The sequence below is a fragment of the Phodopus roborovskii genome, unplaced genomic scaffold (genome assembly GCF_943737965.1).
Source record: "Phodopus roborovskii unplaced genomic scaffold, PHOROB, whole genome shotgun sequence".
Lineage (NCBI taxonomy): Eukaryota > Metazoa > Chordata > Mammalia > Rodentia > Cricetidae > Phodopus > Phodopus roborovskii.
Window position 1 is genome coordinate 21,122,706 of NW_026126460.1, and position 60,948 is coordinate 21,183,653.

Genomic DNA, 60,948 nt, shown 5'->3' on the forward strand with positions numbered 1-60,948 from the left:
ACCATGATAACTTCATATGACAGTCCCTTCCTAAGGCTGCGACCCTCTACTACAGTCCCTCATGGTGTGGTGACTCCCAACCATAACATTATTTTGTTGTTACTTCATAACTGCAAGTTAGCTACTTCTATGAGTTGTAACAAAAACATCTGATATACAGGATATCTGATATGTAACCCCCAAAGGGGTCACAACCCACAGGTGGAGGACCACCGACTTAGACTGTTTTGTTAATGAAAAAGAACCGAGCAAGACAAGCTTCACATATGTATGGAACGCTGGTGCTGGTGTATGCTTACGGGGGCATTTCAATCTGTGGTGGAAGACTTATCAATAGCTTAGAGACTACTGAGCAGCCCAAAGATCTGGGTGCAGGCATGAAGTTTGTCTTTCTTTCCACTTCTTCAAACACGTTTCAGGTCAATGAAAGATTTAAGGAACATGATAAGCCCTTGGGCCTGAGGCCCCATGCTGCTCCTCCCATGTCTAAGTGACTATCCTTTAAAGGAGATGGAAGACGACAGAAATCAAAGAGATGATGAATACATACAGGTGTAGTGGGAAGTCGTTCTGCCAACAGTTTTGGGGTACTGGCCTTAGGGAGTGGCTTTGGTGTGCCGACATGATCGCTTATAAGGAAGAGGAGGCTCTCTCTCTCTCTCTCTCTCTCTCTCTCTCTCTCTCTCTCTCTCTCTCGGGTGGTGATTGGAGACCTGATGGCAGGCAGCACCCTGCACCTTCAGGGCAAAAGACCTAGGCGGCCCTTCACCTTCATTGAAGCAGGTCCATTTTGAGAATCCACCCCAAGTCCCCGCCTCAGCCGCGTGTGTCTCCTGGTCATCTCAGTCTCCCACGTGCTCTAATAGAGTCAGCCTCTCATAGAACATGGACCAGAATGACATTCAGTGTCTTTACATGAGATTAGAGCAGGAAGCATGAGCAAGGAGTTGTCTGTCTTTGAAATTCGAACATATGCTGACTTCTCTGGAGAATGTCTGGGCCAAGGCCCTGGCCTTGGTGGATAAGGCTGCAATGGCAGCCTGGAAGAAGTTTCTAGAGCCTCATTGTTCTCCATCACCTGAGTGAATTATGTGCACTCATCTTCTACACAGGGCAAAAGGGCACAGAGCCTCACGGTCCTACAAAAAACAGCTCAAGTGTCTTAGTGTGGTGGGCACTGGGGCTCCAAGACTCAGTGAGACCTCTGACATCTTCATATAGGAATGCCCTGTCGAGTCTCATCCCATGGCATCCTGGGTGACAGTTCTCTGGAGGCCTCTCCAGGGGATCCTCTGAAGGGAAGCCTTTCCTTCAGACACCTGTCTCCTGTGACTGCACTTGTCTGTCCTCAGACAGGAGGCCAATGCTGTCCTCTACCCCCAAAGGATACATTCTGAGTAGAGCTTTTCTGAGCCTGCTTGCTCTCGTGAACTCACAGTGACCCAGGAAATGGACAAAACAAACCACAGAAGGTTCGTGTCTCCCGTGGTTATGAACCTAGAATCAGCTGTCCAGTCACCTTAGCCCAGTTGCTTCCATGGCAACCTCTCCCCCTGTTCCTTGAGATGCTATGGGGCTTTCTACAAGAAGCAGAGGCTTCCCATAGCCCGAAGGCCAGGCTGGCGCTATCTCCAATTCTCTCTGAGGAAGACAGCAGGAAGAACTGTAGAGGCAGCTAGATCCCTATGGGCACTCTCCTATCCCATCTGTCCACTCTGGCTGAACTCCAGCCCTGCCCTCTGAGGTCACTCCATCCCCTCCCTCTCCTTTGTCTCCACACAGCTCACCAGGGCACATATGCAAATGAACCAGTGACCTTTGATTCAATACCTAAAAATGTCAGCTGCCCAAGGACAGTTTTTATCTATTTTATTCACTATTATATCCCTTGCACCCCAAAGAGTACTTGGTACACAGTAGATACTCATTAAATATTTAAATACTTCTTGAATGAATACCCACTGGGCACGTTTATTTACTTTTCTCTATATTAAATATTCACTGGGAAGAGCTGGTGATACCCATTCCTTCCCCGATTCAATGGATGTTTACCGAGATGTCCCCTCACCCCACGTGCACATAGTATGTCATTAAGACTTGGAGGATGGGGCTGGAGAGATGGCTCAGCAGCTGAGAACACTGGCTGCTTTTCAAGAAGTCCCAGGTTCGATTCCCAGCACCTACATGGAAGCTCACAATCACCTATAACTGTAGACTCAGGGGAACCGATGCCTTCTTCCAGGCTCTGTGGGTATTATATGCATGTGGTGCACAGACATACATTCACAAACACTCGTACACATAAACAAAAATGAAATAAAAATAAACAAAATCTCAAAAAAAAAAAAAAATGCCTTCTAGACCACTCAGAGGAACCAGGCACAATGATGAGCACTGGGGAGGTTGAGGAACACCGTGAATTTCAGACCTGAGTGTTCTACATAACAAGTTTCAGGTTGACCTCTCAAAACAAACAAACAAGCAACAAGCAAAAGCAACTTAGATGAAATGCTCCTTGGCCCAGAGAGGTGACATGATCTGCCAAGGTCACACAGCCACCTACAGCAAAGGAAGACAGGGCCTGTGAGCCCAAATATCTTTCCATGACACCATAGTTGTGATCAGAAGGCAGGACAACCTGGCAGTACACACACCCAGCCTGGTGCCAGGGTACTGTGGGGCCCATACTGAGGGACAGACAAACACCTTACAGCCAGCTGTCTTGAGCAACTGACCTGACCGCAGCCTGACCTTTTCCAGTTGTCTCAGCTGGGCCAGCCTGGTCCAGGAGAGGGCGCCAGTGACCAGCAGGGGCCTGGCCCTTCTCTACCCAGGCCCATAGAGCCTTGGGATTAGTCAAGGTATACCCTCTAAATGGACACAGCAGGCAGGATACAAGCCATGTTCCAGGCCCCGTGCCAGGGCCTTTTAAATAGTTAATATTCAATTTAATATTTAATATAATTTAATACCATCACAACATAGGTCAGATCGTGTAGTTCTTCTCAAAACCTGGAGATGCCTTACCATTTTGCTGAGAATAAAAGCACGGTGACCCACAAGATGCTAGGTCATCTGGCTTTTTCAAGCTATGTGAGTCATTTTGTCCTGACTCTGTGTTCATTCCCTTCGACTTTGCTGGCCTTCTGGCTCTTTCTAGAATCCTGCAGGTACATCCCACATGGGCTGAAATGATCTGCACAGCATCCTTCCCTTCCTCATCCTTTCAAGACTGGCTTGAGACAGTATAGTCAAGACTAGTCTTGAATTCCCATCTTCCCGAAATGCTGGGGTTCAGGCACTCTGACCACCCTATTTTAAATCACACCCCCACCATGTTTGTATCCCATTCCCTGCTGAGTCATCTACACACTATTTCTGCCCTCAGTCTTTACATCTTCTCTGTTGCTCTGTTTGTCAAATGTCTGCCTTCTCCAATATAATCAACCCCAGGGACTGGCAGCTTTGTCTGGTTTTTCCATGGCTATGCTCCTGGCCGATGGAATGGTGCTAGCCTCATAGGAAGAACTCAAGAAACGTTTGCTGAAAGAACAAATACACCCCAAGTTTGGCTACAGATGCAGAGATGAGGAAACTGAGGTTTAGAGATATTAAGTGACTTGTTCAAGGTCACATGGTTCAATAATTTAACCAAGGTACTAGCCAATCAGCCAACACTTACGGACCATCTGCTGCATTCCCTGTATGGTGAGGCATGGTGTTAGTGGAATGGCTTTGGGTGGTAAGTTTTATGCATGTGTGTGGAGGGGATGGCGTGCAGGTGTGTACCACCCATGCATGCAGGTATAGAGGACAGAAATAGGTGTTTGAGTATCCTCTCTATTGCTCTTCACCTTACATTTTAAGATAGGATCTCTCACCAAATCCGGAACATCCTAATTCAGGTAGGCTGGCTGGCCAAGGAATCCCTAGGATCCTTAACATTGAGGTTAGAGGTATGGAATTTACATGACTGCTGGGGACCTGAACACCCACCCTCATGCTTGCACAATAAGCACTTTCTGACTGCGCAATCCTTCTCTGCTGATTATGAGCTTAAAAACAAAAACGAAGCAGTATCTGTTCCTTTGTTCTTGGTGTTTTGTGCATTATGCCTTCTCCCACATTTTAAAGGCCTTTTTAGAATTCAACTTACATTGTAGAGTTCAATTCATCATTGGAGGTTGGCAGGGACTGGTAGACAAGGTGTGGCTGACTACAAAGAGGATGCACACGTGAATATTTAGGGTGATGGGACTGCTTTGTATGTTCCTGGGCTAGCAAATACACAATTTCATGCATTTGTCAAAACCCAGGAAATGGCACATCACAAAGAGTCAGCTTTAATGTATGCAAACTACATGAAAAGTCATTCCCCAAGGCTCTTAATCTTTATGGACATAATTCAGTGTTTAAATTGTTTCTTCTGTACTGCGAGTCTGGGAATGCAGGCTCACGCTCACAAGCACCATTGCACACATGCCTGCCCCTTCTACACACACACACACACACACACACACACACACACACACACACACTTTTTCAGTTTCCCAGAATGAAGATGGCTCGTTTAACCGCCCAGCAAGTCAAGAATGCTTTCCCTCATCTCCAAATGATCCTGGCTTTCAGCTTTTCCCAGGGTCCATGTCTTTAGATCTCTTGGTCAGGTCTGGATTTCTAAAGGTGTGTGTGTGTGTGTGTGTGTGTGTGTGTGTGTGTGTGTGTGTGTAACCCCCACAAGTATGGACAAAAGGATCATCTGCTACAGCTGTAATCAGGCATAGCACTTCCTGCCTTCGGAATGGAGTCCCACATTTCAAGCCCTCCAAACCCCTCTTCCCCCGTGTTCTCCTGGTGGTGGCCCTCTGTCTCCACTGGCCTGGCTGCTGTTTGCTGCTGGTTATAATCCTAGCCAACTAATGCGTCTACAGGTGAGGGCAGATGTGAGAGGTCTGGTCATGACCTGGCTGGTAAAGGTGGGGTGTTGGTAGTAGTGGGTGCAGGACCAGCTAGAGGCCAAACCTCCACTGGAACTCCAGGGTATGGGTCTTGTGCTTACCAGCTGTCATGGAGATGCTGGGAGAGCCCACTGGTCCCTCTGTTCACCTCCACTGGGGCCTGTCTCTCCATGCACCTCTCAGACATCTCCTCTGGACCTTCCTTCTTCCTCTCCAGCAGCCTAGTGAGGCTGGGGAGCTGGGCTGAAGAAAGGAAGTGGGCCTGAGCCCAGGGGTAACTCGACTCCCCAGCTACAGCAGGCTGGGGGCAGGGGGGGGCGAGGGGGAAGAGATTCTTTTAGGCCAGCTCTGGCATTGGGGACACTGGGAAGAGAGAGAGAAGGAGCCTCATGGAGTCCAAGTCCCCTCCTCTGCTGCCCCCTCCCTTCACTGCTCATTCGCAACCCGAGCCGGGGGGCCTAAAAATAGTCCCCGAGGCGCAACCGCGGGCGGCCCTGGTGACCTTCTGGGTAGCACAGGCTGAAGGCGGGCGGGCAGCAGGAAGGCCGACCGCCGGCCCCACAGGACCCATCTCCTAAGGCACCATACCCCCCGGGGCGTCCCCCTGGCCAGCCAGTTCTAGCGTCCCACCCCCCCATCCCTCTAGCCCAGCTCACAAAGGCCATGCAGAAAGGCCGGGGCACGCGAGGCGAGGACGCCGGCACGAGGGCACCTCCCAGCCCCGGGGTGCCCCCGAAGAGAGCCAAGGTGGGGGCCGGCAGAGGGGTCCTCCCCACCGGGGCAGGGGTCGGGGCGCCGGTCTTCCTGCGGCCCCTGAAGAACGCGGCGGTGTGTGCGGGCAGTGATGTGCGGCTGCGGGTGGTAGTGAGTGGGACACCTCAGCCTAGCCTCAGCTGGTTCCGGGATGGGCAGCTCCTGCCCACACCGGCCCCAGAGCCCAGCTGCCTGTGGCTGCGGAGCTGCGGGGCACAGGACGCCGGCGTGTACAGCTGCAGCGCCCAGAATGAGCGGGGCCAGGCCTCCTGCGAGGCTGCGCTCACAGTGCTGGAGGTCAGAGGTAATGCAGAGGTGGGGCCTGCCTGGTGGGGCTGGGGACACAGGGGTAGAGACAGCGAACCAGGCCATGCGATGCAGGTTGCAGTCCCTCACCACCTTCCCAGGTGTCCAGTTTTCTCAGCTGTACCCACTGAAGGGCAGGTCAACAGGGAAAGTCTGTCCAGGTAGAGAGGCTTCCTACATGGAGGTCAGAGGTCAAGGGTCACCAGTTAATGGGCCTAGCCTGAGACCCACAAAGACCTCTTGGATGATAGTATCAAAGCTCTTCTAATCTAAGAGAGAAACCGTCTGGGGGCGGGGGGAATTGCTCTCTTCTGCTCCAAAGACAGACTTGAGACCAGCCCCTCAGACGTGTGTGTGCTTCTGAAGGGGCAAATTTCCCTCTCGGGGCGCACGGGAGGAGGATGGCCAGACCTTCCCTCTTGAAGATCAACACTTGGGATAAGGATGGTGTGGTCAGGGCCAGGCAAGGTGGAAGGGATCAGATGTGTATGAACAGGGTCCAGGGTTTCAGCAGCTGGAACTGAGGATAGACATGAGAAGTGGCTGCTTGAGAACCCGTGTGTGTTGTGTGTCTGTGTGTGAGCCTCAGGCATTTGTGAGTTGTGGGAGGCTCCGGACTCTGGTGGTGTTAATACAAATATGTAAGATGAGGGTGGATGGAGATGGTATTGAAAGCCTGTGGAACATATGACTACTAAGGTTCCCAGGTGAATGTCCAGAGGACATGCTCTGGGCTGGCTATTGTGAGGGTACACTGAGGCAGGAGATGGGCAGGAGCCTCACTCAGTCTTGTAGTATAGTCCTGGTGTAGCTGGCTGGTGGGGTTTCGGGCCAGGTTGATAGTCCTTGCGTCAGTTTGAGGGTTTCCTTTTCTCATTCTCTAAGCCCAAAACGTGTTGGGCATACCAAACTTTGAAAAATGGAATTCTGAGGAGTAGGTTTCATTTGGGAGCGATGCAAGACCGGGGCAGAGGGCAAGTATCACTGCTTTGGCCATTTGCTGAGAGACATCTCATTCCACTTGATGGTAGGATATGAGGGTCAATCTTTGGGACGTGGGGAGGACGTTCAGAGAGGAAAGACCCCAGGGTAGGGAAAAAGAAGGCTCAAAGTCGGAAGTACAGTCAGACGATGGTAGCAAGCTGCTCTCTCTGTCTCGGTTTCTCTCCCTAGCTTCACACTGCCCATTTCCTAGAGTCTTCTAGTGGTCACAGCGGCCAGGCCTGGCCTGTAGATGGCCAAGGGTGGCTTCCAATTGGCCTAGAAGCTGCCAATATAGACTTCCTTAACCTGAGGCTAGGGGCTGGAGCATGTTCTGGAAGAATTCTGAGCTGAAGGAGTAGATTCTTGCAGTTTTTATTTACCTGTTGTCTGGAGTAAAAGAAGCTGAAAACAGACTCAACTCAAAGATTAAGGTAGGTAAATTAGTAAGAATACAACTGGGAGGAGAGAGAGATGAGACCAGGAAAAGGAAAGAGAGGCAGAGAGTGGGGGTCACAATGCTTGTTAGACGTTGGACAGGTCCACAGAGAACTGCTGCTCCAAATGCTTCCTTGTACAATTAAGGGCAGTGTGGGCCCAAGAGGGGGGGGGGTCTACCCGAGGTAAGGGCTGCTCATGGTGTGTCAGGACTGCACATCCTGTTCGATCCTGGTGATCTTGGGGCCCTTCTACTACTCAAGACATTCTGAGGGCAGGAAGGAGGGAGAAAGAGAGAGAGCTTGTTCGGTGTCTTAGAATTAACTACTAATCAGTTGGCCTGGCCTGGCCTGTCACCTGTGAAGATGCAGGCTACCTCCAACCCCCAGGGATGTTTCCTTGCTGCTTTTGAACCAGGGTGGTGTAGTAGGCAGAGATAAGCCTGGACTGGACATACCTAGACATAGGGGTACAGTCTCCTGGCCGTCTTGGTGAACAGCAAGGGTTGGAGTGAAGAAAGGCCTTGAGTGCTGTGGATCTGGATTTAAGGCCTCTGAAGTTCACATTAGATGGGAAGAGGGGACTGAGCTGAAGCATGTCACCTTTGACAACACAGCCCAGATGTACAGATACAAGGTGACAAAACAGTTCGGGGGGGGGGGTGGAGTGGCTCTGGTGACGTTGGAGGGTTAACTAGATGAGTCTGGCTTCTGCTCTTCTACTGCCTATCCCTCAGATCCCTGCTCAGTGACAGTGCCTGGTCCAGGGAAGCTGAGCCAACAGCTCAGCATCACTCAGACTTCAAAGAAAACGCTCTTATTTGGAATCAACAGCACAAACATTCAAGGAACTTGAGGAAGCCAAGCAAGAACCTGGCTACAGAAGGAAGGAACAGTTTCCTGGCTATGATTGCTTTCTGGCTGGATGAGACAGGGTGATCTGAAGGCTCCTGGCACTCTAGAAGCCTGGGATGTTAGTTCAGGATGGAAGGGTCTTGGCAAGACCCTGAAAAACAATCTGCCACAGGGTGAGAGTTTTGTAAGATGGAAGAACTCAGGTGGTAAAGGCAAAAAGTTTAGGGTGTTGCAATAGGAAATAAAGGAGGGAAAGTGGCAGCAATTCAGGATGCTAGTAAAATCTTTAACATGTATTAAGGCATGCTATCTCATTCAATTATTTAATCTTCCAAACTCTCTGATAATTATTTGGACTTTATTACTATATAAGACAGCTGGGATTCCAACTGACCTAAGATTGAATGGCCAGTGAGTGAGGTAGCAGGGTTAGGTCTGGAAAGCTGGGTCTCTGAGTCTGGTCCTCATTGCCCATTCACAGAAAGAAGGTGAGGACTAAGTGAAGAGCTTTTCACCAGGTCCACCTGTCAATAGCCCACTCCTGCAGCCCACCGCTAACACATGTGGGCATTCTCTTTAGAAACATCTGGCTTCCATCCTTACATGGCTCTTTAGCAAGTGACCAGAACAAGTCATGCAGGCAGAACAAGCCCCCTCAGATCATGGGGCATGTGGCTTAGGAGGGCAAGGCGGTACAGAGCAGCTGAGAGAAGGGGCAAGCAGGGGGAGCTGGTAGGTGTTAGTTGAAGCTTTATAGAGATTGGTGTTAATCAGAAAGGCCAGTGGTTAACAGATGGCAAAGAACCATCAGGGTACTTGAAGGCATGGAAGAGAAAGGTTAGAGTTTAGATAGAAAGAGGGACAGTTAGGCCAGGAAAGGAGAGGAATACAGCAGAACCCCCCCCCCAGGAAGTACTGTTCTATAGTTACCGTCTTCCCCATCTAGACTTGGACAGCTTGTATAAAAAGCCATGAGAAACTACTGTGGAATTGGAAATGGGAAGAGTATCACCATCCACGTGTACATAGCACAGCAAATGCCAATCAGAGAGAGGAGGAGGGGCCAAAGCAGAATCATAGAGGAACTCTGGGAGGGGAAAGAAGACCAGAGAAGTGTCCCTCACTTTGCTGATCAGAGCAAGTCCTCGTTGAAGATCTGGGCAGAAGGGTGGATAGTCACTTCTCCCACAGTTTCTTGAGAATGAGCTGGGGCGGGCAGGACAGAGAGGAAGGAAAGGTTGGATGAAGGGGGCTGTTCTAGAAGATTCACCACCGTGCCTTACCTATTGCTCACCTGTAACCCATTTCTGTGTTTATAGGGTGTCTCCTATGTACCAGTTTTCTACCATTTTGAGTGCTTAGGGTACATAACAGGGCGTGTGTGTGTGTGTGTGTGTGTGTGTGTGTGTGTGTGTGTGTGTGTGTAGAACCAAAAGCTATGGACAAAAGCAAGGAAAGACAGACAAAATGAAGCACCATCCCCTGTTCAGTAGGAGAGCAACAGAGCAGGGTTAGAGGAGGGGCAGGCAGGATCTTTTAGTTTTTGCTGCTAAGGGGAATGCTGGCGGGGCTGAAATGAGAAAGTAGCAGAGTAGCAGAGATGCTCTGCCATGAAGGAAAAAACGGTGGTGGTGGTGGGGCTCTTGCTTCTGGTGATACTTCCCAGGCCATTCCTTCAGGTTGCTGCAGACTCAAGGCAGGAACACAAAATCCTGCCAGTCACTCTTCAAGCCCAGCTGTCCCATCACTCACGCCTTCTGCCCATTGGTTATTTTTGCTATGGAATGTGCCAGCCCCTCGGATTCTCCTGGGGAACAGGGGTTCATGTTACCCCCTCTGTCCACTCAGCTCCTCTATCTGTGAGATCGTGTGTTTAGGGGGTGTTCAGGGTCCTCTGATTGGAACTAGTATGGTTAGACAAGTGTGCCTTCTCAATGCACATTTCTACACATGTGTTTCCATGTGTACCATTAGCCACTGGTCTGAGAAACAAGGACACCTGTATGTAGCCAGAAGATAGCAGGCAGGATCTTAAGCCCCCCATATATGATGGTACATGCCTTTAATCCCAGCACATGAGAGGGTGAGTTTGAGGCCAGCCTGGTCTACATAGTGAGCTCTAGGCCTGCCAGGGCTATAAAGTGAGACCTTGCCTCAAAACAAAACAAAGCAAGATCATCATCATCATCATCATAATGGTGTATCTCAAATGTAAACAACTACAGGAGTCAGGTAGAAACAAAAAAACAAAAACAAAAAAAGAAAAAAAAAAAAAAAAAAAAAGAGGGAGGTGCTATTATCAGCAGTTGAATGTGTGTTGTCTCACCCTAACCCAAACCAAACTCATTGGGTCTGTCTCTGTATTCATTTCAGTGCCAACGTTTTAAAGCAATAAGGTCAAGAGACACACAGACAAACCAGCATGTGGTTCTTTATGGTATAATGGTCAATAACGTAGTCAGGGAACTCAGGCTCCCTCAATTTATTAGCCATGCAACCTGGGACAAGAAATTGCTTTGTGCCTCCGTCTTCTTCCTTACAGGGACTAAATGAGTTACTCACACAAAGTCCTCAGCACCGTGCCTACTGCAGACCAAGCAGGCAGTAAATGTTAATAACTAGTACTGTAGTCATAGCTGGTACTGGCACCACACCCATGCATTCTGGGATGAGGAGACCTGTAGTGATACCAGTTCTCTTAGCCTCGGCCACTTGTCAGCGGATAGGAATACTCCTGAGCATTTCAGACTCCTGGGGTTGTTTTGAATGAACTGTCATTTGTGAAGTGTCAGGCACTTGGCAAACGCTAATGAAACCTAGCTACATTATTATTAAGAAGGGAAGGTAGAACTTTGTTTAGACGCAGTGTGTGTGCGCCTGGTGCTGAATAAGGTGGGGAGGGCAGTGGGGGAACACACCAAAACTCTTGTGAGTAGCTCATTTGTGGGAATATGAGTTGACTTTGATTATTGAGGGTACTTAGGAGCACCACAGCCCGCGAAGTTTTGTGTGTGTGTATGTGTATGTGTGTGTGTGTGTGTGTGATATGGTGTGGATGGTGGATGGATGGGAGGGAAGCATCCAGAAATCCGAGCCCAGGAGAGGAAATCCCTTTTTTTTTTTACTGTCCTGAGAAACCCGAGTCCAAGTCAGCACGCAGCCCCAACCCAAGGATCTTTGTGCTGAGCATGACCTAGGCGCCCCCACCCGGCGCTGTGCTCGGAGGTGAGTTGGGTGCTGTCTGACAGTATGCCTGTGTGCGCATGTTTGCGGAGTACACTAGCGAAGATGCTGCTGACCTTCCATAGCCAGACTGCTGGAGGAAAGGGGATGCGGCCAGGAGGCCTTCTCTCGCTACCAACGAAAGTGACCTGACCTAGAGGCTACTGCATGCCTTTCTGTGCCTCAGTTTCCCCATGTGCCCAGGGTCCAAAAGGCAGATGTGGGATGGGGGTGCTGGCTGCCAGCGTCGGGAGTTGTTCCGTGGGAGATCTGGAAAGCAGACGAGTATTGCCCCAGGGTGGGTAGAAAGGCTGCAAAGGGAAGGGTCGCCAGGTAGGGCTCAGGCTGGCGGAGGAGGGGCGGGCTCTGGGCGCAGCCGCCCTAGTCTTACCCCCACCCCGGCTTCCAAGGCCCGGCGGCTCCTTCCGCCACCCGCGCCGGCTCCGGCCCGCTCCCCAGCTCGCCCCCGGCCCCGCCTCCGACTCCGCCCCGCCCCCGCCTGTCCCCTCCTCGCCCGGCCGCCGGCCCGGCCCCCTCCCCCGCCATGAAGAAGCTGTGGGTGAAGAAGCGTTTCCAGGTGAGGGCTCCGGGGGCGGGCGGCGCCGGGAGGGGGCAGGAAGGGCTGGGCGCCCCGAGGGAGGGCGGGTCACCGCGGCTGGGCCCAGGGGAGGGGGCGCTGGAGTGGCGCTGGCCCCACCCCAGCCCGGCGGAGGGCGACGGGCCGGGCACATGGTGGGGGGGCTCAGTGGCCAGCGACTGGAGAGCTCAGGCCCCTCCCCGTGCTGAAGGGCAGAAGCCCCCATCATCCCCAAGCCCCTTGACCCCTGGAGGCCCAGGCCACAACAGTCTCGGCATGCAGCGCCCACTGGCTTCTTTGCTATCTCACCCACATCCAGCCCTGGCCTCAGTCCCCGCCCGGCTTTTCCTGGGCCCCCTACTCCGCAGCCTTTCGGTATTCCGGAGATCTGAAAGCAAAGCGCATGGATGCACGCTGAGCTCAGTAAATTTCCCTGTCCTCTACGTACTGGGGCCTCCTTCCTGCATTAGCGAGGTGCTGGCCTTTAAGGGACCTTATCCTCTGCCAGCCCCTACCCTGCCTGCTTGACACCTATTTCAGGTATCTGCCCATTCCCGCAACAGCAATCTGTGTCCTCCGCCCTCCATCTCTATTCATTCCAGCGCCTCCACTCCATCTTCCCACAGTCATGCTGATTTCCATATCTCCTTCCTTCTGTCTCTGGGCGAGCTGCTCTGACCCCAGGCTCTGAGCCTCTAGCCCTTAGGAAGTACTAGGGTTTGCTTTACCGCCCTGCTGTTTCCTAGCTTTTCTTCCCTGGCTCCTCCCCAAAGCCCGGCTGGATAGCCTAGAGGAAGGAGAGCTGAGCCATTATGACTAGGGCAACCTAATGACTCTGGTCCCTGTGCCCTGGCCCCTAGTTTGAGTTCCTCTTTGATAATAGCAGATTGAAATGAGGTATATGGACTCAGGAACAAGCCTCCTCAACAACTCGTTCTGGCTTTTCTCTTTCAGAAAACCGGCCATTCCCGCCGGGCCTTTGGTCGACTTACCCATGGTGCGTGGACTTCGGGTTGCTGTAGCCCATGCCCATTTCTCTTGTTCCATGCCCCTTCATGAGGCACCACAGCCCTGAAGACAGCCTATGAGATGTGGAACCCCCTCCCCATATATCCATCCCCGAGAAAGACCGCTATTCTCTGCAGCTGAGAAAGGCCATAGTGTTCGGGAAGGGGCTCCCTAGCATACCCACCATGGGCCTCCTCTCTCTGTTGTCCATCTGTGGGACCAAGTGAGAAGCACTACATTGCCATGTTCTGGCAATGACTACATGGCCCCTGTTTGTTATGGTACTAGAAGGGAAACTGAGGCACAGAACATGAAAGGCTCTGGGATGTTGAAAAATGCCCAGGGATCCTAACCTAACCACAGCATTTTTTGAGAACCATTCAGTAGTAGAGAAGTTGTTGAGGAAGGTAGCTGCCACAGCACAGTGCAGACAGACGGCAGTACATTTGTAAGGAAGGGCCAACGTTCAGTGCGAAACCTGTAATAGAAGATGGGCCTGATGCCTAGCTCTAAGGAGATAGATCTGAGTCTGTGACTGGGCGTGTGTGTGTGTGTGTGTGTGTGTGTGTGTGTGTGTGTGTGTGTATGGTGAGAGTACCAGTAAGTGCTGAGGGTACCAGAATCACTACACATTTGAGATAACAACTTAAGCATATGGCTCCCCAGTGTTGGTACATTCTGGGCGTCTCCCTCCCCTCCACATCCAACAGAACATCTCTGGTATCCTTGGGCACCAGGGACCCCTATGCTCCCTATGTTCTGCCTGCCTTCCATGCCCCATCCCACAAACACTCTGATAACTGTCTGTCCACATCTCTCTCCTGCTGCTCCTATGGAAGCGAAGTTTTCCGCTCCTGCAGAAAGCAAAGTTACGGTAGGAAGCTGGCTCCTGCCCTAGCCCCTCATTCCCTTCCCCTACCCAGTCTGGGCTTTGCATCCTGCCTCAGTTACACCCTGATGCCTTCCGGCTGGTTTGGGTCCTGCTGTTGGTTGCGTGCCATGACAGTACAACTCGGAGGTGACTCCTCTTTGTTCCTGGGGTACCAGAACCTAAACTTTTGAACCCTGGAACTTAGGGCCTTGTTATGTGGGATGCTGCTATTCGAGACCTTAAGGTGTTATGAACATGGAGAGGGTGGAAGAGGCCCTGGTAAGCCATTAAGTGGGTGGGGGTGGCTTATTTGACAGGGTCCATGGAGGTAAGGGTTATCGTTCAAGGATGAGTGGTTCAGAGTTGGAACCAAGCCGTCATCATGGGAGGGACTACCTCAAGCATCCCAGGCTGGACAGGGGGGGAGGCAGGAGCAAAAGAGAGTAGACTGGGTCCTGGAAGCTCTCCCTGTGATTAAGATGGAACTTGCTGTGGGGGAGGCAGGAGGCGACTAGGGAAGAGTTGGAGGCATAGGGAGGAGGTCCTTGCCCACACAGACCCCTTCTTCTCCAGACTCGGAGACTGCTGAGGATGACATCAGCGATGTGCAAGGGACCCAGCGCCTGGAGCTTCGGGATGACAGGGCCTTCAGCACCCCCACGGGTGAGCTTTCTGGGTGCTTCAAGAGCAAGCAGACTGGCTTCCCACAAAGGGTGCCTCTGTCTCACGGTGCTCCTTTCTTTAGGGGGCTCTGACACCCTTGTGGGCACCTCTCTGGACACACCCCCGACCTCCGTGACAGGCACCTCAGAGGAGCAAGTGAGCTGGTGGGGCAGCGGGCAGACGGTCCTGGAGCAGGAAGCGGGCAGCGGGGGTGGCACCCGCCCCCTCCCAGGCAGCCCAAGGCAAGCACAGACAACCGGGGCCGGGCCACGGCACCTGGGGGTGGAGCCGCTGGTGCGGGCATCGAGAGCTAATCTGGTGGGCGCAAGCTGGGGGTCAGAGGATAGCCTTTCGGTGGCCAGTGACCTGTATGGCAGCGCGTTCAGTCTGTACAGAGGACGGGCGCTCTCGATCCACGTGTAAGTAATGGCCTCACCTGGGCCCACACTGTCTCATCTCACTATGCTGCCCCTTGTGCTGCCCCATCACTGCCCCGTTAGCCCCCATCCAGTCTCCTCTGCCTCATCCGTCTCTGTGCACTCCATTCCCCACTGCTCCCACTCCTAGCACTGGCTACTCTCTCTTTCCATGCCACTTCCTCCTTTGCCATCACCACCCACGGGCCTCCTGCTCCCACCTGTGCAGGCTCACCGTGCCATCTTCATGGTCTCGTGGACCCCTCGTGGACCCCCTCGGTCCCTTCCTCTTCTCCCCTAAGCGTTTCAGCTCGTCAGGGCCCCTCTCGCGCCTCGCCCATGTAGGGCTCCAGTTGTCCCAGGATCCCCCCCCCTCAGGGGCCCCCTCCGCGCCTGCTGCCTCAGCAGCTGCTGCCTTTTCATCTCTCTGCACATTCCTGTTCCCATGTGGGCCTTTTTCTGGGAGGAACAGAACCTTTCTGCACGGCAGCTCCCGGGAGAGCAGGAGACAGCAAGGGAGCAAGACAGCACCCAGGAGAGAGAAGAGAGAGAGGTGGTCAGGGGCAGCTGGGCCAGGCGGCCTGTGGAGGACACCGGGAGGTTGTGGGTTGTGGGGAGGCATCAGCGGGGCTCAGAGATGAGGAGGGGGTGGGCATATAGAGCTGGGGTGGAGGTGGAGGGTTGGAGTAACAGTGGCAGGGGCCGTGGGGTGATCTCATGGACAACACCTGAGGACGGGTCCATGACTGGCCTGATGGGGGTGATGACACGTGGAGGTGCTGGGGTGAGGTAGTGAGGCCATTTTTGGAGATTTAGGGGATGGCAGAAACAGGAGGGGGTGCTGTAGCAGAAGAGGGGAGTGGCTGACAATAGAATGGTGTGTATTTGGGGAACCTAAAAGGGGCTTGATCTGTGATGGGTGTGGGTGTTGGGTAGACATGGACGATAACAAGGGGCTCTAGTGTGTTTTTAAGAGTGTGGTTAGAGTGGCTAGTGATGGGCAGGGGAGAGGCCTAGCTTGGTCCATGGCAAGGGCCTAGGGAGCTCCTTTGGCTTATCTTATTGGCGGTATCAGGCACTCCTTCCCTGCCTTTCTTTCCCAGGCTCCAGCCTGAGCCTGGAGTTGCTATGGCAACTTCAGAGGAACCCATTTCCTTAGTGATATCTATGGAACAGAGTGTGGCCTGGAGCTGTGAGCTGCCAGCAAGAGGTCTGCTCTGCTGTCCCCAATTTCTCTCCAGGCCTCACCTAGTTCCCTGAGACCATTCCTTAAGGACTCTGCTGCCCCTCCCTCACAGTAGACTGCCTTGTGGCTGGCATCAGAGGCTTTCCTCCTTTAGCCCCTCCCCCTCTGCCAGGCAGGGGCGGTCTACAGTGTGGGTGGTGACTCAGGTAGTCTAAAATATCCTTACATTGAAGCGTGCATAGAACTTGAGCTCCTGGATGGTACTGTACCATTTCTTCTCCTTTCGTGTCCCCAGAAACCCAGGCAGTTGGAAGGCAGAATAGGCTTAGGGGTCAGGCTGTGTTTCATCCCTAACACCACTTCCTAGCTGTCACCTTGGGAGGCCACAGGCCCTCCTTGAATCAATCTCAGTTATCTGTCTGTAAATAGGGACAATATCAGTCCCTTTGTTGAGGGACTTTTGTAAGGCTTTGAATAACTCAGTGAAGGTGACGCCTTTCTTCATGCCTGGTACACACTATTCGGTGAGCTTGCTCATGAGTTTTTGGCTCTAATACGTCAGGGATGATCAGAGCTCTCAGATGCCTTTTCTTGCCAGTCTTCATGTGTCATGTGCCCTTTCCCTACACAGATGGGGAAACTGGGATCTAGCTCCTGGGTATCAAAACTCTGTTTGATGAGGAGGTACTGGGTTGCTGGACTTCTTCACTCCTCACTCCCCACCCCCCCAACACACACACACACACACACACACACACACACACACACACACACACACTTTGTGCAGTTCCATTTGGTAGTTATTTCTGAGCAGGGACTAAGTATGAGTGCGCCCCTGAAGGAGAATTCCTGTCCTTTTCAGAAAGGTTTCCAAGAACTCAGATTTTTTTCCCCCATGGGGGTAGAGAGGCCTCCACTAGGGGTATATTGATCAAAAGGTGTGCCACAGGGATAGGACATTGCTCTCTAAAGAATATGCCTAGTGAGGCGGCAGTTGCTTTTCTAGGGGCCACTGTGAAGGACAAGTATCCTGTCCAGACTGGGCAGGGCTGCTGTGGGGACCAGCTTGGGGCAGGGATGAGTAGGAGGCACATTCCTGAGAGGAGCCCCTCCCTATCTACCCCTTCGTGTTTTCCCTCACCATCTCATCTTAGAGTCCTCATCTTTCTTTTTCTCTCCCTCATGCTCCGTTCTCGCTGTGTCCCAGCTTCCAGGGCTGGGGGGAGGGTGCTGGCCGCTGAGGCTGAGTCTGTATCTGGACCCAGCTTTTAGCCCAGTCTTCTGGTGCATGAGCTGCTGGCCTCTCCCCAGCACCTGCTCTGGCTGTGCCCTCGTGGGGGTGGGGGTGGGACAGGAAAATCTGGCCTGTGTCACCCCAAGCCTGCCTAGCATGCCCCACTGCCCAATCCCTCTTACAAGCTAGGGATCTAGGAGGAAAGGCCCCCTGAGTCCTCCACCCCTCTCGGCCTTGGTTCTACAGCAGCATTCCTCAGAGTGGATTTCGCAGAGAGGAGCCTGACCTTCAGCCTCAGCCAGCCAGTGATGCCCTTCGTCCACGCCCTGCCCTTCCACCTCCCTCCAAGTCCGCTCTGCTTCCCCCACCATCTCCTCGGGTGGGTAAGAGGGCTCTGCCAGGACCTAGTGCCCAGCCCCCGGCTACTCCCACTTCGCCCCATCGGCGTACTCAGGAGCTCTCGCTGTCTGAGGACACCATCACCGAAGAGAAGCGAGGGAAAAAGCCTAAGTCGTCAGGGCCATCGCTGGCGGGCACTGTGGACTCCCGGCCCCAGACGCCACTGAGCGAGGCCTCGGGTCGCCTGTCAGCGCTGGGCCGCTCGCCCCGGCTGGTGCGCGCGGGCTCCCGCATCCTGGATAAGCTGCAGTTCTTCGAGGAACGGCGACGCAGCCTGGAGCGCAGCGACTCGCCACCAGCGCCCCTGCGGCCCTGGGTGCCCCTGCGCAAGGCCCGCTCGCTGGAGCAGCCCAAGTCGGAGGGCGGCGGTGCGTGGGGCACACCAGGGACCTCGCAGGAGGAGCTGCGGTCACCTCGGGGCAGCGTGGCAGAGAGGCGTCGCCTGTTCCAGCAGAAGGCGGCCTCGCTGGACGAGCGCACGCGACAGCGCAACGCTGCCTCGGACCTCGAGCTTCGCTTCGCCCAGGAGCTGGGCCGCATCCGCAGATCTACGTCGCGGGAGGAACTGGTGCGTTCGCATGAGTCCCTGCGTGCCACGCTGCAGCGCGCCCCATCTCCTCGAGAGCCCGGTGAACCCCCACTCTTCTCCAGGCCCTCCACGCCCAAGACTTCACGGGCGGTGAGCCCGGCCGCCACCCAGCCGCCTCCTCCCAGCGGTGTGGGCAAATCTGGGGACGAGCCTGGGAGGCCCAGGAGCCGAGGACCGGTGGGCAGGACTGAACTGGGGGAAGGCCCTCAGCAGGAGATTAAGCGTCGGGACCAGTTCCCGCTAACCAGGAGCAGAGCCATCCAGGAGTGCAGGAGCCCTGTGCCGCCCGCCACTGCTGATCCCCCGGAAAGCAGGACAAAAACCCCTTCTGGTCGGAAGCGGGAACCCCCTGCACAAGCAGTGCGCTTTCTGCCTTGGGCCACTCCGGGCGTGGAGGGCTCAGCTCTGCCCCAAACCTTGGAGAAGAACAGAGCGGGGCCAGAGGCTGAGAAGAGGCTTCGCAGAGGACCCGAGGAGGATGGTCCCTGGGGCGCCTGGGACCGCAGAGGGACCCGCAGCCAAGGCAAAGGTCGCCGTGCTAGGCCTACATCCCCAGAGCTCGGTAAGAGCACAGAGAGGGCTGAGAACAGCCAGGGTGAGCGGGCTACGGGAACAGCAAGACTGTTTGGTGGAAACAGTTTTTGTTTTCTGCTTCTAGCATTGACATGGGGGTTGGAGTCAAGGTCCCGTGTTAGAACCTGCTATTGGTGAGGGGGAATGTTAGTGTGCTCAGTGGAGCAGAGATGTGAGTGAAGCCCAGGTATCTGCTATATATCATTTAAGGTCCAGCGAACTGCTAGGCAGAGGGGCGGAGGACCAGCAGCTGGAGGAGGCGCTGGCTGGTACCTAAGGAGTTCTCATGGCCCCCATCCCTTTGTGAGAAGAGATAGTCTAAAATTACTGGGAAAAAAGCAAAAACTAACCCTTTGGTCTGCACTGCCACCTCCCCACGCCCTTTCCAACACCTTATCCTTTGTGGCCACAGAGGTCTGAGACATACCTTCTGGCCTCCTTCGTCTCAACTTGCATCTGCCTCACGGATTCCTATAGATGATGAGCAACACCACCAACAGAATGCTACTGTCCCTAGCCCTGAAAGTGTCTAAGAGCAACTCAGGGCGTGTACCTGGAGAAGCAGAGGGCAACACCCTTTGCTTTCCCCAACTCCCTGATGCGTCCCCCCCCCAGAGTGACCCAGGGCCTGCCAGTACCTGTAGTATTTATTGCACTTACCACCTTGTAATTTTCTCTATCAAAATTATTTTTCATTTCCAGATCAGCCCCTCAAAATATTTAGACTTTGTGTAGGCTCTCATTCATCCTACTTAGCGCCGTGATTGTGTCCCCAGCACAGTGTCCCAGATGCTGTGTCAAGTAGGCCCATAGATATGTTACTTCATGTCAGCCTCCATGTCAGCTGCACAAAGCACTGGATGGCATACTCTCATCTTCCCCATGACATAGCGGAGGCTCCGAGAGATGGTCTCATTTGCTGAAGGTGATAACAGTTAAAAAGAAAGGCAACCTGCGATCCTCACTGCCCTTTCAGCCGCCTACATTGTCCTTTGTCTAGCTGACAAAGTGTTAGAAGTAGAAGCATCAGGGGAGGGGTTGGCGGTATGGCTCAGTGGGAAAGCGTTTGCCCAGTGTGCAAGAGGCCCTGAGTTCAACCTCCAGCATACATTTAGATGATAGCTAGAAAGAACCACAACAGAGGGACTTTTTATCTCTCTCTGTGTATAGTATCCTGTAAGCAGGCTCCATATCTTATTTCCTGTTGTATTCCTGGTACTCGATGCTCAGTGGGCAGTTAAGTATAGTGTTACTGTTTGCTGAAGGGACATGACCAAAGCTGATCTTCATAGACCCTCTGAGCCCTCTGCCACTGCCTCTTTGGAATATGGTGGCCTTATACATTTGACTATCCCTCTCTCTCACACACACACACCTCCCTGTATTTCCCTGTGAACCTACTTAGGTCTTAGGTGGCTCGTTCTCTGTCCACTGGTGCTTAGACTGTGGTCCTCAGAGTGCTTTCGTAAGATCTGCTAGGACAGACATAATGGCCAATCCATGTGAAGACACCCACTGCCCATCATCCCACTGCCCTCCAGAGGCCAGCACCCGTTGTGAGTGGAGTACTCTCTGTACCAACTGAGAACCTTGGCTCTGACTTCCCCCTTCCTTTGTCTCAGAATATTCAAGAGTGAGGCCTTTGCTTGGCTTCCAGAAACTCCTCGTGGAGGGTTTTGGTTTTCTAGGATTCTGTACTGCCAACATCCCCTCTCCCCACAAATGTCCCCCAATGCCCCCACAAGGCTCATGTCCCCTTACCCTGTACTTACTCCTATGTCTGACAGAGTCCTCAGATGACTCCTATGTATCTGCTGGAGAAGAGCCCCTGGAGGCACCAGTGTTTGAGATACCCCTGCAGAGCATGGTGGTGGCACCAGGAGCTGATGTGTTGCTTAAGTGTATCATCACCGCCAACCCACCACCCCAAGGTGAGCTACCAGGGGCGCTGGAGGCCTGCAGGTTGTGGTGCCAAGCATGTGGTATGGGGACAGGATAGGTTTCCTGGAATCCTTTTGTGGCAGGGTGGGGAAGAGGAAAGTTGTCAGTCCATGGGACTGCCCTGACTCTGGTGTATTCTGGAAGATTGTCCCCTACCTCCCCAGATCACAGGTAAGGCAGCCTGGGCCTGTAGAGATTCCTCAGAGTTTCCCAGAGGGAGGAGAACTAAAGGTACCCTAGTTGGTAGAGTGCTTGCCTAGCACACACTAGATTCTAAGTTTGACCTACAGCATTTCCTAATGTGGTGGAGCATCTTTAATCCCAGCTACATAGTGAGCCTGGGCTACAAGGAATCCTATCTCATTTTAAACTATGTGTGTGTGTGTGTGTGTGTGTGTGTGTGTGTGTGTGTGTGTGTGCGCGCGCGCGCATTGGAAACCATATGGGGTGGTGGGTAGGGATGCAATTCCCCAGCAAACCTTTTGTGGCATGATGAGCTGGTTGTTCCTCTTTCCCCACAGTGTCCTGGAAAAAGGATGGGTCAACATTGCACAGTGAGGGTCGTCTTCTCATCCGGGCCGAAGGCGAGCGGCATACATTGCTTCTCAGGGAGGCCCGGGCTGCTGATGCTGGGAGCTACACAGCCACTGCCACCAACGAACTGGGCCAGGCTAGCTGTGCTTCCTCACTGGCTGTGAGACCTGGTAGGGAGCCTTCCAGATTGGGTCCGGGTTGGGGTGGACCGTGGATGCTTCCCGGTGAACATGAGAATGTGGGTTCAGTGTCTCCCCACTTGTGCCTAAGCACTTGGCTTCCCAGTGTGCACAAGCCTTCCTTATGCTGGATTTGATGCTCTAGAGGAAGCAAGTTAAGTGGTCCCAGTCTCAAGACAAGGACACTCTAATCCAGGAAAATCCGCAAAGTTGGTGAAATTCATCCATGAACATTCTTTAAATGCTATCTTTTCAGGGTGATTCTCTTAATGGGAAAAACCAAATGTCTTTCACTCTGAGAAAAAGAATGTCCTAGTTCAAAGGATTTAAGAGGCACCAAGAGCTTCTGGGGCCATTTCTTTCCAGGACAAGAAGAAAACAGAAAGTAAGAAAGAAGGGACCACAAGCTGTGTCCGTTCCTGTTGGATCCCAGGCCCTACAGAGGCCACATCTGAGAGTACCATTGAAAGATGGCCATCCTGAGGCTGCCTTGTCTATTTTTATGAAGGCCCTCACTTGGTGTCAGGCTACTTCCTTTAGGTTTCAGTCTAGTATCTTTCTGGTTCAGGCAGGACCAGACCAGTAGCTATGTGCATGGAAGTTCTACACATTTAGGTGGTTGGGTCTGATAGTGTGCTGACCTTGGGTGGTAAGGAGGGAATGGGGAAGGTGTTATATCAGGAGAAGGTACTGGTGAACCCCACAGAGGTGGATGTTACCAATAGGTATCCAAACTAGCTGGAAGGTCAGAGCTCAGAGACCAGTGTTCTGGGATGCTTGCATTGAGACTTCAGGGTCCTGGAGTAGCTGGGAGTCAGCACACCATGTCTTGTGCCTTTCTTCTATTCAGTGTTGTAGAGACAAGCACAGGAGCCATGTATGCACTCACTATTCTAGAGCTTCAGCTCTCCACGCATTCCCGACTCAGGAGTTCCTAGTGCTCTGGAATTGGCATTTGGGCCCTTAGTTCCTTTGGTGGCATGTCAGTCTCGTGGTCCCTCACTCCACATCCTCCCTGGAGCTGTTTGAGGCTTCCTCCTCTCTCCTCAATCTCCTATGATGCTGAATCATGCCCACCCTCCACTTCATGCTGCCACCCTTCCATCGCATCTGGGATCTGGCTTCTGACTCAGCTCCTAGCTCTTCTAGGGGCCCCAGGCCTACCTCCAGAACCCCAGTCAATACCTGGCTTGGACTGAGAGCTGGCAAGGGGTGGGGTGTGAGGTGCCCCAGTACTGGCTGGTGGCCATCCGGGAGCCTTTTAAGGCCGGGAAAGCAGCTTGGGGCACGGCAGCTGTCAGCACTTGACTGGGAGTTCTGGGTTTGCCACGTTGAATCTCCTGAGCTTCAGTTCCCTCATTTGTAAACCAGAGATAATTATACCGTCCTCACGGACGGAAGCGAATGTGCGAATGAGCTTTATGAACTGTAAAGCTGTAGACAAATGTTAGTTGTTAGCGTTTGAGGGCGATGTTGTGCACATGAGCTCAGCTTTCCACGAGGATCTGGAAAGTGCCTCGTCCTTCCTTGCCCTTTCCTTCATGCTGTCTGTGTCTTGGGGACTCGACTCGTGCTCTTCCAAAGCCACCGTGTTCTACATCCTCCCTGTTCTCCAGCCCCTGGATCCTCAGCGTGTCATGGCATGTCTGTGCCTGCTTCGTCCTGGGGACCCAGAAAACTTATGTCATTAGGGTACACCAAACATTGCAGCATCCCCCCCCCCATAAGTTATACTGGCTCCAGGGCCCAAGAGGCTGGCATGCAGGTCCAGATTCAGCCCTGGTTATGGACCAAGCTGACTTTCTTACCCTACAAGGCACTGTTTGGACTAAAGTGGTTGGATGGAGGCCAGGGGGCCCAAAGAGTAGCTGGAGCAGGCAGAACCAGTGGTGGCAAAGATGTTTGGCAATAGGGGTCTCAGGCCAGGCGTCTGTAGGTACTGAAGGATGGGGCTGGGAGGGTGTGATAGGGAGTATGTGGAGGGAAGTGCCACTGTCTTGTGGAAAGAGACCACCCTTAGACTCAGTGCCATGGAAACCAGTACCCATTCCATCAGGGCCTGCTTTTAAAACCCACAGAGGTCAATTCTTGTTTGGGAAGCACAGTAACCAGGACCCAGGCAACTTGAGAATTAGCCGTTGGCCTGGGGAACAGGGGCTACTGTGAAGGTTGTCTTGTCTGAGCCCCGCGACCCTCTCACCCTCTCAAGTTGGCTGTAGACTGTGGGGGTTCTCTGGAGTGTGAGGTGTGTGCCTAACTGAAGTGAGGCATCGCATAGCTGTCACACCTGTCATACAAGCCTCTGTTGGAGGACCCACTGATGCCGGGTGCCCTGTCTCTGAACAGTTGCTTCTGTTTGCAGAGTGTCATGTGCTTTTTACAAATCTTTTCATGTCTCTTTCCTCTAGCTGTATGTATGCATGTGTGTGTGTGTGTAGATGGAGATGTATGTGTTACTCTGATCTTACAGATGAAAAAAGAAAGAAATCTGAATATGATTACACAGAACTTGAACCAGGCCAGCAGTCTGGGAATCTGCCTGGAAATGTTATTAACAATAAGTGATACAGTGATGGAAAGTGCTTATCCAAGTAACAAATCAGTATGTGTCGGGTGAAAACAGCCACTGTTGGTATTACCCAGTGCTTCCTATGTACTGGGCCCACTGTTGATATATGGTCACATTTAACCAAGCTCTGTGGAGTAGGTTCGGTTGTTGTGTCCAAGTCACAAACACACTGAGGTAACTGAGACTAGGGAAGTGTTAGCAAAGTGCTCCAGGGCAGTGCTGACTACCAGACCTTGCAAGACAAGGGAAGCATTCTGTGTCCGCACTGTGCAATGCAGTGCACCAATTGCACATGGCATCGGGCACTTGGAATGTGGCTAGTGCAATTAGGAACTTCAGTTTTTGTATGTTATCTTACTTGTTATGCATGTTAATGGTCTCAGCCACTACTTCCCCCCACCTCAGTTAGGATGCTAAGCCATGGCAGCTGGGGGCTGAATATCTCTAACCACTGCACTATACAGTCCCCTTTCCTGCCACTCTGAAGAGATTGGAGCTAAGGTGTACCCTGAGCTTGTGGGGAGGACATTGCCCAGCCTCTGTGAGCAGCCAGATTTGGGGAGGGGGGCGTCTCTGCCTTCTCTCTGGACTCCATCTCTATCCTTTGTCCTGTTTCCTGATGCACTTTGTCCTTTCTACCGTGAACTCTGACAGGAGGCCCTCATCCTCTAGTGCTGGCCAGGAGGGATGAGTACTCTATCCACTGTCTGCACTTCTTATGTATTTGAACCCAAGGTCTAGCATTTTCCAGCCAGGACCTTGAAGACTTTGACCTCTTCACATTGCCTTAGCTAACCTTATTTCGAGAGAGAGAGAGAGAGAGAGAGAAAGAGAGAGAGAGAGAGAGAGAGAGAGAGAATTAATTGGGCATCATGAATACAAAAGGAAAGGAAGAAAATTGTGCACACACCTCTACCCTCTTTTCCTGGTCTGGGTCCTAGGCGACCATGTGCATAGTTTCAGCTTCCTCCCTAACAAAGACAGTGGCCACTGATAGATGAGCTCTATTGCCACACAGTCCCTGTTATCCATTTCACTGGGATCTGAACAACATTTGAGAAAGCCGAGTACCATAGTCTACTCAGCCAGACTCAGCCCTCCCTCCCTGTTCCTGCCCGTCAGTATCAGGGATATCTGTGGATTGGTTCCCCAAGGCCGTTACTTATAATGGAGTTTATCTGTCACCTACCAGCTGTCACAAGAACGGAGACCTAATTTAGTGTGGACGCAAACAGCTTAGCTGACCCAGAGCCATCCAGCATAATCGTATGTGAGATCCAACCCTCGCCTGGCTGGGTCAGGCTAACCATGTGGAGTTTCACCTGAAACACTCCCAGTAGTGTTTCTTCTCGCCCCAGGGAATTCTGGGGAAACGGTCATGCCAACACACCGAGACACGTCCCACCTCCAAGCCCAGCCCTCATTTCCCTCACTTCTTCACTGGTGATCACTGTGGCAGCCACTTCAAAAAGTACCTCTGCAGAGCCTCCCATAGCAGCACATATGGAGGGCAAAGGCGAAGGCCTGGCCACACGGGAGTGCTGGTTAGTACCAGCCAGTACTTCCTTCCCCACAAGCTGTATGGGCTCCTTTTGGCCCTCACAGCAAAGGCCAGTCCTTTAATAGGCCTCCGACTTCGAGACTGTAGGGTGGTCCCTCGGGGTGGGGGGTAGCAAGGGATCCCTGCTCTCACACTGTTGTTCCCCTCCCTTCCCTTCTTTTTCAGTTTGTCTTTTTTCATTTTTATCTCTTACTTTATTCACCAGTTTGGGCTCCTTTTCCGAGCCAAAGAAAAATACAACTGAAAGAATTAATTATTCCACTGGTCTCTGTGTAACCGCCCTGGCTGTCCTGGAATTCACTTTGTGGACCAGGCTGGCCTTGAACGCACAGAGATCTGCCTGCCTCTGCCTCCCAAGCTCTGGGATTAAAGTAATGCGCCACCACACCCTGCCCAGTGGCCCCGTTCTTATTATTTATTTATTTTTATTTTATGTGTATTGGTTTTGCCATGGGTTTCCAGGTCCTCGGGAACTGGCATTACAGACAGTTGTGAGCTGCCATGTGGGTGCTGGGAACTGAAAGAGAGGTCAGTGCTCTTAGCCACTGAGCCATCTCTCCAGCCCTCCCTTGCTTATTTGGCCTCCCACTTCTGTTCCCAGACAGTTGGCAGGCCTCTGAGCCTGCACTTTCTACCTCATGTAGTTTTTAGTTTAGTTTTGCTTTGCTTTTTAATTTCTCTAAAGCAAACTCTAGTTTAAATACCACTTCTTCCCGCATTCCCAGAGCCAAGAGTCATCTTGACTCTTGTCCCCTGACTACCCGCCTGTGTCTTTCTACATCTTGGCCCTTGCAGCCATACCTGGAGGTCCTGCTAGACAGATCAGGAGCTTATGTGGGTCATGAGGCTTGGGGATGAGGTGGGAGGAGAGAGGAGAGACAAGGGTTGTCACTGGGCGGCAGCAGAGCTCATCTTTAATGCCAGCACTCGGACAGCAGGGGCAGGTGGGTCTCTGTGAGTGTGAGGCCAGCCTGGTCTACAGATCCAGTTCCAAGATGCTCAGACTGTTACACAGAGAAACCCTGTCTCAAAAAAAAAAAGTAAGTAAGGAGAATTGTTCAGGAAGTTCAAGCCCTGGAAGCACTTATGGAGACCGTGAAGGACATACAGAGTAATAAGGCTCTGTCTGAGACAGGAGGTTGGGATGGCAGGAGAAACCCTAAAGCTGTGGGCCACTGAGTCCTCGAAAGCATCAGCATCCCTTGGGAATGTGCTGGATGTATAGACTGTTGCCTATCTGTCCACCCAAGCCTGTATGTAATCCTACTGGGGAGGCTGAGATCATAACCTGCTAGGGATACAAAGTGAGTTCAAGGCTACCTTCAGCAACATAATGAGACCTTGTCTCAAAGAAATAAAAAGAGGCTCAGGGGAATGCTGGCATAGCACACACAAAGTCCTAAATCCAGTCCCCAGTACTGCAAAACAAGTGACTTAAACAGATTGTGGGCCCTGCTCCAGACCACGAATCAGAAACCATGGGGAGGGTCCCAGGAGTTTGTAGCCCAAAGAGCTCTCCAGGTGATTCTAAAGCACAGCAGACTTTGAAAACCAGCCAACTGAGCTGGGCAGTGGCGATGGTGGCACCTTTAGTCCCAGCACTTGGGAGGCAGAGGCAGGTGGAGCTCTTTGTTCTAGTCCAGCTTGGTCTACAGAGTAAGTTTCAGGACAGCCAGGGCTACACAGGGAAACACTGTCTCAAAAACAAGCAAAAACTAAAACAAAGCAGAGGAAAGAAAGGAAGGGAGGGAGGAAAGCCAACAAACTGGAAAAAACAAAATGTTTAAAATCACTGGCATGGAGTTTAAGACCTCGCTCATAATGGGGAGCTGGCTGACATGATTGGAAAGACAAGATCTGTGGAGCCAGACTTGCGGGTTTACAGCTGTCCTCTGAAGTTGAATGGCCAAGTGCTCAGCGAAGCCACCTCTTTGGGTTTCCATCCTCCCATGAGGATTTGCCTGGGTCTTGAAATTTTCACATGCCTAGGAATCCCTAGAGTGCTTTTGAAAAAAGAAATACAGTTTTTGACTTCTCACTTCAGAAAATCAATTCTGTAGGCTGGACAAGGTTTAAGAATCTGTACTTCAAAATAAACCCCAAGTGGTGCTGATGTGGGTGGTCCAAGCATCACTCTGACAGTCCCGATGGAAGGAACCTGGGTGATGCCGTTCCATGTGCTAGGTACTGGCTGGCAGCGGAAGCTATGTTCAGGGTAGACATTGCAGACAGTTGGGACCAGCTGGGTGAACTGGCCAGAGGAGCTCCTGCTTCGTGGTTTCTCTAATGCCAGGTTTTATTGAATGGGACTGACTTGAAAGCACTGTTGAGAGGGCCGCTGTGTGAGCAGAGTCAGCAGCACGTGAAGGAATGGCTCAAATGCGAAGGGGTGATCCTTTAATGGGGAGTTCTGGAGAACTAGCTCCATGTTTCCTTCCTGGTATATGTGTATCTCCAACATTGAAAGCTGGGCTTGTAGATGGATCAGGCCTGAAATGTTAGGGACTGGCTACAAAGGTGATTTTGCCCATGAGACCAGTGTAGCTTAGGATCCTCTTGCCAACTTCCTTGGTGACACAGTTTGGGCTTATGGTGTAGCAGAGACCGCTTCCTTTTCGCAGAGAGCAATCATTCTACCCCTCTGGAGCCCAAGCATCCAGCCCGGCTAGCAATCTGGCCAAGAGACTTGACCTAGACTTACTGATTGGCTGGATAGCACCTAAGTGCTATTCCCCTAATGGTCACCAGGGGTCTCTGAGGCACTCACAGACCTTTGCCAGACAGACAAATCTTTGCCCCACCCTCCAAGGCTGCCTCAGCACTGTCCAGCCTGGAGGTGACCCTGGAGCCAGGAGTCTAAGCTCCATGGAGGAGAGGAGCCCCGTCCTCCGAGGGTTGTGCTTATGATCTCAGTGTCAGCTGGGGCCACGCCTCCAGCTGCAAGTGCCATTCTGATTTCTCTCTCCTCCACAACCTTGAGACAGCCAACCTGAAAGCAGGGCCCTCCTCTTGGCCCTCACCCTTCTTCCTCACTGGCAGTGCTGAGGAGCACAGGTCATAGCTTGGGAATGTGGCCTTGGGTGGAGGGAGGGGCTAGGGGAGGGAGAAGGACTTGTGGCCACAGCTTAACACCTCTGTCTCTGTTGCTCTGTCCAAGCTCCTTTCCCACTCTCTGGGTGCAAATGGGTGCTGGTGAGGACTGACATTGGTGTGGAGTAGCTCACACTTTCCTAGTTATGGGTGCTGGTGAGTTGATGGGTTGCCAGCAAGTTGCCAGCAGGGATCCAGTAGAGCCCATGTTTGGGTTGAACACAGGCCTGTGTCCTGAGGTACCTGTTTCCCCAGACTTACCTAGTGCAGGACCTGGGAGGCAGCAGCCATGTGCTAAGTTTCCTTAGGTTGATAGGGGACAAATCTGGGAAGGAGGGCCAAATCCCTGACAGTTCTTTGGGTCTCTGTGTCTGAGAAAGCTGGTTGTGACCTGATCTAGGGTTTAAGGCTGGCTAGTCATGCATTCCGAAGTTGAGTCTTGTTGGTTTGGGCAAAGCAAGGGGTAGCATAGAGTCATTTTCTCTGGACACTTCTTAGGGTGATCACTCAACACTTACAACCCAGGCAAAGATATTAAATGCCACAGTGCAGGGTATCCCTACCCCGTTTCCTCTGAGGACTGGGGTCCCCACACCTGGAGTCCAGGCCCTACTGAGGCACTCAGCTCTTGTCAGTGTCCCAAGCTGTAATGAGAAGAAAGGCAGAGGCTGGCTGCTTGGAATGAGCAGTGGCTAAATTCAGCTGGGCTGGGCTCCGCCCCTCCCCCTGTTCCTATTCCGCGGCTCCAGGGGCTGCTGCTCCCTGTGGTCTCGGCAGACACCACCTTCCCAGCTAGAGCCTGCCTGCTGCCCAGCCTCTCCCTCCTCCTTCCCCCTCCTAGGCTCACTTCCCCTCCCCCAGGACCGGCTCAGTGCGGGCCTCTGCTGGGTCATCGAGTGAGTGGGGCTGGGCAGGCTGAACGCCTGCTCCCTGGGGAGCTAAAGCCAGTGGGCAGTGGGCAGGGAGCAGGCGGGCCTGGTGCCAGGGCAGAGGCTTAAGGAAGGTACGGGCCGGGGTCCTTGTGCAAAGCCTCAGGGTGAGTTGGGGTGCAGTACTGATGGGGGCTTGGGGTTGGGGAAACAGGAGGAGGGGCCAGGGGGCTGTGGCAGATTCATGTCTGTATTTGGCAGTCGGATAAGCGCCAGCTCAGCGAGGCTGGGCCCCTGGCCAGTTGGAGGGGAGAAGCTTCAGGGCCCTGGGGACACCCCTCCCCCAAGGCAGACCCAGGTGTCCCCTCCTCTTTTCCTAGGCTGAATCACCGTTTTCTATGGATGACTTTAACTCTACTTCCCTCTGCCCTGATAATTTGGGGTTCATGCTATAGGGATGGGGCCAACAGGTGCCCCTGGGGAAGCTGAGAAGGGATGGGGGAAGGGCTGCCTGGACACTGCCACCTCATTGGCCCTGGACAGAAGTCCGGACGGGGCTTGTCTGAGGTGTATGCTCCTTCTGTGCCCGGCCCAGCTCACCCAAGAAAGCCGTGTCTTGGTCCTGTTGTCGTGGGTTCCAACTGTCCCCTTTGGAGCTTGTGACTGGTAGTTTGGAGGCCCAAACATTTATTAACCGCTTCAGTAGGACTCAGGATCGCCCCCAAGGCCGAATAGTGGCCCTTCTTCCAGCCAAATCTTTTGCTTTAGGCTCTTCTCTGTAGAATATCATCAGAGCTGGCAGGGCTTGACAGAGGAGGAAGTGTCTGGGCATGGTCGCACAGCAAGGGATCTCCACCAGGAGGGACATCAGGGCTGGGCCTCTCTTCACTACTCCCAGCTAGCTCTCTCCATCCTTTCTCCATGATGTCATCTATCTTTCCTCCAGGTGGGTCCACATCCCCTTTCAGCAGTCCTATCACCTCTGATGAGGAGTACCTGAGCCCCCCAGAGGAGTTCCCAGAGCCTGGCGAGACCTGGCCCCGAACCCCTACCATGAAGCTCAGTCCCAGCCAGGATCGCGATTCCTCTGACTCTTCCTCCAAGGCACCCCCAACCTTCAAGGTCAGACCCCTGGGGCTGATACCCAGCCTTCTGTGGACACCATTCTGTTATACACCCCTTATTCTTGAGACCACTCTTAAGCATTGCACCTAATGGAACCTTGCCCCATTAACCCTTGTTACCCAGAGACAGTCACAGACTGGTGTGGAAGAGACCTCTGTCCCAGGCCTATAGTCTGTCACCCCTGATGCTTTGGGATTCTCCTTCAGGTCTCACTCATGGACCAATCGGTAAGAGAAGGCCAAGATGTCATTATGAGCATCCGAGTGCAGGGGGAGCCCAAGCCTGTGGTCTCCTGGTAAGTAGCAAACCACATATACCATCCACTAGTGATGGTCCCCTCTCCCCAGGCTAAGCCTAAGAGCTGGCTTTGGTAGAAGGGAGCAGAGCTCTAGAGAGCTTCCCTTGGGACCCCATCTCAAATAGCAGTACCACTCCCCATGCCTGCCCAGGGCCTCATCTATTGGGGGGGGCATTGGAGCAATGAGTGGCTTCATGTCCATCCACTCTGAATGAAAGGCTAGGACTCCTTGCCATCTGGAAGGCTGTTCATTTCTATGCCAACAGCTGATGCAGGGTGATTTTTGAAGCCAAGCCGTTCTCTACCCAGCCTGTGGCAGACCTAGTCCTCACAATTTGTTTCCGAGCTACCCAAGCCTGAGTTAAATGTAGTTCCCAGCTGCCGTGCCTTGTGCATCCCAGGTGCCTGGACACTACTCAGCATGTCATTGTCCCGGCCCCTACACTTGGTCTGGGTTCTGATTTTCATTTTAATTGATTATGTGGTCTCCATTGTAATTATTACTATTTTTTTAAGATTATAACATTATAATCCCTTTTAGGGAGTAGGAATCTGTTTCTGTTACAAATAAGTGGAAATAAGATATGGGGGCATCTAAGAGATATTTAAAGGTGATGCGGGTTCTGAGGTGGGAGAGATCCGAGTGGGCCTAAAAGTACTTGGAGAAAGTAGGGGTAAACCTAGCTTTGGATCCCAAGGTTGCAGTGATCAGCCATATAGATTCGGAAGCCAGTGAGGGGAGGCCTACAGCCAGTGTGGAGGCTCAACATCTTCCCTCTTCCTGTTGCTATGAATGCAGGTAAGGACTTCCAGGTTCCGAGGCTGAGCTTTTGTCTCATTGACAGGCTGAGAAATCGTCAGCCTGTGCGCCCAGACCAGCGGCGCTTCGCAGAGGAGGCCGAGGGTGGCCTCTGCCGGTTGCGGATCCTGGCTGCTGAGCGGGGTGATGCTGGCTTCTACACTTGCAAGGCAGTCAATGAGTATGGCGCTCGGCAGTGTGAGGCCCGCCTGGAGGTCCGAGGTGAGAGGCCCATGTACTCAGGAAATCCCTGCCTATCTATCCCACTCCTCACCCTCCTGACAGCCCACATCCAGCCTCAGTTATAGGGTGTCACACTGAAAGGGCCATGGAGGTCCCCCCTCCAGTTGCTTATCTTGTAGTTGGCTGAATTGAAGCCCAAGGAAAGAAAGTGACTTGCCTAAGATCGTACAGTAAATAATTCCATACTCAACTGGCTGCCCAAGTTGCCTTACCTGTGCTCCATCATGACAATTCCTGATGGTAGCTGGAAGCCCTGCATCTTGTAGCCAGACACCCTCTTTCCACACTAATAAGCTTTGTTGGGGGGTTCAGTGCAGGCCCATTCTTCACTGACCCCCTTGCCTTCCTCTTGTCCCCTGCTTGCCATCCATACACATTTGATTGTTATGCAGAAACTATTGTGGTTGGGGTAGCACTGGGGAGTGGCTGGTGTCTGGACCCGTTCGAAGAGAGCCTTAGGTATCATCCGTCATGATGGGGCTCCAGGGTTACAGAGCCCTGGAGGATGGAGAGGGCTAGTTCCTCACAGTTGGGGGGCATAAGGCAGGGTTCTCAGGCAGCTGGCATAATAGGGTCTGTCCAGGCTACCCACTGAAGCCTGCCAGGTCACCCTTCTGCTTGCCATCTGCTTGACCATCCCCTCCATGTGACATCACAGGATTAGGGACACCTCCTCAGCCCCTTACTCTACCATGGTCCTTCCCTGCCTCTCACTGGGCACAGGTTTCTTCAAGTGGGTAAAGGCTAACTTTAAGGGCTTCCCAACACACTCCTACGGCCCTGTTGGAGCCCAGACCTTCAGTTCTAGTTCCTCTGCCAGGCCTCGCCTGCCTCTCTCTTCCAGGTTCCTCTTGTTGCTGTGGTTGTCTCCTCTCTGAGCTCTAAATCCTTCAGTCCCATCCTCTGCCCTCTTCCTTCTCTGGGGTTGGGCTCTGCCTCGCTTCTCCGTGTTAACCTACGTCTTGGTGCTTCTTTCTCTTTGGGGTTCCTTCCAGCATTCCAAAGGCTTTGGGGTGCTCCTAATGCCTATGAACACCTCTCCCCTTGTGGCTCAGGGTCTCTGTCTGTCCAGGAACCCCAGGGACCAGGTTAGCCACTGGCCCTTTCGCCCCACTGCTGATCTACGCAGAGCCGAAAGTGGCAGTTTTGGAGGCAGCTCCATATCCAGAGGGGCCCTAGCTAGGTCTGTGCACCTGTGTGCACATGTGTGTGCAAGTGTGTGTGTGTGTGTGTGTGTGTGTGCCGCACTAACCTGCCGCTTGCTGACTGAGGTTTTTGTCTGTACACAGGCGAGTGAGCTCAGGGGGCCGCCTGCGCTGCCCCCCGCTACCCTCCGAGCCGCGCCCCTGTCTCAGGCACCTCTCGGACCTCGCTGTGTTTCACTGCCTCCTGCCCACAGGCACAGCCGGCTCTCCGGCCCGGACTTATCCCTGCCTCCCTCTCCCTCCCTAGCCCATGAAGCACCCTGGGGTAGCCCGTGGGCCCCTGTGGATCCTCCCTCCCTAAGTGGATATGTGGATGTTCAGGCCAGGAGGCCCCCCAGAAGGACTGAGTGCTGGGAAGGGATTACCATGAGGGGTGCCAAGCTTCCCCAGTCTCCCTGTAGGGAGCATCAAGCGAGTGCATGTGCTACGCTGCTACAGGCCACCGTCTGTCTATCTGTCTGTCTGTCTGTGTGTCTGTGACAGTCAGGGAAGAATGCCTCTGAGGTGGACTAAGAGGGAAGTAGATGACAGAACATGGCATCCACAGGGTGGCGGGGCCCAGAGGGGCAGGTACAGTAGCTAGGAGGCTCACTGGGAAGGGGCGGGGCACTGACCATTTCAGAAATAAGTTTTACATGGCACAACACTTTTTATTCCTCGAGAGACCAAAAGCCAGAGGTCTAGGGCTAAGCCCTTGCTGCGGGCAAGCTTAGGATCCAGTAGGGTTCCCTCCTTCACATCTCTGTCTGGGAATGCGACAGATAGCCAGGCTGAGCCCAGGAGTAGGGTCATCGTGGGGGTGTAGGCTTGGAAATACTATTTCATAGCTCAAATAAAGTCCAGTTTGTACCCAGCTAGTGTGCTGTGTTTTCTTTACCGCCGCCGCCGTTGCTGCTGCCACCATCCTGTCGGACCCCCTCCCTCAATTCCCTTTCACCTCTCATCACTTCTCCCTCCCAGGGGCCAACATAGGTTCCCATCTCGCAGTCAGGTCTAGGGACTCCTTGTTGACTTGCCTGGGGCGGATGGGCTTCCCCAGTCTCCAGAGGAACCAAATGCATCTTTCTCTCTCTGTATCTGTCTGTCTCTCTGTGTGTGCGTGTGTGTGTCTTCCTTGCCCCGTGTGTCTCTGCTCTGTCTGTGCCCTCTGTGACTGCCTCCCCCTCAGCACACCCTGAAAGCAGGTCCCTGGCCGTGCTGGCCCCCCTGCAGGACGTGGACGTGGGGGCCGGGGAGATGGCTCTGTTTGAGTGCCTGGTGGCAGGTCCAGCTGACGTGGAGGTGGACTGGCTGTGCCGTGGCCGCCTGCTGCAGCCTGCACTGCTCAAATGCAAGATGCATTTTGATGGCCGCAAATGCAAGCTGCTGCTCACCTCTGTGCATGAGGACGACAGTGGTGTCTACACGTGCAAGCTGAGCACAGCCAAAGGTACCTACTCACTCAGGTGCTAGGACTGCTGTGGTGTCCAGAGCTGGGGAGGGAACCAAAAGGCAGGGTACAGTACAGATGCCCAGAAAGTAGAATTCTAACCAGGAGATAGTATGGGCCTCTGCCCCCCCCCCAGACAATGAGCACTTAGAGCAGTGATTCTCAATCTTCTTCCTGCTGGGACACTTTAATATAGTACCTCATGTTGTGGTGACCCCCCCCCCATCATAGAATTATTTTCATTGCTACTTTGTAACTGTAATTTTGCTACTGTTATGAATTGCAATATAAATAGCTGACATGTAACATATCTGATTTGTGACGCCTATGAAAGGGTCATTTGATGATGGGGGTCATGACCCACAGGTTGAGAACCACTGACTAGAGCCATATCTGGGACAGAAAATAATGTTATTCCCAGGTCGAGCAAGTCCACTGAGATGGAGCAAGCAAACCTGACTTGGGCATCTCTCTCCTTGCCCTGCCCATTGCCAAGCATATGTCTTTGGACAAGTCACTGCCTCTGTGTGAGCTTTATTCTATCCATCTGCGAAAGGGAAATGTGCTAATACCTACCAGGCAGGGGGATTGGCAGGGTTAGGGAGATAACCCCTGCGGAGAACAAAGCCCAGTGCCGGTGGTAGGGTGGCCACTCATGGATGCCAGCTGTTTTCACTGTTGGTGGCATCTCTGTCCTGGTCCTGTTCTCTGTGAAGAACAGAGATGAGGGCACCTGCCTCTGGGTCAGGGGGTATAGAGTGGGACATGAGGCATCCGCTGTAGGTATATGACAGGTGAGACAGAGTGTGGGCATGAACCAGACAGAAAAGTCTGGGCAGGGCCTTCTCTTCAAGAACCTTCTCAGAATCAAGTTATGTTTCATCTTGACTGGACAGAGGAAGGTAAGCTTAATCAGGTTCTGTGCTCCTCTAGTGTCCCCAGCCCACCTTGGGAGGCTGCTGCCCATCATTGGCGACCTCTTGCCTCCTAACAAGGCCTGGTCTATGAACCTTTGCCCACTGCCTCAGCCCTCGTGCTCAGAGCCCTTGTAGGGCTCAGCTCAGGCTCTCAAGGCTGGAATGGACCTGTGAGATGAGTTGTCTTGGCCTTCACAGTCACCTTTGACCCAGTGCTGCCCACTTCCCCATAGATGAACTGACCTGCAGCGCCCGGCTGACGGTCCGGCCATCACTGGCCCCTCTGTTCACCCGGTTGCTGGAAGACGTAGAGGTACTAGAAGGCCGTGCTGCCCGCTTGGATTGCAAGATCAGCGGAACCCCACCTCCCTCTGTTACCTGGACTCATTTTGGTATGGTTCCCCACTCTGAATAAGTTGGAAAATCAAGGGCTAAGACAGGGTGTGCCTGTCCTTCTGCTATAGCAGATTTGTGTCTGTGTCCTCCTGTCCCCAGGCCACGCTGTGAGTGAGAGCGAGAACTTGCGGCTGCGACAGGATGGAGGTCTACACTCGCTGCACATTGCACGGGTGGGAAGTGAAGATGAGGGACTATATGAAGTCAGTGCCACCAACACTCACGGCCACGCCCACTGCTCTGCCCAGCTGTATGTGGAGGAGCCCCGGACAGCCGCCTCTGGCCCCAGGTACCACCTAGGACTCCAGGTGCTGCCTGCAGTGCCTCTGAGGGACCCTTACCCTGAGCCGGGAGGGCATAGCAGTGCACATCTGGGCAGACATGTGGTTCTTACAGCTCGAAGCTGGAGAAGATGCCGTCCATCCCTGAGGAGCCAGAGCACGGAGACCTGGAGAGGCTGTCGATTCCCGACTTCTTGAGGCCGCTGCAGGATCTGGAAGTGGGACTAGCTAAAGAGGCCATGCTGGAGTGCCAAGTGACTGGCCTGCCCTACCCTGCCATCAGCTGGTTCCACAACGGCCACCGAATTCAAAGCAGCGATGACCGACGCATGACACAGTGTACGTGACTGGGGAGGAACCCAGCAACCTCTTGGCTTTTTGGATCCTCCCCTAGGAACCCCTCAAGGTCTTCTCTTCATAATTTGGTTAGAAATGGGAGGGTCTGGAGAACAGAACCTTTAGGGGTTTGAGGTCAATCTGTCTCTTCTTGAGCCCACACAGTGTCATCTGCCAAATCACCCCTGAGTGGCTCTGTTAGCACTTAGTGGGCAGGCAGTCTAGCCTGCTGCTGACCAGCATGGGGACTGCAAACAGGCTACAGAAATGAGTTCCTCCCTCATTTGCAACTGAGCTGTGATGAGAATGAACTTAGTGATATATATCTCCAAAAGCAGGGCCTGGTAGACAGCAAGTGGTCAGCAAACGGTAAATCTTATGACAGTTTTGTTGCCACCACTCTCACTGTTGATAAAGCTGAGCTGCCCACATGCCTGAGAATCTCAGTGGAAGGGCTGGCATGCACAGGGTCTTGCTGAAGGGAAGCTGATCCAGGGTTGCTGACAAATGGTCAATGAGGAAGAGGGAGCCGGGGATACAAAGAACAGGGTATTTGGGTTGGAGTCCTCTTGCCTGGTTTCTTTCCCAAGGGAACACTTGGGAGTCCCAAGGGAATCTCGTGTGAGTTCCTCCTGCCTCCACCTGGGAGGGTTTATTTCTGTAGCTGCATCTAATAGCCCCTTAATAAGTACTTCATATGTGGTGTATCCCAAGGTCTGAAGACATGACAGGGACAATCTCACTTTGTCATAGGTCTGTGAAGCAGGTACTCTTATACCTGTTTGCAGATGGGGAAACTGAGGCTTAGGGAGGTACAGGCACTTCCTCAAAGGGAAGCAAGGACCTTCTGACCCAAGCCCGTCTCTTTAAGAGCCTGCTTTTGACTGGGGATGTAGCTCAGTTGGTAAAGTGCTTGCCAGCATCCTCGAAGCCCTGGTGTGACCTCTACTGCCTAAACTGGGCATGGTGGCATGTACCTGTAATGCCAGAATTCGGGAGGCAGGGATAGGAGTATCAGAAGTTCAAGGTCATTCTCAGGCGCATAGTGACCTCTAGGCTAATCCGGACATCATGAAACCCTGCCCAGTGTGGCAGAGAGGAAAGAAAAAACAAAAGAGAAATGAAGGCTGTTTTAGTCACTCACGGTCCATTCTCCCATCTCCATTTTCATCGCATCTCCAGAGCCCACAGCAGCCCTGACCCTTGCTCCCTCTGTAGCTGTCATTGCTCAGTCACAGACTTTCCTGTGTCTCCATTTACTTTGAGGCCCTGGTAGGTGTCTGTCTCGGGATCTGAGCTGACGTCTCTGCTGTGCCTGTATCTGGCAGCCTTTGGCGTCTCTTCCCTTATAAATAGTGTAGGCAGAGATAAATGAATGGATGGTCATTCCAAGTGAGATAAGCTAAAGGGAGACAGGAGCATTTGGGGACATCCCTGCTGTGAAAGAGAACAGTACAAGCTGCCCCTTCTTCGCGTCCTCCCAGAGACAGCCTCCTTACCACCGATGGAGCAGAGCGCAAGAAAGAGCTTTGGGATGAAACGGGACTTAAGCTCAAACCATTGCTTCCTCATTTATTAGCTGTGTAACCTTGGACAAGCCTATTAATGTCGCTGACCTTATTGGTAAATGGGGATAATTTTGTAGAGTTGTTGAGAAAAGCATGTCAAGTACCTGGCATAAGATGAACACAGAGCAGGCAACTCTTATTATAATTCATATTATGACATATATTTGGCACTTACTGTATGCAAAGCATTGAGTTCTGGGTTGAACAAGCAGAGCTGGTCAGGAGCTGTCACTCACAGATGTGAAAAGAAGAAATCTCCAAAATCATTGGGACCTGGTACCCAGCAATGAGCTTCAGGAGGGCTGGAGACCAAGGGAGAGCATCATCTGGGTACTGGAAGGAGGGGGTGGGGCCATGGCAAGCTAGGCTTCTTGGGTATGTCCCTGAACTATGTCTTAAAGGAGAAGGGAACTTTAGGTAAGAGTTGAGAACATTCTGTAAGGGAGGAATTTGGTGAGCTAAGAGTCAGAGGTGGAACTCATGTGGCCTGTTCAGGGACCCGATCGTCTAGAAGAGTCGGGATTTGGCTGATCTCCAGTAGACTTCCCTCAGACTCTGCTGGAGATGAAACCCAGGCAGCGGCTACTGGGGTTAGAAGAGATTGGGGGAGGGACCTACTAACAAAACTTTGTCACAGCTTTGACTTAGAATGTGTAACTGCTTGGAGGTACAGGAATGAGGGGGCTGTCACAGGATTGGGGACACACAAACAAAGACGAACCTTGTGGGAGAAGAAGATGCCAAATGACTGAGAACAACAAGGGCCAGCTTTGTCTGTTGATGGCTGCCCTGTCCTTTCCCCTTGCCCTCTTCCTGCTTGTTTGACCACGCTTGAGCTTGCATGAGCCAAGCCCATAAAGTATTCTCCTAATCAGCCATGTGTCACTGTCCCTCCCCGACAGACAGGGATATACATCGCCTGGTGTTCCCGGCTGTGGGGCCTCAGCACGCTGGTGTCTATAAGAGTGTCATCGCCAACAAGTTGGGCAAAGCTGCCTGCTATGCCCACCTCTATGTCACGGGTGAGACAAACATCCTCTCTAGCAGTTCGTCCACTATGGCCTCTGGCACCACCCAAGGGCGAGGCTGGAGGTGGGGGGACTCTATACCAGCTCCCTCTCCTCTGCTGAGGGAGCAGCTGGCATTGCCCCTGTGCCCGTGGCCGAGCCTCAGCCCCAGCTTCCTGCCTAAGGGTTGGTGGTCCTGTAGAGCTGTTAGGCCTTGAAGCACCCCCACACTCCCACCTGTGGCTTTCAGATGTGGTTCCAGGCCCTCCGGATGGTGCTCCGCAAGTAGTGGCTGTGACAGGAAGGATGGTCACGCTCACGTGGAACCCACCCAGGAGTCTGGACATGGCAATTGGTGGGTCAGGGCCACACAGGTCGGCAGAGGGTAGGGATGAGGCCTGAGCAGAGAAGGCTCAGGCAGGGGAACTCAAAGGTCCAGGCTTTTGAGCATGTGATGTAGTATGCAGTGCATAATATGTTAGAAGAGGGACCAGGAACATCTCTGCCGTTTCTTGTCTAGACCCAGGTTCCCTGACATACACTGTGCAGCATCAAGTGGTGGGCTCGGACCAGTGGACAGCACTGGTCACAGGCCTACGGGAGCCTGAGTGGGCAGCCACAGGGTTGAAGAAGGGACTCCAGCACATCTTCCGGGTCCTCAGCACCAGCGGCAAGAGCAGCAGCAAGCCCTCAGCACCATCGGAGCCCGTGCAGCTGTTAGAGCATGGTGAGTCCAATGCTGTGTGTGTGTGTAGGGGGGGGGTCAGTGATGGAGGCTTAAAGGCTGCTTGCACTAGACTTGGAAACTATAGTGCGCTGGCGTTGCTGGGCAGGGGCCCATCCCGTCGGTGGAAGCAGTGGTCTGGGTACAAAGCTAAATCTTTTGTGTCATCAGTCCTTCCTTAGCTGCTTCCTGGTTCTGTTCCACCACTCTGAGCCTCAGCTTCTCCATCTATGAAACCGGAACTTTAGTGGGGGTGGGGGTGGGGGTGGGGTGCAGAGGGCCCCACTGTCAACCCAGCAAAGAGCCTGTGTTGTCCTCTCCCAGGCCCACCCCTGGAAGAGGCCCCAGCCGTGCTGGATAAACCAGACATCGTGTATGTAGTAGAGGGCCAACCTGCTTGCGTCACGGTCACCTTTAACCATGTGGAGGCCCAGGTTGTCTGGAGGAGGTAGGAGCCCTTACTCACCAGTCCCCTTCCTACGATGGTCCAGCCCCAACCCCACCTGGCCAGGTCACCCATCATATCTTCCTTAGCTGCCGGGGAGCCCTTCTAGAGGCACGCACAGGTGTGTATGAACTGAGACAGCCAGATGACGACCAGTATTGTCTTCGGATCTGCCGGGTGAGCCGCCGAGACCTGGGGACCCTTACCTGCACTGCCCGAAACCGCCATGGCACAAAGGCCTGCTCCGTCACGCTGGAGTTGGCAGGTGGGTGACAACTTCTTAATATTCCTCCCTCTCAGGCATGCTGCCATTGCTGGAGATTCAACTCCATGTCCTCCCTGTCATTCCTGTCCCTCTAGTAATAACAGTATTAGTAATAATAAGAGGAATAAAACTAGTATTTATTGAGCATGCATGATGACATGTTCTATAATAACAGCACTCAGGAAGCCAAGGCAGGGAGATTATGAGTTTGAGGCCAGGCGGGCTACAAGAGGGCTAATCTAAAACAAACAAACAAATCTTGACTGTAATTCAGTGTAGAGTATTTGCCTAGCACAGGGCTTTGGGCACCAAGGAACACTCTCACACACATATACAACCTATACATACACAAGGCTATGTATCGTGTTACATATAGTATTTAGCGTCTCTTATGTGCCAGAGCCAGCGTGAAGAATTCCACCTACTTCATTTAATGCATCAACCTTGTGAGGTGGGGTTAGTTGTCATTCCCATTTTGCAGATGAGGAAGCTAGGTCAGAGTGTTAAGTAACCTGGCCCAAGGTCACAGAGTCCGATACGTACAGGAGCTGGGCTCAAGTCCCCATGTCAGTCCGCAAAGCCGTGAGTACCATTAGCTTGTGTGCTAAAAACAGTAAGGAAAGAGTGTCTAGCTAAAACAGTATGGAAGGAGGAGTTGATTAAAAAGCAAAAGTCCTCAGGCACAGTTTATCACCTAAGGCTCCTGGCTGCACAGACAGTGTGACAGTGTGAGTCACTGTCACCTTCAACCATGTGGGGGCCTAGAACCACAGTCCCTTTCTGTAATTTCTCCTTTCAAGTCAGAATTTCAGGAGCTGTAGGGTGCATTAGGTAGCCATTGGTTTTTGTGTTTTGCTTTGTTAATTAACTCCAGGGTCTGTAACTGCCACTGGAAACTTCAGATCCGCCTGGACTAGATGTTCTTACCTGCTGAGTGGCTACGATCCCAGCCAAAAGCACAGAAAATGACATTTTAGTTAGCACAGCCAATCTATGACATTTTCTGCCAGGGGGGGAAAAAAAAGGAAAGAAAGGCCAGGTGGTAGTAGTGCATACCTTTAATCCCAGTACTCAGAGGCAGGTGGATCTCCGGGAGTTTGAAGCCAGACTAATCTACAAAGCGACTTCTAGGACTGCTGTTACACAGAGAAACCCTGTCTCGAGAAACAAAAACAAGTCATTGACATTCACTAAATACCTCCAGAGTTTTGACCTTGATAGAGTACCTCCTCCCTCAGCAGATGGGGACCCAGCTCCTAGCAGGAAGACAGATGTAAAGTGGGCACAGTAGCCACAGGGGTGTGAGGGGGGCCTGGGGCTGACCTGACCCTGTGTTGATGGGGTTCCCATTTCTGGAGTTTTGCTCTTGCCTAGATCCCAACCGTACACTTCTTCCTCAATCAACACTCTGTCCCCAGACCATAGCATCTGCTAGACTTGTCATCCTTCCCAGGTGTAGCCAAATTTGGGGCTTGCAGAGGCCTAGGAGCCCTGCATCGTAGCCTGACATGGATGGAGATTGAGGGAGACCATCTTAACCAGCCAGAGCCACAAAGGGACCTGGGGCTTATACCGAATACTGTATTCTGCTTGACCCAGCTTTCCCGTCAGCCAGGCAGGGTAGGGAGAAAGACAGCCCCCTTTCTTCATGTCTGCCATGTAACAGCCTCTTCCCTGGGTCCAATGGCCTCTCCTGTTGTCTGTCTGAAGCTAGGTAGGTCCCTGTGGTGGCTACTCTACTTTTTTCCTTGGAGCTTAATTACTCTCACTCCCCTTAAAGCTGGGGTCCCGAAGATGTGCCCAGAACACAGGGCCTGGAGTCCAGTCTTCACAAGGCACATTGCAAAGTGTGTTCAATTCTACCGTGAGGATTAGCGGCTGCTTTGCAGGGAATAATGGGGTCTGTGGGAGAAGTGAACCGAGAGTTCACTCCTAGACTGTCTGGTTAATATTTGAGCACAGCATCCTTGTTCAGCTTGCCATCTCCTAGGGGGGTAGACGGCTTCCTAGATGTTTAAGCAAGCCTCGGAGAGAGCAGCTTCAAGATGAAGGCAGTGTCCTTGAGGGACTTCATTCTAGGTCACAGCTTGCAGGGGCCAAGCAGAGGCAGTCAGAGGCCACCAGGTCGGGTGTTGAGAAGAGCAGTCACCCACAGGGGGCAGCCCTGAGCCACACTGCTCCAGCTTCATGGTTACTGTGGTGGGGGAGGGGGGGAAGGGGGAGGAGGAAGGGCTGCATAGCCAGACAAGAGAAATGGGAAATCCAGATTTCTTTTGTGTGTGAAAATGACCTCATATCAAAGCCATCAGATGAAAGCAACCTGTGCCAGGGACAGTGCTTCTGAGGACTGGAAAGCACCTTCCTTAGGATTTAGTAGGAGAGCCATGCCAGGAGCTCTGGTGTCCTCAGGCAGGGGTGAGAGGGTGGGGAATGGGCGCCTGGGAGGCCAGGGCCCGGTATTCTCATCATCCAGTTGCTGATAGGGCCTGAAGAGGCGGGGACCTGTGGTTATGACATTTGGTCCTCTTCTGCCCCTGTTTGTTGCAGAGGCCCCTCGGTTTGAGTCCATCATGGAAGATGTGGAGGTGGGACCTGGAGAAACCGCCCGCTTTGCTGTGGTAGTTGAGGGGAAGCCACTGCCAGACATCATGTGGTACAAGGTCAGAGGGTAATGTGGGCTGCCACAGCTGGCAGGGAGCCTGGGGTCTGTGTGGTCCTGGGAGGCCTGAGATGCCTCTGGGCACAGGCGCGGTTAGGAGGAGGAGGTGGGGCTCAGGGGTACTAACTGAGGGGTTAGGGCTTTTGTTTGTTTGCTTGCTTCGGTTTTGGTTTTTCAGAGACAGGATTTCTGTGTGTAGCCCTGGTTGTCCTAGAACTCATTCTGTAGAACCAGTCTAGCCTGGAACCCACAGAGATCCTCCTGCCTCTGCTTCGTGGGTGCTGGGATTAAAGGTGTGCACCGCCACTGCCTGGCATGAACCCAGAGATAAGGGAGAGGCTGATTCTGGTCCCAGGGTCAGAGGAACTGAATGGAGACAGAGTAGGGCTTGACAGGCAGGCCCCTGGCCTCCAGGTCCAAATGCAAGGCTGTCTGCTATGGCATTAAGGCCAGACTCAGGCTGCCTGTGACACCCACCTCTACAGGATGAGGCGCTGCTGACTGAAAGCAACCACGTGAGCTTCGTGTATGAGGAGAATGAGTGCTCCCTGGTGGTGCTCAGTGCAGGAACCGAGGATGGAGGCGTCTATACCTGCACAGCCCGGAACCTGGGTGGCGAAGTCTCCTGCAAGGCAGAGTTGTCTGTGCACTCAGGTGGGTTAGTGTTTGGGGAAGAAGGGGCAGGCAGTGCCCTGCCCTTTATTTTTCACCACCACATCCTCTAGCCCCAGCACCTGACTGACTACCTGTCCTGTGATCCTATCCCACATTCGCCATCTCTGCCCTTGTCTCTGTCTGCCCCACTCCCAACATGGGAACATTTGTCTCCCCAGCTCAGACAGCTATGGAGGTCGAGGGGGCCAGAGAGGATGAGGAGCACCGGGGAAGAAGGCTTAGTGACTACTACGACATCCACCAAGAGATTGGCAGGTGTGGGGCCAGGAAGAGCTGGCATCAAGCATTGAGAGAGGCTGCTGGGTCTGAGGGCCAGGAAGGATGAGGGGTCAGCACTATAGTGATGGCAGTGTCCTGTCACCCTCCCTGTGTCCTCCAGGGGTGCCTTCTCCTACCTGCGGCGTGTGGTGGAACGGAGCTCTGGCCTGGAGTTCGCAGCCAAGTTCATCCCTAGCCAGGCCAAGCCCAAGGCATCAGCAAGACGTGAAGCCCGGTTGCTGGCCCAGCTCCAGCATGACTGTGTACTCTACTTCCACGAAGCCTTCGAGAGGCGCCGGGGACTCGTCATTGTCACTGAGCTGTATCCTGGGACAAGATGGGGTTGGGGGGTGAAAGATTGTCCTTTGGGAAGGCAAATTGGGAACAGGTTTTGCCCTTTGCAAAGTGGGTTTTTGAGCTAGGGCTGTCACCTAGTGTGCTAGGAGCCCAGGTTCAGTTACAGCACCGCATTAAAGTGAGTGGGAGGCACACACCTGTGACCCAGTGCCGGGGAGGTAGATCAGAAGTTTATGGTCATTCTTGTCTAAAGTTTATGGTCATTCTTGTCTACATAGCCCAGTCCAGGCTACCAGACCCTTAAAAAAATGTTTGCTTGTTGACAGTTGGGATGCATGATGAGTCTGGAGACATCTGTGAAAACCTTTTCTAAATTATTTGTTAAAACAAGCAAACAAACAAACCAGTTCATGACAGACTGTATTCTGTGAGGAGACAGAGACAAGTGGATCTCTTTGAGTTCAAGGCCAGCCTAGTCTACAAAGGGAGTTCCAGGGCAGGAAGGGCTACATAATGAGACTTTGTCTCAAGAAAAGAAAGAAAGTCTTAAGTTTGCATTTAGTGTGTGCCTGTTGATGCTGCATGGATTTTACACTTAGTATACTCCATCCTCATGTATATCTACCCAGCAGAATTTCATCCTTGCTTTCTGGCTGATACAAGAGGCATAAAGAGGTTAAATAGTGTATTATTCTAAGGCCCCACTGCTAGCAAACACCACATGTTTTCATCCCAGGATGCAATGCTGTGTATCTGTACATTTGACAGGACCCTGCTTCAGGTGAGAACTTGTTTCACTCGTGAGAACTCTTTTCTCAAAGCCACACATTTCTCTCTCTGTGCTAAGCAAAGGCACATTGGGCTGGCAATGCTGTTGGTTGGCTTGACCTTCCTGGAGCAGGGAGAATACCGGTCTCTCGCTCTGCACTGTTCAAGTCCCAACAAAATGACAAATAATTTCATTACACGGACCTCTGGATTACTCTCAAATATAGTCGTGGAGTTCCATCTATAGTCAACAAGATTCTGCTGTGATTTGAACCCTATAAGATGCTGTGTAGGCCAGGAGAGGAACTATCACCTTCATTTCACTCCACAAGGAGACCTATGCTCAGAAAGGGTAAGGGAGTTGCCTGAGAGTTCAGAGTTCAAGCAGGTCTCCCCATGTATGTAACCTGATGCCAGGAAAGGGGGACATAGTGTCAGATATGCTTTGTGGGGACGGAGGACCCTGGGCTCAGTTCTGGGGCTGAGCCAGGTATTTAGTAGTTAGTGCTTGATGCTTCTCCTTGACCCATGATACAGTTGTACAGAAGAGCTTCTAGAGCGCATGGCCAGGAAGTCCACCGTGTGTGAGTCTGAGGTGAGGGCAGTGGGTGGCAGGGGCCGGGTTGCTTCACCCATGGGAACTCTAAGAACAATGGCTGGGTCCTATGCATACCATTTGTGCCCATAAGGGTGGTGGTGGAGAGCACAGCAGAATTCCCTACTCCACAAGACAAGGCTTGCTCTGTCTTTTGTAAACAACAGCAGACATATTCCAGATCCTAACTCCATTGCTTCCCTATTTTGCTCATATATATATATATATATATATATATATATATATATATATGTGTCTGCAAAAACTACCTAGACTTTTATCTCACTGTATGGCTGTACAAGCTGTCTACTGCACAGAGCTACTCAGTATAATATAAATCACTATCCTCTCTATGTGTACTGTTCGCAACTTTTGCAGTGGTATATGATGACCTTGAGTTTTAGCATCCCTCATCTCGTGTGGTGGGCCACAGATGAGCTTTCATGACCAGTCTGAGGGCCACTGCACAGGCATGGCCTGACCTCTTGCCGCATCCCTGGCGATGCTCTCCCACCTCCACGGACTCTGGCGCCCCTGTTTCCACAGACCCGGGCCTATATGCGGCAAGTGCTAGAAGGAATATGCTACCTGCATCAGAGCCGTGTGCTACACCTCGATGTTAAGGTAAGGAAAGATGTAGAGAGCAGTCAGGGGGTGGGGCTGTCATGTGGGGTGTTCTTCCTTAATCAGCTTCCACGCTTTGGTTATAGCCGGAGAACCTGCTAGTTTGGGACGGTGCAGGGGGTGAAGAGCAGGTGCGCATCTGTGACTTCGGGAATGCCCAGGAACTCACTCCAGGGGAACCCCAGTACTGTCAGTATGGTACTCCAGAGTTTGTAGCACCTGAAATTGTGAACCAGAGCCCTGTGTCTGGAGTCACTGACATCTGGTAATGCTGGCATGCTGGTTATGCTGGGGACTTGCTCTCTGGCTGGGAAGAACTTTAGGAAACTGGGGTTCCTCTTCTGATAGTGGGTAGCATTGCTCCTAAGGTGGCCCTTCCTGCCTATCATCATTCAGGGCTAACCCGGCCCCTCTGGGCTTCAGCTCTGTAGTCCTCAGCTTCCAGCTTCCCGAGGGCTGGGCCTCCCCAAGTATGACTGGTGTAAACTTATTGGTCCTCAGACTTCTGGGATTCCTCAGTCAGCCCTGTCATGACCCCTGACTTGGCTTGAGTTCCTACCTGAAGTAGGTACTCCTATGCAGTGTTACCCGGGAGGACCCATCCTTTTCAGAATGGTGCTGGAGAGATCTTATTTCTGGCTGGAGTGAGCAGGCCTCTTACCCATACTTCTGGTTTCCCACAGGCCCGTGGGTGTCGTTGCCTTCCTCTGGTAAGGACCCCTCTGCAGTCTCCTACTGGTCTCCTGATTGGCCCATCCCTAACATTTACAGGGCCCACAGCCCACTCCCTTCTCTTTCACACACACTGTTCCTTCCTCTCTTAAGGGGTTTCACATGCATGAAGCTGGTTACCCTGGTTGGCATGTCTCAGTTCCATAAGAGGTGGGCACACTGGATCCACAGAGGCCAGTGTAGACTTAGCACTATTTTGGCAGGGAACTTCCTGATCCTAGGAGGTCCAGAGCATGGATTAGAAAAAGGATAGTCTCCTCATGGGAAGGCCACACTGGAGGAGGTACAGAATGTTCTCCAAAGCACAGGCAACCGGATCCCAAGGCACCACTGCCTCTAACTATCTGAGGACCTCAAGTGGGAGCAGGACAAGAATATGAAAACTTTGGCTTCCTGTCCAGATTTGCCCAGCCTCTGATGTCCACACATCCCTTGGCCTTCACTTGTTCCCAGTCCCCTGCCACAGGCATCACACTTCCCCCTTAGCTTCAGTCTCAAGGCCCTGCCTGTCTCTTACCATAGCCCACTCTGTCCCTGCAGTCTGACGGGCATCTCCCCATTTGTGGGAGAGAATGATCGGACGACGCTGATGAATATCCGAAACTACAACGTGGCCTTTGAGGAGACCACATTCCTGAGCCTGAGCAGGGAGGCCCGGGGCTTCCTCATCAAAGTACTGGTGCGGGATCGGCTGTGAGTAGAAGACCCCTTGACTGCAGAGACCCGCCCTCAAACCACATGCTTACTCCTGCCAAGCTTCCTCCCTTAGATATGCATCTCCTAGCTCTTTTCTTTCAGTACTTTTAAGATTTGCTTTTAATTAATTAATTTATTTATTTTTAAGACAGAGTTCCTCTGTGTAGCCCTGGCTATCCTGGAACTCACTTTGTAGACCAGGCTGGCCTCACACTCCCAGAGATCCACCTGCCTCTGCCTCTAGAGTACTGGGATTAAAGGATTAAAGCAGTGACTGCCTGGCTAGTTAGTATTTTAATTGTGTGTGTGTGTGTGTGTGTGTGTTTGCGCGCACGTGCGCGTGCATATGAGTGATGGTATCTGTGGAGGCAGAGGCATCAAACCTCCTGGACATGGAGTTATAGGATATGTGATCTATCTGATCAGGTCCCTTGGAAGAACAGCATGTGCCTCTAACCGCTGAACCATTTCTCTAGCCCCAAATCCTTAGTCCTTTTTTTAAAGATTTATTTATTATGTATACAGTGTTCTGTCTGCATGTATTCCTGCAGGCCAGAAGAGGGCACCAGATCTCATTATGGATGGTTGTGAGCCATCATATGGTTGCTGGGAATATGGTTCCAGAACCTCTGGAAGAGCAGCCCCCCACCCCCAAATCCATTTTCTCAGCCATTCATGAATGAATGAATTATAAATCATTACTTCTCATTCCTTTACAGGAGACCTACAGCAGAAGAGACACTGGAACATCCTTGGTTCAAAGTGAGTCTAGTTCTATCATGCATGGTACAAAGATGGGGGGGGGAGAGGATGTTAACTAATGGCTCCATTGACTGAGCATTATGTGTGATAACTATGATATACATTTTATATACAGTAGCCTCATAATGGATCTGTAAAAGGTTCTAATATTGCTCCCATTTTTTTTAATAAACTGAGGTCCAAGTCAATGATCATGTTGGAGTACCTAGACTCTAAGCATAGGTCTAAACTCCTCTTCCTCTCCTGGGAGGGTGCTCTTCAGGGTTCTTACTGGTGCTCAAGACCAATCCTGGTCTAATTCCCTCCTTTTGTGTGCCCACCTCTGTCCTGGGTTGTTCCATACACTAGTGACTGATGGCCTGGCTCACTCATTTAATATGAACTTCATGTGATCAGGGTTCTCATCATTTTTGGTCCCCAGCGTCCTGGGTTAGGCACTGGTGGGGAGGCCACCAGCAGATGAGTCCAGAAAAGGCATCTAAGTAAACTTGCCACTGGGTGAGGCCATATAGCTCAGGGGCAGACTGCTTGCCTAGCACAATCAAAGCCTGAGTTTGGTGCCTGTCATCCTACAAAACAAAAGACTTGCCATTGAGCACAGTGCTGGGTCAGCTGAAGACAAGTCACTCTGCTAGCAACCTTTGAAGTGAGAGCTTCCTTCTGTGGACCACAAACATGTAGTAGTGGAATGAGCCCACTGGATGGAGCTGGTTGGGATGCTGCTGGCAGCCTTGTTAGTCTGGACCACCAGGACTTCAGATGTCTGGGATGCTTGTCATACGTAGAGACAGAAAGGGAGCTGGGGAATCATAGAGTCCCCAGTATGCCAGGGGACGGCCCCTCCCTCGGGTACTGCTTATTACCTGCCTCTCTCTTACAGTCAAAGAGTTTGTCTTAGGTGTGTCTCTGCCCTGACAAAGCCACAGGGACAAGACCCCCAGGAACCCATACTTCTGGTTCCAAGCCCCACAGTGGCTTTGTCTCTCACAAAGGTCTGGGTGGACAGAGTGCTGCCCCTCAGGCCCTCTTTTCTGGGTTTTCAGACACAAGCAAAAGGTGCAGAGGTGAGCACGGATCACCTGAAGCTCTTTCTGTCACGGAGGAGGTGGCAGGTGAGTGTGTCTGTCCTTTCCACACTAATTCCTCCCACACAGCACCCCCGTGGTTCCTCCCACTCAGTCGTCCCCTGCCCTGTCCCGCCCCCCACCGTCCCCACCTGACACTTCTGCCTGAGCTGCCCTCCCATCCCTGTATTTCTTTCCCCTAGAGTTGAAAACGGCTCTGGGCCTTTCTGGTCTGACTCTAGTACCTTGTTTGCAGCGCTCTCAGATCAGCTACAAGTGCCACCTGGTGCTGCGCCCCATTCCGGAGCTGCTGCGGGCTCCCCCGGAGCGGGTGTGGGTGGCCATGCCTAGAAGACCACCCCCGAGTGGGGGACTCTCATCTTCATCAGACTCAGAAGAGGAAGAGTTGGAAGAACTTCCCTCGGTGCCCCGCCCCCTACAACCCGAGTTCTCAGGTTCTCGGGTATCCCTCACTGACATCCCCACTGAAGATGAGGCTCTGGGGACCCCGGACGCTGGGGCTGCCACCCCCATGGACTGGCAAGAGCAGGGAAGGGCTTCCTCTAAGGACCAGGAGGCCCCCAGCCCTGAGGCACTCCCCTCTCCAGGCCAGGAGCCCCCAGATGAGCCTAGCCCCAGGCGGCCAGAGCTCCGTAGGGGCAGCTCTGCTGAGAGCGCCCTGCCCCGGGTCGGGTCGCGGGAACCGGGCCGGAGCCTGCACAAAGCAGCATCTGTGGAGCTGCCGCAGCGTAGGAGCCCCAGCCCGGGTGCCACCCGCCTGACTCGGGGAGGCCTGGGTGAGGGCGAGTATGCCCAGAGGCTGCAGGCCCTGCGTCAGCGGCTGCTGCGGGGAGGTCCGGAGGATGGCAAGGTCAGCGGCCTCAGGGGGCCCCTGTTGGAGAGCCTAGGGGGCCGTGCACGGGATCCCAGGATGGCACGGGCTGCCTCCAGTGAGGCTGCACCCCGCCACCAGCCCCCTCCCGAATCTCGGGGCCTGCAAAAGAGCAGCAGCTTCTCTCAGGGAGAGGCAGAGCCCCGGGGTCGACACCGGCGCGCTGGGGCACCCCTCGAAATCCCGGTGGCCAGGCTTGGGGCTCGCAAGCTGCAGGAGTCTCCCTCTTTATCTGCCCTTAGCGAGGCCCAGCCACCCAGCCCTGCGAGGACCAGCGTCCCCAAACCCAGTATTACCAAGTCCCCGGAACCTCCTGCTGCTACACCCAGAGACTCTCCCCAGCCCCTCGCACCCCAGCCTGCCCCAGAGAAGGTCCCAGAGCCCAAACCAGAACCAATCCGAGCTGCCAAACCAGCACAGCCCACTTTGGCTCTGCAGATGCCAGCGCAGCCTCTCACCCCCTACGCCCAGATCATGCAATCTCTCCAGCTGTCCGGTCCCACCCAGTCCCCACAGAACCCTGCTGTGCCTCCATCAGAGCCCAAACCCCACGCGGCTGTGTATGCCAGGGTGGCACCCCCACCTTCCAGAGCCTCTGATAAGCGCGTGCCTTCGGCCAAAACTCCCCCAGTGCTACCCGAGAAAGCCCAAGTCGCCACAGTGCCCCCCAGGCCAGGCAGCAGCCTTAGCAGCAGCATCGAGAACCTAGAATCTGAGGCTGTGTTCGAAGCTAAGTTCAAGCGCAGCCGCGAATCGCCACTATCACGGGGCCTGCGGCTACTGAGCCGCTCGCGCTCGGAGGAGCGCGGTCCCTTCCGTGGGGCGGAGGACGATGGCATCTACCGTCCCAGCCCGGCGGGAACTCCACTAGAGCTGGTGCGACGGCCGGAGCGCTCGCGCTCTGTGCAGGACCTCAGGGTAGCGGGAGAGCCAGGCCTCGTGCGCCGCCTTTCTCTGTCCCTGTCGCAGAAGTTGCGGAGGACCCCGCCCGGGCAACGACACCCAGCCTGGGAGTCCCGCAGTGGAGATGGGGAGAGCTCTGAGGGTAGCTCAGCACGGGGCTCCCCGGTGCTGGCGATGCGCAGGAGACTCAGCTCTACGCTGGAGCGTCTGTCCAGCCGTTTGCAGCGCAGTGGCAGCAGCGAGGACTCTGGGGGCGCCTCGGGTCGCAGCACACCGCTGTTTGGACGGCTACGCAGGGCTACTTCGGAAGGGGAGAGCCTGCGACGCCTCGGTGTTCCACACAATCAGCTGGCCTCTCAGGCTGGTGCCACCACACCTTCCGCTGAGTCTCTGGGCTCAGAGGCCAGCGGCACATCGGGCTCCTCAGGTAAGGAGGGATTAAGTGAGGAGTGGGTATGGGGTGCTAGAGACGGTTCTGAAAGGAGAAGGGGGATCCAGAGGCCCGAAGGGTGGCATTGGCAGGGCCACAGAGAGAGGAGGAGGAGAAAAGTGGAGAGGCAGATGCTAAGAAAGGAACAGGAAGAGGAGGGACAAGGTGGTTTTTTTGGCTTTGTTTTGTTTTGTTGTTGGGTTTTGTTTGTTTTTGTTTTTCCCTTGAGAACTACAGGGGTGTGGGTGCTGACTGTTAGTGGCTACACAAGAGCTCATGAGTCTGGGTCTGTACAGCTCCAGGGGAGAGCCGAAGCCGGCATCGGTGGGGCCTTTCCAGGCTGCGCAAGAACAAGGGCTTATCGCAGCCAAACCTCTCCGCCAGTGTCCAAGAGGACTTAGGTCACCAGTATGTGCCCAGTGAATCAGGTAAGAAACCTCAGGCTGTTTTCCTGGCTTGGTGAGAGTGGTTCATCATGAGGAGCTTGGGCAGCCATGGAAGAGGCCTCGAGTTAGGGAAACAACAATGATAATTAGAGTAGCAGCTGCCATTAATTAGCAGAGGCAAGTGTCCTATTAAGCATGCCACAAACGCTGTCTTGTTTAACACCGCGGCATTCTTTAGGAGGATGGTCTTCAGCATTCTAGTTTACCGGTGAAGGAAGCAGGCAGGCTTAGTGAAGTGATACTGAGTAGATTGTCCAAGTCTCAGGTCTAACAAGGGAGCAGCCACAGCCCAGAGCATCTCCAGGTCACTCTATTAAGGCCTTGGTTTGGCTGGCCTTGTGTCGCTTGGAAGATTTTGGAAAGTTTCTGAATCTCGGTGTAATTTTGAAGCAGCTCAAAATCCTACTTCTGTGCACCCAGAGCGCCAGCGTGTGTGCACTCAGACACCTTTTGTCTCCCAGCTTCTCTGCAACTCTGAACGCCTGGCTGCCTCTCCTCCTCACCCACAAGGCACATCTTAAGAGAGAAAAGTAGCCTTCCCGGCTTTTTTTGTTTTGTTTTGGGTTTTTTCCTGGAGTAGAGGCCTGCCACATCCCCTAGTCTATTTCTTGTTCAAGTGTCCTTGGGGCTTCAGTGAGGGAGGTATTCTCCACCTGGTGTCATTCCACCGGGAAAAGAGGCCTGGTTTTCAGGCCATTAGGGTGGTCAGGAGGAAGTCACCAAGCAAGGCTGTGCACGTGACCTTTAGAAGCTGTCAACTCTATCCTGGCCCAGTTTTGGGTTAAAATGCTCAGAGTGGGTCTAACCTTCGCTTTGCTTCAGCTGGGCTTGCTTGGGAGGACTGTTCCAAGGCTGGAGTCAGGGCTGTGGGGCTGGTATGAATGAATGGTAGAGAGGGTAGACCAGCTGGCTGTTGGGGGGGGGGCGGGTGAAAAGCATCAGCAGAGAAATGTGGGATGGCTGATCCCTTCCCACCTGGGGCCTTCATTTTGCTAGTGCAGCGGGTTCGCAGCTCAGCGGTGCCCTCTGACCTCATCTCCCTGCAGGAAGAAACCTCTCCTGCTTCATTAAACGGGGCTGGCTGGTCCTGAGGGCATGACAGTATGACTGGCAGGGCTGGGCCAAGGTCATCTTTCACCTCTTAACACCCTGACCTGTTTTGTCCCCTCCCCAGTACCCCAGCTAGGACTGGGGGTAGCAACTGATGAGGCTTATCCCCAGGACACAGGAGGATGAGCTTAGGACCCCTCCTTGGGGGACAGTAGAGTACAGAGAGAAGGGATACAGACTGTTCATGTGCTCCTGCTGAATTCCAGATCCCTTCTGGTCCTTCGATATTGGCCTCCCATGGTTCTTTAGCTCTCTTTCTGAAGTTGAAGAAGATACATCCCACCCCCTGTGACCCAAACCAGATTGGATCTTAAGGAACAATTCAGGGGTCACAATGATTTCAAATCATCCTGCCCCTGAAGAACTCTAACCCAGCAGGACTGGCACAGAACTCTAAGCCTCTTGCCTTGGCCAATGTCACCAGCCAGTGTCTAGGCAGTTTTCTGCTTTGTTCAAACAATCCCTTTCCTAGGTTCAGCTCCTGGCTTCTCTGCTGAGTACATTAAAGAGATATGAGTAATAACCTCAAGAAGAGCTAATGTTTGTTTGGGAGCACTTCCTTCACGCCACACATGTGCCAGCACTCCAGGGGCCTCCTTTTATTCTCACAGCAAACCCTTCCCACCCAAGCTTGACTGGGTTCAGTCTCTCAATTCACAGACTAGAAATGGAGCTTCTGAAGGGGCATGTGACTTGCTTAGGGTCCTGTAGTGTCTATTCTGCTCTCTCAAAAGCTCTTTGCAGGGGCCTCAGTTGACTATGCAGAAGTTGGAATGTCAGGAACCTTCCCTGTGCTCCAGGGAAGCTGAGCGATACCTTTCCAGAGGCTGCCCATAGTGGGCGCTAGCTTCAGAACTCTGGAGACTGCAGGGGTTTTTGTTGTTTGTGTTATGAGAGAGACTGGGTCTCTCTGTGTAGCTCTGGCTGTCCTGGAACTCACTATGTAAATCAAGCTGGCCTCAAAATCAGAGATCTTCCTGCCACTGCCTCCCAAATGCATATTTGGGAGGCATATTTTAAACATGTAAAGGCATATTTTAAACATGTAAACTTTCTAAACATTTACATGTATGTATTGTGTGTGTGTACCTACACACACAAGTGCATGCCATGCCATGTGTGTGGAAGACAGAGAACAACTTTCAGGAGTGTGCTTCTTTGCATCATGTGCATCTCTTGAACTGAACTCAGGTCGTGGAGCTTGGTGGCAGGAACCTTTACTTGCTGTCACCAAGTCCGAATGTTCTGATCACAGATTCTGCCTGCAGCCCAGGTTAGCTCAGGTCACTGCTTCTCCTTTCCCTTGCTACTTGCCCCGCAGTGGCCCAGAGGGATTTTAGATTACAGAATCTTAACTGTTACTATTTTTCAAAATGTGTTGGTTTTATATTAACGAATGCATAGTGCTGGTCGGCTCTAAGTGATTTACAAAGGTGAGGTATGCACCTAGCATCTCCAATTATCAGTCAGGGAGAAGGTGGTTCTACATATGCTGAGGGTCGGGAGAAGGTGATGCTTACCACAAGAAAATTCTCGAAGGCACCGCATGGGGTTCTACTCCCTGCAGGCCCTGTCACACCGGGCCTCACATGCATCTATCTGTCCCCTCCCTCGCCAGCAGGCAGCCAGGGCCCTGAGTTGCCTTTTTTCCTTCAGATTTCCCCCCAGTCTTCCACATTAAACTCAAGGACCAGGTGCTGCTGGAAGGGGAAGCAGCCACTCTGCTCTGCCTGCCAGCAGCCTGCCCAGCACCCCGTATCTCCTGGATGAAAGGTGAGTAGATTGCATCTTCCCCCAGAGAAGGGTAGGCGGGGGTGACATGGGGCTCCTAGTAAAGGGTGAAGGAGAGGCTAGGCCACAGGGAGGCAGAAATGAAGCCCCAGTGAAAGAAAACTGGCTTTACTCAGCTGCCCCTCCCCCCCCCCCCGTGCCTTCTTGTCTCCAGATAAGCAGTCCCTGAGGTCAGAGCCCTCAGTGGTCATTGTGTCCTGCAAAGATGGACGGCAGCTGCTGAGCATACCCCGGGCTGGCAAGCGGCATGCTGGGCTCTATGAGTGCTCAGCTACCAACGTCTTGGGGAGCATTACCAGCTCCTGTACTGTGTCTGTGGCCCGTGAGTTAAGGGGGTAGCGTCCATGCAATAGGGATGAGGGGGTGGGGTAGAGCTTGCTGAACCCTCAGCTGGGGCCTGTCCTCCTCCTTCCAGGCATCCCAGGAAAGCTAGCTCCTCCAGAGGTGCCACAGACCTACCATGATACAGCGCTGGTGCTGTGGAAGCCGGGAGACAGCCGGGCACCTTGCACATACACTCTGGAGCGGCGGGTAGATGGTGAGGGCAAGGCAGGATGAGGGGAGCAAGGAGGCAGCCCGTTGCAGGCCACGGGCTGTGGGTGGGGGTGCTGCTCGGAAAGTCCAGTGTCTTCTCTAGATAGAAGCATCTTCTCTGGGCTCTTTATAAATAGCACGGAGAGCTAGGGCCATCCCTTCTGTGGCCTCAACCCTCCCTGTGTTACCTGCAGGGGAATCTGTCTGGCACCCTGTGAGCTCAGGCATCCTCGACTGTTACTACAACGTGACACAACTGCCTGTCGGTGTGACTGTGAGGTTCCGTGTGGCCTGTTCCAACCGTGCCGGGCAGGGGCCCTTCAGCAACCCTTCGGAGAAAGTCCTTATCAGAGGCCCTCAAGGTCAGTGGGAGCTGTGGAGTGGTAGTGGCAGAGCCCAGGGCCTCCCCACTCCTTGGAGTACCCAGAACACACTCCGTGATGACTTTCTTTGTCTCCTCTTAGATTCTTCAGTTCAGCCAGCTGCTGCTCCCCAAGATGCCCCTGTTACCTCAGGGCCAGCCAGGGCCCCACCTCCTGACTCTCCTACCTCACTGGCCCCTACCCCAGCTCTTGCTCCCCCAAGCCCCCAGACAGCCACTCTTAGCTCGTCAACTTCCCCCGTGTCTGCTAGCCAGGCCTTGTCCTCACTTAGGGCCACGGGTCCACCACCCCCAACCCCCCCACGAAAGCACAGGGGTCTGCTGGCTGCCCAGCAAGCAGAGCCCACCCCACCCAGTATCCAGATCACCCCAAGTGAACCCAAGTCTTTTGTCCCTGACACTGGAACCCTGATCCCAACCTCTACTCCTCAAGGAGTTAAACCAGCACCTTCCTCGACTTCCTTGTATATGGTGACTTCCTTCGTGTCTGCACCTCCAGCCCCTGAGCCCCCAGCCCCTGAGCCCCCTCCTGAGCCCACCAAGGTGACTGTGCGGAGCCTCAGCCCAGCCAAGGAGGTGGTCGGCTCCCCCACACCTGAGAGCACCACTCTTCGACAGGGCCCCCCTCAGAAGCCCTACACCTTCCTAGAGGAGAAGGCCAGGCAAGCAGGGAGGGGGAGGGGGAGGTGGGAGAGTGGATGGGACACAGGGAACATAGAATTTCAGAGGCACGGCAGACTGTCCTGGATGGACTCGGAGGGCTGAGATGTGGGTCTTTAGAACTGTGGAGTTCAGCCAGGCACTACCCCGAGCTTGAGCCATGCGCTGTCGTTTAATCTTCACAATTGTGAGGGGAAGGCCCTGCCCTGTCATCATCGCCCCTTTCACAGATGAGAAAGCTGAGGTTACTGAATCTTCCATAGGTAGAGATCCAGGGAGTGCTGGAATCTCTGTTCCTAGCACTGAATTCTGAAGCCCACTGCACTCTTATTCCTAGGGTCCCTGCTTCCCATGTGAGCTCTCACAATGATAGTACCCACCCTGAGTCCGGTATCCCTCCTACACACACAGGGGTCGCTTTGGTGTCGTGCGCTCATGCCGGGAGAATGCAACAGGCCGAACGTTTGTTGCCAAGATAGTGCCGTACGCAGCAGAGGGCAAGCAACGAGTGCTGCAGGAATATGAGGTGCTTCGAACGCTGCACCATGAGCGGCTCATGTCCCTGCACGAGGCCTATATCACCCCTCGGTACCTTGTACTCATAGCTGAGAGCTGTGGCAACCGGGAACTCCTGTGTGGGCTCAGTGACAGGTAGCTGCGTGTTCCTGGGGAACAGAACGGGTAGCAAGAGTTGGGGAAGCTGTCTGGAAGATCACCTACTCCACCTCCTCTGCTCCCCACTCTTCCCCCCTCACCCCCACTCCAGATTCCGGTATTCAGAAGATGATGTGGCCACCTACGTGGTGCAGCTGCTACAAGGCCTGGACTACCTCCATGGCCATCATGTGCTACACCTGGACATCAAGCCAGACAATCTGCTGCTGGCTGCTGACAATGCCCTTAAGATTGTGGACTTTGGCAGTGCCCAGCCCTACAATCCTCAGGCCCTGAAGCCCCTTGGCCACCGCACAGGCACTCTGGAGTTCATGGGTGAGAAGACCGGCAGCTGGCCATGGTGGAGGGTGGGGAACTGCCAGAGGCACGTGCCAGCTTCACCCCCTTCACCCACATATGTACCGTTCACCGTGCATCAGCTGTTATGTAAATAATGAACAGAGTTTTTCCCATTGATCTTTACAATAGCCCAAGAGTTTGGCATAATAGTACTCCCTTTTTACAGATGAGGAAAGAGAGGAACCCTGACGTTAAGTATTCGTCCAATTAGACAGTTACAAATAACTGCAATGGGATTTGCAAAAGCTGAGGAGACGAGAGAATCAATTATGGCTGCCGAGCGGGGAAAACCGGCAGTCATTTAGCTACCTGCTAACCGATGCTTATTGTCTCTATTCCTTAGAGTTATTCTACAAACCACACTTTCTAGATGAGACAATAGAGAGCTAGGCTGGCTTAGTAAATCGCCCAAGGTGGTCCCACAGTTAGGAGGGGCAGGCTTGGGACTCGAGCCAGCCAGGCTGATTTCGAAGGCTCTTAAACTTGGTGTTGGCCACACGGAACCTATCCAAGGCAGCTTGTGAAGTTGTATCTTAGGTCCTCTGGCACCTCCATCATCCCATGCCTCAGGTGGCCCACCTCTCCTGGTGGCCAAACCCACTCTTGTCCTGTCTGCTGACCTACAAAGCCTGCTGCTCATGGTGTGATAACCTGGCCATCATCCTGCTTCCTACTCCTTAAGGCCCCAGAATCACCCCCGCCCTGCCCTGCCACAGGGAACCTAGTTCAGCTTAACCTCTGTCTCCTGTCAGCTCCCGAGATGGTGAAGGGAGATCCCATTGGCTCTGCCACGGACATCTGGGGAGCGGGTGTGCTCACCTACATCATGTGAGTAGCCTAGCCCTGTTCCAGCTCCCTGCTCTCCTCTACCCATGATCCTTTCCCTCTGCCCATTTCTGCCCACACCTCCTTCTTCATGCCCTGTCTTCCCACCACACATCCAGTGGCAAGGTGGCATATTCCCCGAGTATCGTGCCCCCTCCCTGATGCCCTACGCTAATGTCTCTTAGGCCTGACAACTGACCATCATTCTAAGGTAGAGGCAGCAAGAGGGGCATCTGAGACTATACCAACTCACCTGTGTTTCACTACAGGCTTAGTGGATACTCGCCATTCTATGAGCCAGACCCCCAGGAAACCGAGGCTCGGATCGTGGGGGGTCGCTTTGATGCCTTCCAGTTGTACCCGAACACATCCCAGAGTGCCACCCTCTTCTTGCGGAAGGTCCTCTCAGTACATCCCTGGTGAGTAAGCCTCCTACTTGCCAACCCTCCAGTGTCACCTTTCTCTGAAGGCAGACTATCCTGGCTTCATGTGGCCAAAGACTCACACCTCCTCCATATAGTGCGGTGGCAGCGGCGGGGGCAGCAGCAGCAGCCATCATTGCTGCCTGCCATGTAAAGCCCATAACAGCCTTGGGAAAGGCAGAATTGCTGCCCCTATTCCAGAGACTGGGAAACTGAGCCCAGTGTCACACACATATTGGTGAATCCGAATTAATAAAGGGCCCGAGGGAGGGCATAGCCTGCCCTCTCCAAGAGCTCCTTTCCCTATTCATGATCCTTGACTGGCCGGGCAGGAGCCGGCCCTCACTGCAGGATTGCTTAGCCCACCCATGGCTGCAAGATGCCTACCTGATGAAGCTGCGCCGACAGACTCTCACCTTCACCACCAACCGGCTCAAGGAATTCCTGGGTGAGCAGCGGAGACGTCGGGCTGAGGCTGCTACCCGTCACAAGGTGCTGCTCCGCTCCTACCCTGGCAGCCCCTAGGTGGCATGGACCACAGCCCGGCCACGGGCATCAACTCGGGTTCCCACTCACGCTGCCGAGGGACATTCCAGAGCCCATGCGGAGCTGGACAGGCCGGGGCTTCAGATACCAGCATCAGCAACATCTGGCTGGGTTATTACCTCATGGACCTAAGGGGACAAGGCCCCTGGGGCTTCAGCCGGATATCACCCCGGCTACAGCCAGAGCAGGAGACCCACTGGTCAGACTGGGCAAGGGTGAGAACAGAAGGAGGCAAGAAGGGAGTGGGGAAGTGAAGAGTGGAAAAGTAGGAGGCTGGGGAGGGAGGAACTTGAAGAAGGTTCTGGGATGGACTGGGAGAGGTATATCTCAGGGAGTAGCTAAAGAGGGAGAAGGGTGTGGAAACAGTAAGCTGGGTGTCAGTGTGGGCGAGGAGGACAGACCATAGAGACAGCACCAGGAGCCAGAGCAGGGAGGGTAGAGAGCAGGCTCAGGGGTGGCAGGGCAGACCAGCAGTTGACTCTTCAGAAAGAGAAAGGAGAAAGGCAAAGAGATGTGGTCCTCAGGCCACTTAAGCTAGTCTCCTGTCCCAGTGGTGTAGTGAGATATCCGTCACGTCCACACCTGATCGGCCAGGCTGCTCTCTGTGCAGCCGATGCAGTTCTAGGCCTCTACACTGGCCCAAGGATGTCCCCACTGCTCCTCCATGCCTTGGCCCTTCTTCCTATTTGTATTTATTTATTTATTGCCTTTTATGGAGTTTCCTTTCCATCCAATCCCCTACTGCCTATGTTGTCCTGACCATCCCCTCAGCCATCCAGCTGTCTGTGCAGCTCCCTGTCTGTCTGTCACAAGGAAAATAAAAGCAGCAAGCAGCAGGACCTATGTGTGGTCTCTGGGTGGGGTGGGAAGGAGGTGGCTTGTGGTTCAGTGTGAGTGAGTTCTGAGTGGAGTTTAGCCTTCTCTAGGCAATGACAGTGATTCAGGAGTATAGAGGGTATGTCAGTGAGCACCTTGGGACCTTACAATTCCTCCCTTGGCTCTCACTCCTTTTTATTCCTAGAAGAAGGGAGACAGTAGCCACCCATTGAATTCC

General features: G+C 53.2%; 1 protein-coding gene across 1 annotated transcript; it reads left to right on the forward strand.

Moving 5' to 3' along the window:
- The first annotated feature begins 5,490 nt into the window (after positions 1-5,490).
- Positions 5,491-60,733, forward strand: Speg (striated muscle enriched protein kinase). Its single transcript, XM_051190516.1, has 41 exons — positions 5,491-6,015; positions 14,542-14,631; positions 14,714-15,050; positions 17,714-19,017; positions 20,816-20,959; positions 21,491-21,673; positions 30,718-30,893; positions 31,103-31,191; positions 32,040-32,215; positions 34,610-34,870; positions 36,021-36,179; positions 36,283-36,472; positions 36,580-36,803; positions 39,271-39,390; positions 39,626-39,730; positions 39,896-40,102; positions 40,424-40,547; positions 40,634-40,809; positions 43,357-43,469; positions 43,954-44,122; positions 44,302-44,398; positions 44,523-44,723; positions 46,004-46,061; positions 46,608-46,685; positions 46,772-46,950; positions 47,369-47,395; positions 47,958-48,110; positions 48,833-48,875; positions 49,919-49,987; positions 50,196-52,161; positions 52,461-52,592; positions 55,377-55,493; positions 55,666-55,833; positions 55,927-56,049; positions 56,240-56,407; positions 56,510-57,089; positions 57,499-57,738; positions 57,854-58,077; positions 58,854-58,929; positions 59,196-59,345; positions 59,681-60,733. The coding sequence occupies exons 1-41, from the start codon at positions 5,622-5,624 to the stop codon at positions 59,871-59,873; spliced, it is 9,783 nt and encodes a 3,260-aa protein (XP_051046473.1). The 5' UTR covers positions 5,491-5,621; the 3' UTR covers positions 59,874-60,733.
- The last annotated feature ends 215 nt before the right edge of the window (positions 60,734-60,948 follow it).

Bases quoted from the DNA above. Each gene is read 5' to 3' on its own strand.
- Speg (XM_051190516.1), top strand. From the start codon at position 5,622: ATGCAGAAAGGCCGGGGCACGCGAGGCGAGGACGCCGGCACGAGGGCA. The intron at 44,399-44,522 runs GTGTGGGGCCAG...TGTGTCCTCCAG, and splicing joins ATCCACCAAGAGATTGGCAG to GGGTGCCTTCTCCTACCTGC. The intron at 56,408-56,509 runs GTCAGTGGGAGC...GTCTCCTCTTAG, and splicing joins CCTTATCAGAGGCCCTCAAG to ATTCTTCAGTTCAGCCAGCT.